The following is a 72,089-nucleotide window of genomic DNA, read 5'->3' as shown; positions in this document are numbered from 1 at the left end:
GTTCAATCCATTATATTAAGTTTTGGGTTGTAAAGTACCATTTACCCGTTAAAGGATAAGTTACATAACTGACTCCAGACATATTAAGTTTCTTTTCCATCAAATATCAATACATTATTAATGTAGGCTAGTTCCTGATACATCGCTCTTATAATAATGGGTATAACTAGTTTTATTCAGCTTAACCTTAACCTTTTATAATACTTCCAAATATCAAAATTGTCACAGATACAGAAGCTTTTGTCGTACCAATTTAGCTACAATTTTATTTTTATTTAATTTTATAATTGTATTTAATTTAATTTTTATTAAGCTAGTATTATTATTTTTCTATCACTAAACCACCTCCTGAATTCCATTTAAATCATTAACAAATTAGTATTATGCGTAACTTAAAATACAGTATATAAAAATATATAAATAAATCAAAAGAGAACCAAGGTAGCCATACGATTATAAAAGAAATGGCAAATAAGATAGCAAGCTATACACAATTTTAAACAATGTTGTCCCTTTTACAACAAAACTACAATATAATGTATATTGTGACTATTAATGAACCGCCGGAATAGATTTTTATTGTGTGTGTGGGGGGGGGGGGTTTGAAATAATCAAGAACGCACATAATTGCTAAGTATTGAGTCTCTTTTAATGCCAATATATTCAAAAATATTTGCAGGGTGGCGAAATACATTGAAAATTATGTTCAATTACCCTATTGCCTCCAAGAACGATTTTAAAAATTGACCTAATCATAAAAGTAATAACAAAACATTTAAGAAAGGTTTGACCACATTCGTTTTGTACAAGGCTAATATTGAAACCAACTTACTACAGTGGCACTGAAATGGTAGAACTGTTATTAATTAGTAAGATGTGTTTTCAATAAATGACCATTCAGTTACTTAAAATCAAATGGAAACTATGTTAAATGAGAACATAACAAAAACAATGAATTAAATAAATAACAATGTAGATCAATCATAATTAGTATTAGTATTAGAAAACTATAGTATTAGCTTAAAAGATTATTTTCTTATCAAAGAGAAATGGTTTAGTATTGTGGCGCCTTCGTCAAATATATGTTTTTCGTAACAGAAGTGGCGAGCAAATGGTATCACATGAGCCGAGGAGCAGTATATTAGTCTCCTGAACATGAAACGTCGCTTATGTTATGTCTGTTTATACTGTACTTGTTATTTGTATAAAATATTGAAAACTAAAATAACATTTTACATTTGTTGAAGATATATTTTAATAATACTATTATCAATACGGTTGTGGAGTATATCCTGAACAGCGGTCAAGAATTTGTCTTGAACCCTGACATGATTTTAATTTCTTTTTGTCTAGTGTATTTATCACTGTATCGATTTCTTTTTTAAATACTTTTAATCCTTGTTATTAATTTATAAAATCTTTATCAATTGTTGTTGTTTTTGTATGTTTTTTTTTATGACATATTTCATTCAATTAAATGAATTGTGTTCTTTGCTATCTTCTAATCTTTATATTGATTATCTTGTTAAGGCCCAATTGTAAAATAGTGTTTGTTGTTTATGTTAAAAAATAAAAATAAAATAAAATAAATTTTTTTATTGTTCCACTGAAAATATTTTGTTCATTATTTAATTCCAGAACACTGAAAATTCAGTCCCGAGCAAGACAAAATTTTAAATTTAAAAATTACGCGAAATATTTTTGTTCCTTCTTTTCGCAACTCGAGTCTACGCACAGGCTCTGTCTATGTAGACTTTTTCTTTTGTTATTGTAGAAGGTATTTTTCTTTCTTTTATCACTTTATTTCTACAGTATATAATTTTTGTTATTTATATATATTTATGTTTGCTGTATTAAGTATAATAAGTGATAAGTAAGTAAAACAATACAATGTACTGATGTATTTATAATGAATGGGAAATAAAATATTATTTCATTTCATTTCATTTCCACATAATTTAATGGAATTTCTTTCTAGCTTTGATGACTGGTGACCACTTTTTTACAATTTATTTAAGTATCTGAAGTCTCAGGAATTTCACATTGTCATAGTTTCAGTTTATCAACTTTTTAACTAGACTATCTTTAAAGATTACCTATATATTTAAATATTACTTATAGATATGGATAACTATCTTTAAAAGATCAATAACAATTATTAGTATTTATATTTGATACGTTAAAACAACTTACTAGTTGGCGAAACCCAGGGTGACTTTCAACTATATTTCAAATATGCCAAAGTTTTGCTTGAAAATAAATCGTGGTTCTTTCTACTTAACGATTTGGGGAATTAATTGTTCTAGAACTTCTCTTTCCACATATCTGTCTTTTCATTTTTAATTTACATCCAACATATTCTATTTCCAAAAAACATATAACAATATAAATTTTAGACACCACTCAATTTCATTTGATGAACGAAAATTACAAATGGTCAATTTTCTTCTGTTAAAAAACTTCAATTAACTATGTTTACCTATTACATACTTTTAAAACATTTCTTACCAATAAGCGTTAAATATTTACCATCATGTACTCTGGAAACACGATTAGGTTTGATCAATAATTGTTGAAAGACATGTCCAGGAAATAAATTATGTGTGTGCCTTCATTATAGCTAAGTAAACATAATCACACTTTACGTATAAGAAAACTTTCAATCATGAACCAATGATCAAATGTAAATATACTATTAGTACAATTATTACATATGTATACGTATAAAACGATAAGGAAATCAGGGATCAAGAATAACAATCAATGATTTATTCGTTGTAACAATATCTTTGGCGTAAAATCATTTAACATTGCAAACTGAAAATATAACAAGGATGACTAGTACTCGTCGTGTAAGCCCTCGAAGCTGTTTCCACCATGACCTTCAATACTTCCAAGACTTCCTTCGTAACCACCGACGTCGAACTGAAGACCGTGGTCGCTGCTGTCACTGTGGAAGTGGTTAGCGTAGCTTCCAAGGCCTAGTCCATGATCTCCGTAGCTCTTCAGGGCTCCACCCCCATGGCTTCCATGGCCTCCGATACCACCATAGCCTTTGCTACCACCTCCAGCGGCGCCATGGGTCACATGGCTACTGCCTCCATGGGTACCGTAGCTACCGTGACTAGCCCCTCCATGTACTCCGTGGCTTCCATGTCCACTGCCTCCATGAACACCGCCTCCATGACCACTGGCTCCATGGCCACCGCCTCCATGACCACCGCCTCCATGACCACCGGCTCCATGGCCACCACCTCCATGACCACCGCCGTGCCCTCCTGACTTTACGTAGTACACTTTGACAGGATGGTGTGCATGAAGGATGAAACTCTGATAGGACGTAGCTTTTCCATGACCACCTCCATGACCACCTCCGTGCCCACCTCCATGACCACCGGCTCCATGACCACCACCTCCATGACCACCACCTCCATGCCCACCTCCATGGCCACCTCCATGACCACCTTCATTTCCTCCGTGACCCCCGCCATGCCCACCTCCATGACCCTCTCCTCCACCTCCCCCATGACCTCCATGACCGTCATCGTCATCAGTGTAGTGTTTCTCGTAATGGACAAAAGCTCGTTTCTCTATGCTCGGCTCCGCTTCGGTTGCCCATGCTGTAACAGCGAGGAACCCCAGGATTGCCAATATCTGAAAAGAAATTCTGCATTAGTATAATCCACCTCGTGAATGATAATGGAACTGGTTATCCATTCATATTTATCCACGAATCTTTTTGCAGTAAACCTCTGCTAATTCTAAATGGACGAACATAACTTTCTAATTTCCATTTGCTAGGGATTCATACTCTTGTTACCAGTTTGCAAGTAACATAGTTTGCAGCTTTAAAAAAAATACAAGGTCAACTTATTTCTAAATTGAGATATTGCAAAATGTAATAGATAACCTAAACGATCTCGTAAAAAACATCTCATAAAAAATAAAATGTTATTTTATTTCAAAGGCAATGATAATGGTAGCTCATCATCTTGAAAATAAATTTCATCGTAGTCCATACTTGTGTGTATTTATGCTATCACAGTTAGTAAACCTAAATGCCAAGAGTTATATCACTTCAGTAAGTAATTTAATTGTGAGTATGGTTTAAAAGAGAGGTAGAAGATTAATGAGCGTAACTAAATGTGGTGTTTCATACAGACCGCAAGTTTTCGTTAAATCTTTTTGTTTCTTTGAGGATTTCAAAAAGTGATCGGCCCTATGCTAGTACATAAATAGGGCCTAGGCTGATTGCTAGCATCTACTAGCATTCAGCGTCTCTACACTATACTTTGCTTTCATACAACAATATTACCAAACGTCAAAATTGTATTATGTACTTACATAAAAACCAGTGATGTTAAGTAATTTGTTTTATTTTTACAACAATTCTGTACGATTTACAACGGTTAAAAGGCGTTACATTAGGTATTTACTCATTAAAATGCCGTAAAAATCATGAACAGTAAAACATTAATAAACATAACAATTCCCACACCAAGAAGCATTGAATCTTCTAAATTTAATTCTTACGTTTTATCTTGGAAAACTGAGCTATTTTATCAAACGGTATCAAGAAAAAAATATGCTTTTTAAGAGACTATCCAAAGCAATATCACTGAAGACCAGTTTTACCCACATTATGGAAGTTGATTAATCTTCTATTAGTAAGACACCAAAGGTAAATCATTGACTTAGTGGTTAATTTATTTATAACCATTAGCTAACATATCCCAGTTTTAAATTCGCCAAACCCCATCGAAAAATTCAGTTGACTGTATGGGAAAAAGAATAGTAGGAAAGGCGCGGACTGGCCAATCCAATACAAGTAGACTGTTAATCCCATTGTAAAATTTAAATTTATTTTTAGGATTAGATCGTTCTATTCGGTCAAACTAGGGTTTTTATAACTGTAAAAAAAGAGATTTTTTTACACGGTCCTGGTGGTCCTGGATGGAACTCAAAATAAAATTGTTTTCAGCTTATGATTCTTAAGGATACGAAATTGACTAAATTAATATGTTTAATAAGGGGTTGTGTTTATAAGGGAGTATTTTAAATCTATGATATAAGCCAGTTTAAGTAAATTCAATATCAATAGAAAGTTTAATTCTCAGAACTTAACGCACCTTTAAGTTGTAGTTGCGACGCGACGTATGTTTGCAAGAACGTGTTCAAAAAGGTTCCAACCTCTTTCGAATTACGGTTTGAAACCTCGCTCAAATTCAAATTCAACCTGATCATAAAACTATTAAAAATTGATAAAAAATCAGCTATCCACATTTCTGCATCTACAATTGCATATTATACGTATATTATAAACAAAAACAATCTGAAATTCTAAACTAAAATTGATAAAACGTAAGACTCACCAGTGTCGGACGGTAAACGGTCCCCATGTTATCACACACTCACTACAGTTTCCCGGTGACTATATTATATACCTCTCCCTTCCATGCCAGCGTCCAGTCACCACGGTATGGGAAACATATTGATTATATCTGGACAGCATGACGACAATGTACAAGGGTAAACCTCACATCGATCAATTCCTCAATCGTAAGGTGCAGGGAAACGTTTATTTTTGCTTTACGAGGAAAATTTTAAGATTATTATAATTTTAATATCTCAGAAAATTGGGCCAAACGTAGATTTTTAGAAATGTACATAAACTTTGCATCGTTTTCCCAAACGTCATCTGGGCCAAATCATCCAACGTGGTGTTTTAGTCGAATTAATTTGTTCTCATTTTGTATTTTTTCGGCTAAATATTTTAATTTTTTTTTCTAAAAAAGCTATATAGATCATAAAATATTTCTTAGTACGGTATATTGTAATCTGGGCATGATTAAATCTTCCACTAGATATTTAAACTTTCCATTAAGCATTTATTAAAACTCAAAATAGTTTTGATCTCTAATTCAATTTTTAAAAGTAAATAATTATATTGAACACCTCTACTTGTTTTTACCAATACAATCAATGTAGTTAATTACATTTTAAAGTTTTATCTATGAGTCGGAGTAATGTACATTTAATTTATTTAACGTTTATAAATTATTTTTTATGGATTTCTGATGTCATATTGTTTTCTGTTACATTGGTATTAAAAGTCCCAGCTCGTAAAGAATATACGAGTTAAATCTAATAAAGGTTATGGATATGGGACACTCTGTTGCCTAATGGAAAACAGCGAAGCAAAACAAAAAATACAATAAATTCACCTAGGTTCAATAAATCCGATAGAATATTTTTAAACGTAATATTATTTTATTCGTTCAGTATTACACATGCTTTGAACAAAAATCAAGGTTTGCAAGTCTTTGCTTTTAAGTGCTACGTTCAGCGTAGATTTTCTTTATTAAAAGAGGTTGGCGGCCTCTTTTAACCTTGCATTTGTCCGTCCACATCACAGAAAACATACTAGTAGTATGTTCTCTGTGGTCCACATAGGCTATGGGTGTGTGGAACGTATCCAACAAAGCAAGGAGTGACTTGGTATAGTATAGGAGTGATGGCCAGGATCTGAACCTACGAATGTCTGCGACGCTACCGATTGAGCCACATACTCTCATAAAAATTAAAAGTAATTAAGATCTTATGTTTATCTTATCTGTTTTATATTTTTATTCCATGAGACTCTATCTTGCAACTGCAACACTCCCTAAAAACCAACAAATCAGTGGCTCTAAAACCTAAAATACACAAAACATTTTTTGTGTGTATGGATATTTTACATAAGATAATAAAATGAAAACATGGTAAGTATAGAAGAAATTTATTGTTTTGTGTACATGTTGTTATTATTGCTACCTAAGTGGGCATTCCTTTTCCAAACGCAATTACTTCACTTGAGCTGAAGCATCAGAAGGCCCAATGGTCAATTGAAATCAATTTAGGTACAATTTAGTACCTCCGAAATATCCTACAGACATTTTGAGGAGAAATCCAGTTTAGTAGTTGAACTTAACATTTCTGAGCGACAGCCGTGGCAAGTCACATGTCAACCGATTTGACGCAATTTCGAAACAGTTTCTGGCCAGTGTGGAAAGGGCATTGGCTACTTATCCAGATATAAATATGTCGCAAGTCGACATTCAGCATTCGATATAGCTTGCTGGTCCCTGGATCAGCTGTTCAAGGCTTCACCAGCTTCACTCAACTGGACAAACGGAACTATTGAACTTTGGAATAGGGACGAGAAACCCGTGCATTACAACGACGTATGCTTTTAATGTGATAGTACAGTCAATATAACCATAGCATTACTTTGGTACTTCACAAAGTATTCCTTAAATTAAATAATGCCTATTTGAATTTTTAATGTGTTAATAAATCGTTTCCTTCGTATAATCTATAGCCAACTTTTAAGCGGGAACTAGCTGGTCTAATGGTAGAGTGCGGGACATCGGTCCCTGAGGTCCCGGGTCCATGCCACTAAATTACCAATAGATTTTATCTAAGTGATGATACTGCAATCCGTAGGTACACATTGAAGTACCCAATGTGAAAAACGATCCCGCGTTAGAGCCTAGCGTCAAAGGACAACAATTTCAACAGAGTCTAATAACATTGCACAATAATATTGCCAGTAATATACGTAGTTCATTGATGCCTTCAAAATATTTATAGATATCCAATTTCTTTTTATGAGTACTGTAAATTTGTATTGTATACTGATTTGGGGGTATACTCTGTGCCACGTAATAACATAAATTGCCTCATAAATTGATTTAAGCTATCGACGAACTCCAAATTGACCAAGTTCAATAAACTCTCTATTTTCAAAGGGCCCATGCAATAATTCCAATACTCTCTTTTTGTCGATAGATTTACCTAAAACTAAAAATATAGTAATAACACGCATTTCAGCACAAACAAACTCACTAAAATTAAAATAATATTAAAGTTATATTGATGGATTTTGATAGAATCGAATTTTCTATTTGAATTTACATTTAGCACATATAGCCCAGTAACTTAAGTTAAAAATCAAGGCCAACAAAGACATGAAAGATGTAAAGCTGATTTTTTGCATGGTGATAGTGTATGATAGGAAGGGTGTTTTCTGAAAGTTCCCCGAATTTCCCCCCCTTGCTTCCCCTTAAAACCCCCCCTCCCCCAAAACACCAGGTTGAAAGTGTAGTGTTTTACTAAATCACCTATATCTTTTAATGTAAACGAGCTATCAGCATAATTATTTTTTCTTTGAACTCCTCGTAAAATTTACTTTAATAAAATAACCTTACATGTAGCATTATATCTATTGGGTGGGTTTATATCTGGGATATAACAAAAAATATTATTTTTTTTACATAAAATTGTAGATTAGGTCAAACCCTGGTTTTTGCAGTAGGTCCTACGTCAATGTGTTTGAAACAAAACTTTTTACCTATTTTATGAGCTTTCCAAAAATGTATAACAATATATATTTTAATTTAAGTTGTTACCGAATGAAGCTATTTAAATCCATGCTTCACTTAGCACATCATTCCAAATTGTTCAGTAAATATTACTAAATGATTACTTTTTATTTATTTATTGTTTACACACCCTGTGTGAATGTTTAACTAGCAAAATAAGAACACTGAATTACAAAAATAGTACGAAAATAAGTAGTACTCACAAGGATTAAAAATTAAGTAATCGGTAGTTATAAGAAAAGGCAAATATATGCTCAACAGGTTTAATTAGCCTACAGTTAAAAAACACTTAAGTAAGGCATAAACAATACAGTACATATCAACTTTCTTTTCCCTCATCATCGTCAGTTCCTTCGTCAATGAAGGGTGGGAGTGAATTTATATAATCAATGCTTTATACAATCATTTATACAATCAATTTAGTTGTACAAAGTTAAAAAAAAAAAAAACAATTTAGTATTTTCTCACTACTTAAAATTTGTAGATCACTTAGCTTATTACCAATAATTTTTAAATGGAGGGAAAATCTACCAAAGTGGATGTGATATTCTGAAAGAGAATACAATTTACTACAAATAACTACCATGCATTTTTTGAAAATTCTTAATAAAGGCAGGCAAAAGCTGGCTACAAATAGAAACTTGAAAACAGAAACTTGAAAAAAGAAACTTTCACCACAAATATTTGATAAAATCACACTTTCATAATCATTTGCAAATCTACATGAATTAGGCTTTCCAATGACCCATTAATTAACAAAATCGGTCTAGTAGAAGTCTAGATTTAGTTGTACAAAGTTTAACGAAAATATCCCTTACTCAGTATTTTATCATTACTATAAATTCAGAGGTTGCTTAGCCTTTTAGCAAATAACTTTTAAATGGTGAGGAAATCCACCAGAGTGGAAGGTGATATTCTGAAAGAGAATAACATTTCCTACAAATTGGTACCACGCACTTTTTGGAAATACTTAAAATAAGTAGCCAAAAGTCGCACCCAAATAAAACGTGTGAAAAACACAGTTTTCAATGTATTTCTTATGGAAAACATTTTTTTTTTCACCATAAATCATAACAAAAACAAACTTTCATAATTATTTGCAAATTTACATGAATTAAGCTTTCCAACGACACAATAATTATAAAATCGGTCCAGTAGAACTCTAGATTTAGTTGTACAAATATTTTTAAAACTGAATTATACAGGGTTAGTAAAAAGTGTGAAGACCCCCTGTTATTTTTTTAACGGCCCATACTAGAAAAAATAAACTGGGCTCACCTTTATGGCATGTTATGAAGTACTTTTTGGGCATAACCACCACTTGGTGTACATCCCCAAAATGGACCAAAATGGGTCCAAAATGGGGATTTTGGGGGAAACTCAAACAACCCTTTAAAAACCACATTTTAAATGTTAAGCCCCATTGAGTGGCCCCTCATTTTGAAGGTCCTGGTCAAAGAAAACTAACAACGCAAACTAGAGGTTTCTATCTCAATCCAGTAAAAAAATGGAAGCTGATTGAAATCTTTAGAAATCAGAAATAACTTGCAATTTAATATTAAATTGGCTGCCATATTTTACTGTGTTAAGATAGAGACCTCTAGTTTGCTAGTTTTCTTTTATTATGATCTTTAAAATGAGGGGTCACTCGATGGGGCTTATCATTTAAAGTTTTTGAGTTTCCCCCAAAAATCCCCCATTTTGGGTTTGGTAACCAAGTGGCTATTAGGCTTCAAAAGTACTTCATAACATGCCAAAAAGGTGTGTAGAGTTTAGTTTTCCTAGTGTGAGCCGTTACAAAATTTACAGGGGGTCTCCAGACTTGAAAAGCTGTAAGTTAAATTTAACTTCTGAGAATTTCAATTGGCTGCCATTTTTTACTGGATTGAGGTAGATACCTCTAATTTGCGTTGTTGGCTTTCTTTTACCAGGACCTTCAAAATGAGGGGTCACTCAATGGGGCTTAAAATTTGAAATTTTAGAGTTTCCCCTAAAATCCCCCATTTTGGGGATGATCATCAAGTGGCGGTCATTCCCAAAAAGTACTTCATAACATGCCATAAAGGTGTGCCGAGTTTAGTTTTTTTAGTATGGGCCGTTAAAAAAAATTACAGGGGGTCTCCACACTTTTTACTAACCCTGTATATAGAATAGATATTTACTGGACAAGTTGGAATGGTACGCTAAATGCGCTTTGTGGCTGTTTGAAGCATGGATTTAAATGGCTTCATTCGGTAACAATTTAAATTAAAATATATATTGTTATACATTTTTGGAAAGCTCATAAAACAGGTAAAAAGTGTTGTTACATTGACGTACTACCTACTGCAAAACCGACGTTTGGCTTAATCTACAACTTCACGTTTTAAATAAAATAATATTTATTTTGTATCACATATAAAATCCCACCCAATAGAGATAATGCTACGTGTAAGGTTATTTTATTAAAGTAAATTTAACGGGGAGTTCAAAGAAAAAACAATTATGCTGATAGCTCGTTTACATCAAAAGATATAGGTGATTTAGTTAAACACTACACTTTCAACCTGGTGTTTCGGGGGAGGGGGGGTTTTAAGGGGAAGCAAGGGGGGGAAATTCAGGGAACTTTCAGAAAACACCTTTCCTATTATATACTATCACCATGCAAAAAATCAGCTTTACATCTTTCATGTCTAGGTTCTTACCTAAAGTGACTGGGCTAATAGACGTATCCTGCTAATCATGATTCCTTCACAAAGGATCTGCACACGGAGATCATATGAAGTAGTGAAATCGAGACTAATTTTACCGCGAATACAGACATCGAGTCTAATGAGAATGCTTACGACACTGTCACAGGAACAGGAAAGCGCGACTATTCACAAACATGATAGTGGGGCTGCATAGCAGATTCAGGGAACTCAGCTAAATACTGCAGTAATATGTTCTAAAACTCTGTAACTCACAATGAAATCACAGAGTATGTTGTATCGAGAATTGTTGTTAAGGACGCTATACAGTATAAAAATTTAAAATTCTGTGTTTTCAAAGCATATTTAATTTCTGATCATGTATCTTTTTTCAACTACGGTAGAAGTAAAGTCTATAATACACCATGGGCTATTGATTACTGTAAACGACTTTTGTAACCATTTTTTAGGCTACATCTTAATCTTTGTATCATGCCAAGTTGAGATGGTAATAATGAAAGATACCACGGGTATCCCTTGACACACCTTCCGTTGATTAGATCAGAACCTCTCTCATGATTTCCTACATTTTACTTCTTAAGTTCATGCATTAATAAACAGAAGTTATTTTTCGTTATTAATCATCCGACTCCTTGTTAATGGAATTGTAAGATGTATAAACTAGTAACATGACAATTAAGAGGCGTTTCCTTTGATCCTGTATAGAAACATCTTTCAACACCAAGGATCCAAAGTTTAACGTTTGATTTCAAGCAAACTGATGATCACACTAAAATTCTTCGATAAAAAATATTCGAGCTCAAAATTTGAAATATAAATTTACAGACTCTGCTAACAATGCATTGTCAAACCAACCCCCTCTAAATCGTCACAGGTTTAAAAAGACTCTGATTGCACCGCTCTCCAAGTACAGCTTGGGGAGGGCAACACTTGTACGAAACTATTTACCAAACAGTACTGTTAATTACCATCATTGACAGGTATGTTTACCATTTACTAGAGTATTTTAGATTAAAAGAAATTAGGCCATTTATACTATACTGATAAACCTAGATGCATTTTTAATGGGAAAATGAATGAAGGGTAAAAGTTGAATGGAGGACAGAGATGTGTTAACGATTGATATCAGAGCCCAAATATCAAGGACAGCTAGATCAGTTCACTAATTAAAACTCACACCCACTTTACTAACCCTATAAATATCACTAAAAATTTCAAAGAATATTTTATTTTGCATTACTCAACTAATGTCATACTTATTTCCAAGACATATTTTTTGACAAGTGTATCGTAGAAGTCTTTGATGTTCCAGACCTACAATGGTCAATGATCCACTTCCGGTCGCTGCAGAGGTTTGAATGTGAGCGAAAGTGCGAACTGAGTTGGGTAACACAACAATATGCTGGGATCAGAGCATGTGTAAGCCTTTCTGTCACATTTGCTCTGTCACCTCCGCATGTGGCCGAGGCACTTCCGTTCCTGCAGGACCCTTGTCGCAGCAGACCTGCAGCACCTCAGGCTGAAAAGTGAAGTTGAATTCCACCCCCACCACGGCAAACCTGCAGACCCAGTGAATTTGCATTTGAGCCAAATGGCCACGAAAACTAAAATATTTGCTGATATGCTAGGATAAAGCTCGTCCCTTCCATACTGAAGTCCAAGAAACTTAAAACAATACTTGGACAAAGTGTTCATGTGTTTTTAAGATTTAGACTATTGGTTTGAGCTTCTGTTACAAATTATTATTCAAGGCACGATGAATAATACAAAATTATATAGTAAGCACGATAAGCTTGTTATCAAATCTAATAAAGTATCTTGGTTGGCTTACTCTCGTACCAAATAGTTTAGTCATTATAAGTCAGTCTGACACGGTGAAATGTGTGACAATATCATTTTAATAAGTTCATGTTCTATATCGTGACTTGTCTTGTAATGAAATGTATTTACTGGGAGAAAATAAATATTCATAATCTTAGCTTCCATTTTTGAACATGAAGTATGCCTAAAAACGTTTCATGTACATAATACTACACTACTTATACGTCAATTCATACAAGTAATAATTTCAATTATGCTAGTAAGAAAATATCGAAAAGTCCTGTCAAAATTAATAAGCAGTTTAATGTCTTGTCAACAAAAATTACAGTAATTCATATTGGGATTTTAAAAAATCAATTAGAGTAAAATTAAAAAGAGTATGTATCGCCTGCTTACTAACCTAAGCAACCTCAAAACACATCATCATTGCAACCGCTTCACCAAGAGTGAAGGAGCCATGCCTTAAATAGTTATTGACTGTTCAACGGATTTCTTTATTTAGTAGGCAAAATATTTTCGTCAATGGATATTACTTTAGCTATACAAATTTCTTTAGTTTGACAAATAAATTTAATCCATACAAATTGTAAATGGATCAATAAGAAACCAAATGTAACATTTGGCTTTGAGGATGGCTCTGTCCATCAAAGTAGCTCAAGTATACATAAACTTATTTGAATTAATAAATTATTAGCGTCAGTATACTGTGTATTAAACGTGTTGAATACTTGAAAGTCAAGAGTTGTTAGAGGTATCATAACGTACCTGTGAGTTGAAAGCAATAGGTTCTAACGTTTAAATATCATAATCAACTATATAATGTTTTAAATTATGGAGTACCAAGTTACAGTACACTGATTGGGGTTAAAATATGAATCTTTGAAAGTCTTTGAAATGCACATTAACATAACAGCGACCAGTGTTTTACTACTGACCATTGGATACTGGTTTTAGCTAATGTATTTAACATAGTGATTTTCATGAATAATCAGTATTTTTGTGGTAATTTCATCTACGATATTTCCATACAAAACTTTGCCAAAGATACAAACTCAAATTCCATTAACACATAAGAATCACGCTTCTAATTATCAACAAATATTGTATGTATACCTGGTGTTAAACGTCAATGAAAATATTAAAAGATTATCCTCGTTATTTGTAAATTTGTGTTTTAGTTATCTTTTTCCACCCAACATACATATCATATTACTATTCTTAAAATTTAGAACATATCACGGAAACAAACATTTACCCTAAACAATCGCTTGTATTGACAAGAAAACCATTTTTGCAACAATGCAGTAAGACAAGAACTCGTTACGTGTTTAGTGATAATTACGGCTAATTGTACGACAATGGACAATTAGAAGTAAGGATAGCAAAGGCCTGTTCACACCTCTACCTATTAGCACAGGCATGATAATACACTTTGCCGCACTACTGTGAACAGGTCTTTCCTTGGATTAATGCTATGAGCTGATTTTTTAAGTTCATTGACCTGAATGAATGGTTTGCTTGGATTTTGTAACTGAAGTATTCATTTGGAATCATGTAGCTGTATATTTTAGTTTTGATTAGTGTATTACCACAGAAAATATACCATTAATGAATTGGTTCTATAGTCTGTGGTATTAAGAAATGTTTTTTTTTTTCATTTAGAAACTGGACCTTTACCATTAGCTCGTTATTCAAATGTTAGTATGCTTAAATGTTATAATTACCTACACATCCTGTTTAGGATTATGCTATTTCAAACTATGTGGTAGTGAATTGACGGAAAATGTCCTCAAAACATATTTTTGGAAAGGGTTTAAGATTAGTATACTTCTGAATAATTCTCCTTATCGTACCACAATATTTAAAGGGAGAGAGTTCCTGTGTGATAAGCTAGTTCTCCTCACTCAATATTCTATATTCGGTTTGTAATTTTCTAGATAAGTGGATTAACAGTTTAAGTTAGAATCATCCGGTTCGTGTCGATTAAAAAGCCATTGACGGTTAGTGGGAGTTGAACTCCACAATGCAAGTCCCGTGCTTCAACTGCTATATACCAACCGTGAGTAGATAAATTTAAAGATAGAACACACTCCACAAAACACTTTTATTTTAAATTGAACCGACTTTCACTAACTATAACTAAATATAACTAAATGAGGTTCTGCCAATGTTCAACAAAGGTTTTAAACGACTTGCTTGGTAATTGTATGTTAGAATGTAAAACCGCCAAGTTTAGCATTAGTAGCCATAAATTACGTCAAAATGACGTCACTTGACGTGACCTTGACGTCATCAGGAACTGTCAGCTGTATCACCGTTATCAACTAACGTGGGCGACCTAGACGGGAACTGTGCGGTTATAGTTTGTAAACATACGTACTGAAAAGGCCAACAGTCATATGGAGACATATGGTAGTCTAACACATAAAATATTAAGTATTTAGTATATGTCTACATGAATAGTATTGGTAGTGGAGGATTAGAAGAAAGGTCCATCATACAGACTATAGTTTTTTTACATTGTAAAACTGAATAAAATTGAATCACTGCCTACCTAAATAACAGTCTACTTAAAGGTTTGTGTGATACCTAGAGGTTATTTTTGTATAGTTATTCCACACGATAATGAATTATAGAGTACAGTAGGTCTATAATAATTGTATCACAACATGATCCTGAATTAAATATGAGAAATTATACGCAAGGCTTACTATAGTTCCAAGTCTTCAAAATTTGCTATAAATAGCATTAAATGTACCCCAAATCAAAAATCTCTCTTTTTAAAGTTGCGAGTTTATAAAATCCATGAGTACAATATACCGGAGATATTTAAAATATTTTCCAAATGTGATGGCCAAGACTCTTACTAACAACTGTATGTAATGTTCAATGTGTATTATACTATAAAAATAATTTCAATTTTTTAATGAACTGCTTCCTATTTACCTTTTCATAAAATAACTAATAAGTTACCCAGCCATAAAATATCTATCAAATAAACAAAACTAACATTGTTTAATCTCTTAAAAGCACAAGTTCATGAATCGCCTAAGCCTTATACAGTCGTGCCCATTTTTCTCTCTGTTTAAGTCTGCCATTACAAAAGTAACTGAAGGATTGTTTGACACCAAGCCAGAAGTCTCTGATAAGCACAATATTGATGGCAAGAAGCTTGAAACACACCCATTGTGGCGGTAGGAACACAAGAAGCTCAAATCGAATAATGGTGTAACTGATAGCCAAGCTTCCTAATGTGGCAGGGATGATTCATAGTGTATTGTCTGCGCGAACCTGAACAGTTTATGGTGAAAGTTGATTCGGTTAAATGGATTAGTGGAATATTTAGCAAAAATTACACGTTAAATTTAGGTTACTTTTAGATAACCTTGTTATGTCGCCAACGTACAAGGGTGCGTTTTTTAAGGTAAAGACGAGTAAAGAATGAGTGTTGTAGATTAATGAGATGACAGTATTTTCGGCCTAAATATTGCTTTTATAATTTTATATCGGTATAAAATACATTATCCATCTCTGGTTCTACCTTCTACTATCAAACGGTCTTACTGGAGGTCCTCAATAATCAAACATGGTTCTTAGGTGCAAGGAACTTTGGTGTCTTTAGAAAAACAAATGATCAGCACTCTCTGTAGATTTGTTCGACACTGGAACTGCTAATTTGAGTTTTAAAATATAAAATGTACTTACTATTTGTTGCAATAAAATATAGTATAGATAAAAATATGCCTACATTCTGTTGGATAACAAAAAGTGTCAATACTTAAGCTACGAAAACTAACACAATTATTTTTTCTTTTAATTATTACCTTGAATCAAACATCTTGGGTCACTGAAAAAGAAAATGACCATAAATTTCTTACGATTTAGATTTTATGTCTTATTTTTCTCCTAGTACTACATGAGTATTTAAAATCCTTGTATCAACGTGAGCTGTTTCACCTAGTCCAGTATAACGTTCACTACCCTAGGCACCACCCACTCCGCCCATCTTTGTCGCTGTGATGAACCCATTAAACCCATTAATCTCCGCTGCATTCTCCTCCCAACCCATTGAAGCTCCCATTGCTCATTACCTGCCATTGGTACCATTACTATTACCCGGCACGCTATTGGCTTCCGTTTGATTTTAGATTGCATTGGAATCTGGTGTTGTTGACAACCAGTTATTTATTGTCAATGGGAAACGTTTATAATAGCTGTTTGGAGTTGTTCTTCTTTTGTAAACTGGGAATTTTACATCACATAATGATGCAATTCGCGAATCGGAAAACACGATTCAAGTTAGGTTAATTTTCTCCATACTAATCGTTTAACATTATGTAGTTTGTCAGTGACCCAAGATGTTTTATTCAAGGTAATAATAAAAAAGAAAATTAATTGTGTTAGTTTTCGTAGCAGCACATGTAGGTAGGTTGTTTTAAATGTTAATTTGATTATTGTTTTTTTTTTTTTTTTTTTTTTTTTTTTTTTACTTCTTACAGGCTTACTTATGAAAACTAAACTTGTATTCTTCCCTCTCTTCCTCTTAAATGGGTTAAACCAGCTAATCATCAAGAAATGCTTGAGAACTAACACTTTCTTTTCTTAATTAAAGCGAAAAGACTGAAAGTTTACGTGAAACCACCCAGCTGTCTTTACCTTTTACCTTTTACTTTTTACCTCTTCTTTCTTTGCCACAATGCTCAGATCGGGGAGTCGTCAAAATTTCTCCTTCTTCATCTTCTTTGCAGCCTTTCAGCTAGCCCAATGTAAGTCTGTATAAGTGTGTTCTTGTATGTATTCCTTTGTTGAGTAATATGGTTTGTTTATAAGGTGATTTTTTTGTGTCTTTACAATTGTGGTATGATTTGAAATATTTTTAATTTTTTTCTGGCAGAAGATTTATGTATTTAGATCCTGTGTATATTGGGGTGTTGCTGAATTTCTTTAGTCTGTGTTGTGGCAGGTTTATATTGTTTTTGTGTCTGGTGTTGTCATTTTGATAATGTGACCGGAGTGTTGGATTGGATTTTTTTGCTAGGATTATTGTTTCTAGGATATATTGTGAGAAAACGGGGGGGGGGGGGGGGATTTTGAGCTGGATGAATAGGGGTCTACAATGATCCAGATAGTGTGTCCTGCATATCGTTCATAGTACTTTCTTTTGTTGGATAAGTAGTTTGTCCATATTGTTTGCAGATGATGACCCCATGTTGCAATTCAGTAACTCAGTTGAGAAGCAAAAAGCGAGAAGTAGGCTATTCTGGAGGTTTCTTCGTCGGTTATGGTGCGAATTCGTTTGATGCCAGTGTGCAGAGGCCAGTTGTTTACACAGATGTTCGATGTGTTGCTGCCAGGATAAATTTTTATCAACAATTATTCCCAGGAATTTAGTGGTTTCTTGTGTTGTGATTTTGATGTTGGTCCAGTCGCTTTCATCTTCTAGGTTGTTGCTTGGTTTAAAATTGATGTGTGTAGTTTTACTGGTATTAAGTTTTAGATTTAGGTTGTTGCATATTGTTGTTGCTTGTTCTACTGCTGCGGTTATGAGTTGTTGGTTATTTTGATTTCTATCAGTAGGTATTATTATGGTGGTATCGTCTGCAAATAAAGTACATTTTAATTATTTTGATAATTTTTCCGGTACATCATTTATGCATATGAGGAAGAAAAGTGGACGAAGTATGGAGCCTTGAGGAATGCCTTTTGTATTCTGTTTAAGTGGTGATTTGGATGCTATTATTATGTTGTTCACTTGCTGATCGGTTTCAACATATTGGTATCTATGGTCAAGATAGCTTTTATTAGTGCCAATGCTTCTCCTTCAATATGTACTTTTTTGAGCTTTTGTAGAAGTATATCCCAGTCCAATGAGTCAAACGCTTTTTGAAGGTCTAAGAAAAGTCCCGATGCATTTTTCTGTCTTCCCAGATAGTTGTTATGTCTTCGCAGAGTTCTGCAATTGCGGTATTTGTTCCTCGATTCTTCCGGAAGCCATGTTGACAGTTTGTGAGTAGGTTGTTTGTTTCTAGGTGATTAATGATTTGGTCGTATATTTCTCATTCTAATAGTTTGGATATTGTTGCTAGGTTAGATATGGGCCTATAGTTTCCAGGATTTTCTTTGTCTCCTTTTTTAAATTTTGGGTGAATCTAAGGCCCGATTTCACCATACACTTAAACCGCCGTTAAACCATGCTCTAACTGCAGTTAACTCTTAACTGACGAAATCGGATTTCACCACCCGCCGTTAGAGCTAGTTTAGACTAAACCGTCGTTAGATAATTAACTGCCAATTTTGACCGGTTAACTTCTTTAATCCTTCGTTAAGTAAATATCAGCTGGCTTTAAGTTTAAAGTTTATATGGAATGGTGAAATGGTTGAAGAGAATACGGTACGAATTAGCTTTTGAAATTAAGTGATGGCAATGAAGAGTAGCCTATGTTGTTCGCCGAACTAGATGGATAAGAGAAAGGGTTAATGATTTTAATAACAAAGATGAAATTGATTTTATTATTAGATACAAACTATCAAAACGTTTAGCCTTTTTCTTTAGGAAATGAATACAAACCACTGTAGGTAGTGGTTTGTGTTTAGGCTATCCCACATAGTGCATTGCTTTAGGTTATCCCACAAGGTTTTTAGTTAAGGCGTATATCTGTGACCAGCGACCGCATTGAACTGATTTGCGATCAAGAGCCGTACTCTTTTATCCCGGCTAAAAAGAGTGTCCCGGCTCTTCTACCAACATTATCAAATTTATTATTTCATTGTTCGAAAAAATAGGCTCCCTTTTCCTTCTCCTGGCTTTTGGTAACCCTAACCCAACGTTCAAACAATTGTTTTGCGTTTGGTCAGACGTAAGTAAGGCAAAATCTAAACCTAAATTGTCATTATTGTGCTAGTATTTTATAGAAAATAATAATTTCGGTGTTATCTTTGTGTCTCGTCTTGTAATTCTTTTGACACCAGTTTTTTTTTTTTTTTTTTTACTACTTCAAATGTACCAAACTGGTTAGTGAACAAACAGAATATTGAACAGCCCTGTAAAAAGTTTGATTTTGAGTCTTGACTCGACTCGACTGCAAAACTCAACCAATTTGATCCTCGAATATGTTTGATCAACATTGCTTTGCCTTTATTTACTTATGTTAATTGTTGTGGTATTTATTCTTGCTTTCTGTTGTTATTTTGCTCAGAATCTATTGTATTCCTGTAAGCTTGCTGTCTCCAGTTTTGTTTTCACAACCTCATAAACACTGATTTATTTTCTAGGTTATGTTTACTTGCTCCCGTAACAGCCCGATATTATGACAGTTCACTGCCACCGCCACCTGGATTTTACTCTAAACTCTCGTTTATAAAACCAGCGTTAGTTTTGACGCGTTTTCGTTGGTGAAACCAGATTTCCTTAACTGTGGTTTAAATCATCGGTTAGTTTTAACCGAAGTTTAACTAAACCATCGTTAGCAAGAATTTGGTGAAATCGGGCCTTAGAGATTTTTAAGTTTTTAGGTATTTGATTTTTGTTGAGTGAGGTGTAGATTATATGATGGAGTAAAGGTTCCGTTACTTCTTCTCTGTAGTACCTAAGCAGCTTTCCCGTGATTTCATCGTAGCCCGCAGCATTGTTGGACTTGATATGGGTAAAAAGTTTCTTTAGTTTATCTTCTGATATGCATTTAAATTTTGAAAGAGATGGTGTATTGGTTGTGTTTTCAATTTGTTCAATGTCTGTAGTGCAGTTGACTTTGTTATGATTAAGTTTTTCTATTGGGTTTATAAATAATCATTTTAAATACTTGTAACTTCAGTTGGGTTTGTGATTTTCCTGTTGTCCTGTAGTACGGTTATGTTGGTTTGGTTTCTAACTGTCTTCACCCTTTCTGCGTTTATGGTTCTAGTGTTTATGGTGTAATGTGTGCATTTATGGTGTTTATGGTTCATATCTCCTTGGTTTTGTTGTCGGATTTTTCAATTTTATTTATTGAGTGTTTTGAGCGCTGTGATCTAATGAGTTGGTCGTATTCTTTTTTTATCTTATAATAATTTTCTTTTTCTTGAGTACAGCGTATTTCAACACACACAGAGTATTTTCTTTATCTTTGAAAGTTTGTGAATAAATTATTTTTTTTTAAAAAGCCAATTGTAGTCAGTAATAAAGCTGCATTATGCTGCTGGTTATTATACTCGGACCACACACTGCATTCAGCCATAAGCTACGTTACCATCTTAATTAAGTTATTATGAGATGTTTCAGGTTCAAGGGTGGGGGGGGGGCAGAGTACTTTACATGACTTTACTCATACTACTCGTACACACAGCCTATTACAGTAATTACGTAGCAATACTAATTACGTTAGTAAACATTGTGTTAGTTCTAAATATCAACAGTTTGTTGTCCAGCTAACTTCTGCAGTGCTCTGCAATTAAAGAAGGTTAAGGAATGATAGCATCCGCGACATTCTCTCAGAGAAACTGTAGTCATCTCGTATGCGAGACGAGACGTTTCTCTGTAGATGACCAGGTGAAGTTGCTACATTGTCAGAGCTATCAGGACAATTCTTCTCAGAGGTTATCAGGAGCAATCCTGAGCAAACGCGGTGAAACTCTGTGGCGGAGTTGCTCAAACTACTGTATGTGCAGACAGTAGAGAGATTGTACAACAGCAATGATAGAGGAAAACTCGACCAAAAATGCAGACAGACTTCTCTATTTTCACCCCACACTGTAAATAAAACATGTAATTGGAATGTTCTATTTGTTTTAATTTTCTGTTTATATTTCGTGGTTATTTTGTCAACAGCATGGCAACCCATAAGGCCCATGTTAGTTTTTTTTTAATTTTAAATTCATTTTTGTGCTTATTTTTTGTCTATTTTTATTTATAAAGGGATTCTGCACATCTACAAGAAAATATCTTTTTTAAACAATATGCGTAGATTTTCCCCGGGTTGTGCACGAGCTGAGAAAAAGGTTTTAAAGAAACAAGCTTGTCTATTAATATATAGAACTATTAAAACATAGTTTAAATAACTCTGATTTGATTGGCTTAATGACGACAAAGATTTATTTATTTGCATGAGTGTACAGTACACTATTTCTTGAAAAAGGAATCCAAGAAACTTTGCGATTTGTTCAGATTGTGTATGCCAAAAAAACATATAAGAGTAGTTTGTGGTTAGCAAATCGTTAAGGTAGCCAAGCCATAGAATAAAGCAAATGACCGTAAAAGAATAGAAGACTTCATACGAACTATGGTCAAAGTAATATACATTTAACCTAACGTCACATCTTTGGAACTGAATTCAAGATGATCGTGCTTATTAAGAATCTAATTAAACACAGTGGCTGGCTAGAAATTAGATTTTGTATTGAATTTCTTCCCAGTTGTAAATTGAAAGAGAATGTTTTGAGACTTCCGTTCATAGTTGTTATACTTTCGCATTATAATTTGTATGATGGAACCTGTCCCCTGACCTTGTGATTGGCTCAGGCCTTACACTTGTTACCATTGGCCATTCTCTAGGTAAAAGTAGGGCTAGAAGACAGGTTCCATCATACAGACTATAGGTGACTGTAACCTGAATCTGGGTGGTAAAATGACAGCGCCATATTACTCAAAGCAGTTGTACAATCCTCTTCCTTCGTCCAAAAATTTTCAAAAGTTTAGAAAATCCTCACCAAACTGGAGCCCAAAGACTTTACAATATTCAACTTCCAAACATCATAACAACATAAAGATGAAAATGTCCTAATCCAGTTATAACCGGTGACAGTACTGTAGGTAACTCTAGTCCATTTCCCAGGGACTGGCACGTTTCTTGTTTACGTCCATCATTCGCTGACCCCTGACTATAGTGACGTGCTGGCGTTGCCAGTAGCTCACTGTGCTGTTGTATACACGCCGCCGTGCGCCATCTCTTTCTTCCCATCATTGAGAATTCGCCAAGAGATTGACATAAAATTCGCAATATTTACATGCAACATTGTGTGCGAACTATCCAGTCATTGCGTGCATGTACATATAAATAGTACTAGAGATAGTGTATTGGTACATCAAGTTGAGTTGAAAAACGCGGATTCGACAGAAATGAGATATACTGTATCTAAATATGCTTTGAATTAATGAATAATAACTATTCTGAATTAATTATTTAACTTAATATAAGCTTGTTGATGTGTGATAATTTAATGTACATTTAATTTGCAGTTATCAACAATTATTCTTTTTATAATAATGACAAAATAGTGACTAAAAAATATAAATCAAGAGAGTTTCAAATTAGACAGTTTTCGTACCTAGCTTTTAACTATTTCAGTGTAGAACCGTCCTCTTAAAAATTATTAACAACTTAAACACTAAAAGGTAGTGGTTTACAAAGTATAAGAATTTGATATTTAATTGTACGCAGAACCATCAACAATTATTGACAATTGACAATCGACAAAAACAGAATAATTATAAATAGGCTAAAATATAAGAATTACATTTTATACATTCACTGGCTAAAGGAATTGTGTGCTTAGGTCGGTCTCAAAAACATGTGTTGTGTTTTCAGGATGGATTTTTGTTAGTTTTCTTACATAAATTCGATAACTATCAGCATCAGAGACCTTCACAGAGATTTTACAAGATCGCCTCCCACTGAAGCACGATATAGAGATTCTCAGGCTATCCATGCATTGTTCCCATCAACAATAACACCGTCAACTTTTTAAAACGTGATCCCCGAATAGTTTATTATTTAGTTAACTTTCAACTGCTTGCAATGTGTACATTGTGAAAAATAAGAAAATCTCGAAAGTTTTTTTTTTTTTTTTTTTTTATATATAGTTTTGAAATACATACATACAAATAATAACTTCTTGCTAAGGTAAAGAACATGACCTTAAAAACAAAAACAAAATTCGTATTAATATGCTATTCTTTTTTCCCATATTATGAGAATATTTTTTTTAATGTCTTTATTACTGGTACCCTTATTAAATTTAATGTTTTCCAACCGATATTATGTTATATTAGCGTTTCCTTCGTTATTTTCCTTCTTATAGTTTATTAATCAACGACATTGTACATATTATTTAAGTTTTAAGTTAAGGGCAATTTATTTTTCCGTCCAAAATTTTTAGTAGTAGTGAGCGACATAAAGTCTTTCCCACATGCAGATGAACACACTTTATTGTTTTAGCCACTATATTGTACCATTGCACTTATATTGGTTTTGTAAAATAAATTAACTTATTACCTTACACTATTTATGAACAGCCCATACAATGTAATAACTGAGAAAACACACCACCTTTTTAAGAACACCTTACAATTTTAGATTGTACTTACATCCCGACAGTACAGTTTGGAGGTAAAACATGTGGAAACTTTGGTTAATTTCTCCTCAAGCAGAATTAATGTCCAGAGTGCTTTGGAGTTAATTTCGCCCCACAATTGCAGAGTTTTCTCGCCTGACAGTTGCGGTCACATTCATCACACATTCCCTTGGCTGTGGATGGGCAAATCAAGTCTATGCTGGGCTCACCTACCTCTGTGCAGTGTTCATGGCTAGATAGGACGGGTTTACGTTTACTTATTGTTCCCTTCCATAAAATATAACTTTAATTTTGCGGATGCCAAGGCTTCACAAAGAAAACGATTATTCAAACGATTTCGCAATCCAACACGGTTGGACCATGGGGCTGGGTATGATTGGGTCAAATTTTGGTTTATCCATTTTTGAAACTTAAACATTAAATCTTTCAATAACTCCCGAAACTATTTGGTAGTGCTTGCTAAAACAACTAATTCACAATATTGAAATGTTATTGTACGCTTAATAGTTACAAAGACATTCCCAAACAAACTGCAAATTTGAATTACATGTCAATCCTTTGTAGGGTAAACTGTTGTAGTTTGTTTGTTTATAAATTTGTATCAAATTATTTATTTTTTATTTCATACTTAACTTTTTAAATTTTACTAAGACAGTTTATTACCTTTCCTGTTGCAAACCTAAGCAATCATAAAACTTATGCTATTTTAATAAGGAATTTTCAGTTTTAATGAGATATTTGAGTGAAAATATAATAACACAAAATAGTAATTCGCTTTGTCTTCAGGTTTGCTGTGGGGGGCTGCTTTAACATTATTATATTGAAACATTAAAAACTACTTATTCAGTAATTTTTATGTTTCCTAATTTTGTGTGATGCAAAGAAGCCTGTCTTCTATAAATAGAATATACCCCCGCCGCAGCAAACCTGCAGACTAAGCGAATTTCCATTTAACTGATTGGATTTACACTGAAATGTCTACTTAAAAATATAACATTTATTCTTGATTTAAATAGAATTAGTTTAACAAGTACTTAGGTTTGCTGCATCAGGGAGGGTAAAACTGTTTTTTTTTTTTTTTTTGTAAAATGTGAATAGTTAGTAAGAAATGAAAACATTTTCCAAATTCGATCAAAATATGTTCGCAAACTACAACAGTTTACTTATTCTCCATAAGAATAACATGGGAATTTTAAATTTACAATTTTTTTGAATTTTCTCCGTAACCATTAGGCGCATAATAACGCTTCAATATACTAAATTATTTTTTTTTTTTAAGCTCTACAAAATGGTTTGGAAAGAAATTGCTAAATTTTATGTTTTTTTGGGTCAAAAATGGGAAAAACCTATTTTTACCCCATAAAACCCCCCGTAAACCCCCGTTCCCATGGTCCGATCATGCTGGATCGCGAACTCGTTCGAATAAACGTACGTTTACACGTTTGTACCAAATTTCATCAAAATCGGATCATTTTTGCTCGAGTTATCGTGCTGACGGACACATATATATATAAAATATAAAAATATATAAATATATATATATATATATATATATATATATATATATATATATGAATTTGAACGGATGGTGTTTTTGGCCTCTAGGGACCTCAAAACGAAAAAAAAATCGGTCCCGCGTCCAGGTCTTACCATGAGTACTACGGTAATAGCTTATTCCCTATATGGGAAATTCGCTAAAAGAAAGTTAATGATGATTTTGACAGTTAGCATATGAGCTAAGCATGCCTTAACAAAGCCAATGATTAACTTGAACTCTTTTCTTGACAGTTCTGTACAGAACCTTCGTTCTTCATTATTAACTCGTTTGTAAAAGTCGTTTGAAGTGGAGTTCTTCGACAACATATATGACGTATGCGTCATGTTTCTCTTATTTTTGACACATCCATTTACTAGGCAAAAGGACATCCATCAAACAGAAGACTCAAGCATAACACAATAGGTTGATTGCTGTAGAGTTTTTTGTTGTTAAAAATATTGTTGGTCAACCAATATTTATCTTAATGTTTGCCTGAATTCTTGATTACTATAATGAAGAGCACGGTCAAACATTGAAGTATTGAGGTATAAACCAATATTGCTCTTGAAATTAGACTCACAAATAGTAATTTGATAAATACCGCTTGGCGAATGAAGTAACAGCTTCATACTTCAGGTTTAAACGGTGTTATGCGATTTGGCGAAAATGTTTATTACCACATCCTTAGTTAGAAGTTCATTTTTGGTGATTGTAAGATTATGTTATTGCGATTGGTAAATCATAAAGTTTCATGATGTTTCGGCTTTTAATATCTAATCTGATCGGTCTTAAGGCAAGAAATTACTTTTAAGTCACAATATCAACAAACATCACACAGGAATTTTGTGAAAACTTTGTTTTCAACAGTCAAGATGAAAATTTTCTGCTACAATCATTTAAATAATATTCGTATTTTCCCCCCTTTAATAGCTTGTATATGAACATAATTGAACACAGAAATACCTTCAGTCTTGAAAAAATTATTGTGTTTATGAAAATGTAAACCATATTTATACTCGAATTGTAATTATTATTAATTTAATTTTACGGAAATTCATTTAATAGGACCTCTTAAATTTTTTTAAATAATAACATAATAAACTTAATGCAATTCCACATATAAAAAAAACCATCAACGAATACCTTGAACACTTTGAAGTAGAGATCATTTTGTCAGCAACAATCACTTGTTCTAGTTTCAAAATAAGCCGCAAGTTTGCTCTTGTTCGGAGGGAAATCTCAGCTAAACTCACAAGAACCTTATCTTCCTTTTCACAACCTGCCAGCTGGTTTCTTGGTTATACTGTATAGTTTTGTTGTACACAGTGGGTAATCTTGTGTCAAAATGATAACTGGGTCATGGTTGATGTTTGTAAAGGACAACTAATTTATGTAAATTCAGGATAATCTTTGGGATAGAATAATTATTACTTTTTTTAACGTAAAGTTGTTAAAAGTGAGAGTAGTAAAGTTGAATAGCTTAAAGGCTATGGAATTATTCATGAAAATGGTACAAAATGCGATTCAATACATTCTTTTCACCTGTGTTTAGGTATTGCTGTATTATAACACAAAGTACTATAGGCATATCAATATTTGGGCACATCACCATTTATACAAATTATATCTGCGATTTCATTAAATGTTCGAAAACTCTATTGTACTTTTTCCTCTCTTAGTGACTGTAAGAGTGGGGGGAGATGTAAAGACTGAAAAAGTTATTAATCTTCATTTGTAAAATCCCATGTTTTCTGCTAAATTTTGACTCGGGTACGTCTTCACTACAACATAAAATTTGGTGGCTTAGTTCAATCAATAATCCTTTATGCCTGTTAAAAAACACACTTTACACGTTTGCTTCAATCAACAAAATCCTTGATATACTTATTTTAAAATATCATCCAGTACAAATTTTACTCAGATTTCGTTCAAAACCCCAACAGGACGACTACCAGGGCGGGGGAGGGTAGTGATGGACAGGACACAGGTTTATCAGTGATAACAATGATAGTGGAGATAAGCTAGAGGGGAGCGAGCCAGTCGGTGTCGCGTCGTCCGCGCGTGTGCCTCACCATGTGCGTGCGAAAGTCGGCCAGCTGCTTTGGATATATGGCAAATAATGTACGAGTGTTTAGATGATATTGTGACGACATTGTATTTAGCATACTGTACTAAGAAATGTGCGTTGGTTGTGTTTAGGAGGTTTGTGGCGGTTTGAAATCAATCAGGGTAGCAACGAATGTTATGCTTGTGTTTTGATAGATTTTTAGAGTATTTCAAACTTTTAAACAAAGTGTACAATAGATAGGGTAGTTAACTGTGTAAATTGTGTAACTACATTGTCTAAAGAAATTAGTTTTGTAGTCAAGTATATTTCAATTTTACACACAATTTATTCGTTGAATCATTCAACAAACATTTACATACACTTATGTCTGAAAATATGTTGTTAATTTTATTAAACACTTTAAATTACGGTTTTAGAGTAGCTACCTTTACTTGGCATTCAGAGTTTTGCTTGTAACATTTTGCGAACTGAGGTTTAACTGCAAGAACACAAACTGAAACCGTTTTACCACAAATCTATTGAGTTTCTTGTTAACAATTACAAGTTACACAAACTTACACAAGCCACATCGCTGTTTTTCTGTCTACAATATCAATCCTGGCATTATTTGTTAATCAATGTCAAAATTTTCAAAGGCAAATAATAACACAGTGAATTTGTAACAATAGAAAACTAGTTTGGTTAACAATTTTGGTTTTCCTCGAAGTTTTTGATATAGGTACGTATTTATAATGCATCTTACTACACTCAGATTAGTCGTTTGAAATCATTCCTGTAAAATTAAGCGGTATGTACTATAAATTGTATTATTCTCGTAAAACGTTAGAGTATATTTGTATTAACGAGTGCATTTAAATATTGACCAAGCAAACATTATTAAGTTTTAGGTTATTAAGTTATATTAGAACTGTGTATACCAAATTCAATTACGTATTTAAATGTATTTTCCCTGGACTCAAGATTACAGAATTTTAATAATCAATTAGTGCCACAAAGCCTTTTAATGTCTTTTTACACACAATTAAGGTAACCAAAGTGTGAAATAATAAAAATCTGACCATTTCAAGCCTGAAATCTTTATTCTATTGATATTTTACCTAAGAATTTCTTTTTTCGTACAATTAATAAATATGTTTGATTAGTCTAATTATTAAAACACTTAAAAACAACAGACCTTTTTTCTCTCGTAGAAAAGCAAATTAAAACATGCTTTCAAAGTTCAGCTTTAAAATTGAATTCAAACCATTATAAAACAATACACTTTAAGAATTAATTAATTAATCTCGGTGGTAGAATTATCTTCGAACAATTCTTATGTATGCAAAAGCAAAGAATTTTACGAAAACATTAAAATCAAATTACATTATCAAGTTTTATTTTGTTGTTAAGACTGTTAAAATTAGATAAGACTGTGTTCTCTATTTTAGAGTAACATACCATATAATTTCACAATAAGTCTGAGGTCTTTGAAACTCGCTGTCAAATTTTAGCCCCATTGGTATTACTATAACATTTATTTCGTCAAAGTTATTCTCTTCAAACATTTAGTTTTAAACAGAAGCAATGTTGATCCCTCACTTGAACTGCGTATTTAGATGGCTGTGTTTTTCAATTGTTGTAGAACGAAATGTCCGTTTCCGTTTGGCAATCGCCAATTTAGGCCCACGCCCAAGTTCTACAGAGATAGCAAGGCACCGTTTACACAGTATAAACTCACTTAAACCTCTATATACAAGAATACTGCCTAAAAAGTCTAGCTTTATGCATACAATTAAGGTAACCAAAGTGGGAAATAATAACAATCTGACCTTTTCAAGCCTGCCACCTGTTTTTCTACTATTGATATTTTATTAGTCAAAACCATGCTTAAAAAGTTAATAAGGTGTAGTTCAATATATTAGTATGTAAAAATGTGCAATTCGTTTGTTAATTTGGTTTTTTATTGAGTTTTAATACAGGAATTACTGACTATTCAAAAATAGTACACAAGTCCATTTTACCAGTAAACAAGTTTTAAACTATGACCTTACTAGCAGTAAATTGTTGATTTAAAAACCTCATAATTTACAATTTAATTTACCTCTCAATTAATTGCTTTCTAGATGTTTACGTTATGGTGGGTTATCGTTGAAAATAATGGATATGTTGATGTAGTCTTGGAAAAATATACAGGTGTAATATTCTAACAGGATCATTTTAATATTGTTAAGTCTCACAAAGAGATGATCAAATTTGACTTGTTATCAAGGGCCAATTGTTACCGAGGGTCTTCTTTATTGAGATACCACTGTTTATTAGAGGTTTTCGTTTAATGAAATACGATTGTCTTGACACAAACACACAGACCCACATATTTTCCTATGTATGATGGCGTTCATGTGGTCTTTTCTTAATTTAAATTGAAAGTTAACCACTAGAAAGGTTTTAGTTTGAAAGAATAAAATATAGCAATCACTACGCACGGTAATCCGTATTCCTTGTTTAAAGTAGACCGTCCTACATTCCGTATGTTACTTGTCACAACCATAACACTTTCCAAGCAAAACAACACGGCAGGACATTATATGGACATGATAATGCAGGAACATAACTAGGAATATCGCATTACATAGCTTGCCACTACGTAGGTGTACTGTAGGCGACGTTTGTGTGTGTGTGTCTAACCGCTGTGGGATAAACAGAATAATGCCAATATAATTTACAAGCTATTGAATCTATAAAACATAATCCGCTCGCCAAGTCAAATGATCTGCATAAGGCCCTCGTTACCGTAAAATTGATAATTATGGTGTAAAATAAAGGAGTCTTCGGCGGTGTATGTAAATTGTAAATTATTAACAAATTGGACTATCATAAACGACAATAATCGCACAGAAATGGCAACCAGCATCCTAACATTATTTATTTAACTTTGTGCGTAGACTACTTTAAAACATTTTTTATAAAGCAGTTTAGGTAAACCGATTTTTCAAATCAAGAAAGTTGATAGAAGATTCAAACTGTCATTGACAACTAAACAACCACCTATGCAATTATGCGGAAATCCAATGGAATTTGTTGCATACGAAAAAGGCTAGAAGAAAAATCAAAAGAACGCTAGCTCTTGAGGGAATAGAGCACGGTGCACTTCAAATAAAAGCTATTTTCGTACTCAACAGTTTTATATTCGCCTATAAAAAAGTCAACATGTTATTTACTATTAATGACTTTCCTCCTAAACATACTTCCTAATTTTCTAAATCTATCACAAATCACAAAATAAGCAAACTTGTATCTACATGTAATTCAAGCGATTCATACCATTACGATAACAGTATCTATAGGTTATCTTGAACGCTTAGTCATTTACCTATCGATTTCGACCGTCGAATTCGATCGTTCCAAAGCAGCTGGCTCTGTTAGATGGTACAATGTGTCTGAGACTTCTCCTCAAGTTGTCTTCCAACTGTGACGTCTTGCGAAGACTTGTGCCTAGCTGAGAATTGAACGTTGAACAAACAACATGAGAAATGTCGTTCAAGCAGTACATGGTGTTGTTCTTCATGTTCATGATGTATCTGTTCGTCGGCGCTTTCATCTTCTACTCGGTCGAAAGACCCGTCGAGGAGGATCGAAGAGCGCTGGCCAAGGCTGAGGCCCTAGAAATCAGAGGTGGGTCAAAGTGGTTTTACTCGAATGTAGTGATTATGGATGGTTGTTTTATAGTTATTCAAGCAGTATATCCAACAGAATAGCATGTTAATTGATTTATTGGAGCTACAAAATTATTATTTTCACTATACGTCACCATAGACTGATTAGCTGTGGCAAAGACATTTGATAAGAGTGCGGAAGGCTGTTCTCGAATCAACACTGTTTGGCATATTATCCTAAGAGTCTGAGCTACCGAGTACGATTGATTATATATTCATGGATATGTCCTGAAATTAATCGTTAACTTAGAATTAAAGACTCAAGAGGGCTGTTGGACTGTTCACATATTATTGGTAGGTTGGGAGACATAAGTATTCCTTTGCCAGAAACAGTTAAGATTCAGCATGTTCAATCTCTAATTCAATCAGTTTCGGCAACAATTAGTGAAAAGAGAACATGTATAGGAATCGCAAAGGTATCACTTTCATTTGTTTTCACTGCTGCGATTGAAGCTTGAATTCTCTCAGTTACCCTTACAGAAATCTTGAAAACAAGAATATTACCCAAGATTGCGTCTGACTCCTAACAATACACCTCAGTTCAACTTCACAAACGTATAATATATGATGTGCGGCTGCTGGGATGACACATACACAGTGGGACTTGGTGGGAGGAAATGTGGGACAATGTCCTACTAATCTTGCCTCCCACTGGGTACTTCAGTACTTGTCAAATATAAGGGACGATTCCCACGAGAACTAACAACTCAAGATATCTGCAAGTCAAGAGAGCAAATATGTGATCAAGGAACACATAGATGCAATATGTAGCACCAAAGGTAGCATCATTGACTATATAACACTACAGTTATACAGGTAGTGTTATATAGTCAATGGTAGCACGTAGACGTTCAGTGTAAAATGCATATATTTAGGTATATCCGTTAATATGGTCATTGTTTCAATTTAAGTGTGGTTTCTAAATTTACTCATCAAAAATATTCTGTAAATATAAACAATTTTGTCTACATATGTTTTTTTTTTATTAGGCCTATCGTATTTTTATGAATTGATATTTAACTGCTAATTTGCTTATTATAGTACTGATCCATCTCCAGGCGTTTTGTCTTTTTTTCAAATTTTCATTTTTATAGGGATTTTTTTCATAAAAATGCTTAAACGATTTTGATAAAAATTTAGTATATTATGGTCCTTTCAGCTCTAAACAACATGGTACTCGTACAACTCTCAATGTTGTACGCTGCACGTTTCAAAAGTGACTGGAACTTTTGCGAGTTTAGCCATAAAATACACTTATCAAAGTTGCTCCACCGCTTGCCTATGATGAGGGTTGCTGATAAAAAAATGGGAGAAAGTATGTGTCAGATTTACTGATAACGTTTTTTTTCTTCTTTGCTATGTTAGGAGTACTACAGTGGTAATCTACAAACAGCAGGTTGGCAGCATTATCGTATTGCTGATTAGCCGGTTTTGATCCCTAACCATCTGGATAGAAATCTCGTACGTCCATCTAGGTCTTCAATATGTTTATTTTTAATAAACAGTTCAGAAAGTAAAAGCAAAATAATGCATATTGTATAACCTGGAAACACACAACATTCTACTAAGCCTTAGCATAGACGCCAAAGCTCTTCCTATCTTGACAGGCTACATGGTAACTTCACTAACTTGACTGCTATGAAGCCACAGCTGTTCACCATACCTCGACATTCACCGTAAGCCTTATCATATCGTCTGCTGCCAGAGGCGGCCGAACGTTATCTAGGAATTTCCCTAATAACAAGTAGTTTGCCACTGATAATGAAGGACGTTTGGTTTCAATGTCATCGGCAAACGACTCATAAAACTTTTATGTTTGTAATTTGCTAGTTATGGTGATTTATGTCTTTGTTATACTTTTGATGATTACCAAAGCAAAATACACGTAAGAAATAATTAAGAAACGTATGCTGTTTAACTTATCTTAGTGTATTTAGAGACTATTAAATTGCAATCCATGGGGTTTATTTTTAATACCTTAACAAGTAGTGTTATTTTTATTTTAACTTAGTGCAATTTATATTAACGTGTGATATATCCCTAAAGTTTTCCTGATTAAGTAAATATCAGACTGTAATTAATATTACTTATAATATACTTAATTGATTAATAATTAATATTACTTATAATATACTTATACTGTAATTAATATTACTCAGACTGTAATAAATATTACTTATACTGTGTAAATGTTATACAGACCGATACATGTTTTAAAACTGTAAAAAATTACAAAAATTTTATTTCTTAGTATATGTCGTAACATATACTAACAAATAGAATATTATGCTAACCTACTAGAATAGAATATGCTAATATTCTATAAGAATATTAGTGCCTAAAATTACCTGATATAATATGCTGACATCCTAACAAATAGAATAATGCTAACCAACATAAAAAGATATGTTGGTTACCAATAGATATACGTAAAAATATCGGTAACATATATAATCGTTTGAACCACTTACAATAGACTTCAAGTTTGCTCGTCTTATGTCAATCGAAACGTAACATTTGATATGCAGGGAAGTAACTATAGACCCATAGAGGAAGGGTTGTCGTTTGAATGAAACTTAAAAGTGAAGTATTGTGGTGGTCTCTAATCCAAAGCAAATAGTAGGTGAACCAAAAGGAATTTGTTTATGTGCTGACTACGAGTGAGCTACGTGCAATCTAGACATTCCATCACCATGTTAAATATGTTTCCAGTTGTTAACCAAAATCGTCGTTGCTACCGACAGATTGTGCTGACCTAAATTACTGATTTCTGTCGAGTTCACAATCTTTTTTAACAATTCGAACTAATTGAATGACTAATTGCGAGCTATAGCAACTGTTATGACCCATCAACTTGGCCAGCAATAAAATAAAAGGTAGAAAATAGAGCTTTAGTCACTAGCACATTATGTGTCTGGCTCACACAACTAAGTTCTTTTTTAACAAAACATTTGCTACAGCTGTTCCATAGAGATGGGACGTCAACTTCAGTATCTTATGTGCAATCTTTCTTCACTTTTCAAAACTCCAAACTTTGCACAAGCCTCAACATTCGTCTTAGAAAATATAAATTGCTTACCAAAATTCAGGTAATAAATAGTCACAATTCGAACAAACAAATATTCTATGAATAACAAGTATTGCAGCCTCTAACATTGTAAACTCCTGAATATTGTTAATAGCTTCAAACATAGTCTAACGTTTTGAAATGTGTCAGTTTCACTAGCGTTGCTCTGGTCTAGTGGTCTACCATGAATACCACTGTCTCTACGCGACCTACCAAGTACAGCCTCTATTGTTGATTAACCATCCAAGGAACTGACTTTATCCTTTCTGATCACTCGTCCAGCATCGTTGCTTCTCTACTTTCCATTTAATTGTTGTCCTCAAACTCTAATGACTTGTGAAATTGGGTAAACTTGTTTGCTATATTGCTATTTTAACTCGATACAAGTCTGAATTATGAAATATGTTTTTCGTTCTATGGTTCTTGATATTAATTAATAACCCCGTTGCAGCAAATCTCCAGACTCCATTTGCCTGATATGATTTTCACTTAAATATATTTATAAAAATATCGTAGTTGACAATAACATAAGTTTAACGTATAATGCTCTTTATAAATCTCATTGGATTCCTGTCCGTGGATTCCACAAGTAAGGTTTTATTTTATTCTTCACATAGTTTGAAATAAATAAATTATATAAATAATACATAACTGTGTAACTAAATGGTTATGTCGGTTCAATCCTGAAAAGCCACCTTTTTAAATTTAAATTGGATCTAGCTGATCTTAATCATTGGATAAACAGGTCCAAAAACCAAAGTTAGACATAAATGGTCATAGATAAACAAACACCTAGGTATTTGTCAGTAACAAAGCCACATAAGGTATCTCATTCTATTCTAATCTCATATTTCAATCATATTCAGGGCAAATATTGCGTCTCATTTATACAAGCTTTTAATAGTTTTTTGGATCCTTTATTTTGCCTGCTTAACAAGTCATGTTTTAGTTTTATGCACACCATTCACATGCATCTTGCAATCGGTGACCCTACATGATGTAAATCTTCTGCAGATCTCTCGCTCGTGAAGAAGCAATCTCGCAGTCTAAGAGACGACCACGATCACACGTTAACGTGCCTCAATCTAGCCTAGCGTGTATCACACGTTATATCCACACGTTTTCTGACTAATGAGACGCCAAATGGTCTTTTATCGTTCCATTATCTCGAACGTTTAGTAATTAGTTACCAGTTATTTTGAATGACCGATCAGGAAATCATCTAAATATAGGTTGATGTAAATATTGTTTTCTGGTTTGGAGTAGAACTGTAGAGGTTAAATAGTGGGGTAAACCTTGTCGAATTACTATCTCTTTTTATTATTGATGTTTCAATCAGAGTTTTTGAGTTTATTTAATCAACCTCACAGGATTGGTTGTTCCGTAAAGTTATTCATTGAGAAAGGTAACTCAATAACTCGTTTATGAAGCGTTGTTTGATCGATGCGTCTTATTATTTGTCCGGTTGTAATAATTAATCATACCGCCATGCATGCGGTTTGAATAAGAACTGGTCGCAGCTTTGCGATCTGATAAGCTTTATAAATTACCTTGTAGCTTCTATTACACACGTCTTTGGCAAGACTGTACATTGTTTGATCACTATAAATTGTCCAGGTAACAAATTCATCTATCACAGCTATTTTATCTATTATTTACAAATTTAAGTTGTAAATACCAATTGCCGTATTTCACTGTAAACTAACAGGCTGTTATTTTATTTTTATTTTTTATGTAAACTATGTGTTATTTAAATTTAAAGACGTTAGCCACTAACCAAATCTTGGATTTGCCTAAGCAAACATATGGAGCAAAGCAAGTTAGCCGTCGCAGAGCAAAAAATAGCTTCACTGATAAAAAAAAGAAGGGTGAGGTGCAGGGGAAGAACGATCAAACTCCAAAAATACAAAATTTTATATACCGGTATATTTTGATTCGTCTAAGTGAGTTTTAACCACGTGTGATTTATACACTGGAATAACGAACAGATACCGCTTTAGAATACCAAACTTTTAGGGGATGCAGGGGAATATCGGACAAACTCCACTGCGTTCACTGCGGTTTACTGGAAAAACGTAAAAAGTCCGTAGTTTGAAAAAAAGAAAGTTGTGTCGTGAACGTGATACAAAATCGTGGAAAAAATACTAAGAAACGGTACACATGAAATTGGCAATGACTGTCGTTGTAAACAACTAAAATAGGTACTTTGATAACGTCAGTGAAGAAAGATTACATTACTTCTCCTACGATTAAATATTAAATTTACTGTAAATTAGCGACAAGGGAATAAGTTAAAGACTAAACTCCATTTAATATTTTACTTTTACATTTAAAAGTTATAATAAATATAATAAAAATAAAAGAATCCCTTTCATTCGCCTATTGGGTCTGATGAGGATTGGAGTGTCCAATCGAAATCGATCACCACTACCATCTTTCATATGTCTTGTGATTTAACAGTATAAGTGTAAATATATTATTACTAGTGTTATTAAACGTATAATATTCTTTTTTTTTATAGAAACGTATAGTTTTTTTTTTCAAATAAGTAAAGCAAACTATTAAACATATAAACAACAAAAGTAAAATATATTTACTTATTCAAAAGAGTCTTTAAAGTATAATAATTGTCTCCTGTAAAATTTCATTTTTGTGATTTTGATCGTTATTCCCCTACACCCTCCGTGGCGGCATCGGTACGTGAATCCACGGCACAACTGCCTAGTATCCGTAGTCTGTCTCGCTATCGCCAAAAATACTTATCAAGACAGATGTAACCAACGATATAAACGATGTAGTTATTTACATCGTTGGAAGTAACAAGGTGTTTTTATTTTTTCATGTTTATAGTTTTATACGCATTTTTATAAATAACACTATTTTTTATCTTCGATCATTATTTTCCTTGTATATGGCCCAAGCTATGATGTTTATCTGGTATATCAACAACCTGCAAATGTCTAAACAGCTTAAATAGTATTTTTTCGTACCTAGGACCGAAATTGAGGTTTTCCTGGCTCGAGATCACTTTTTAAAGTTCGAGATGAAGTCGAGAACTTTAAACGACCGAGAGCTGCAAAACCCTTTCGGCCCGTAATGCGAACGCTATTTTTCACCACATTACACAAACTTGAGAAAATATATATAATAGGTATGCACACTACAGTCAATACATCATCAACTTTAAGGTTATGTGTAGACTTTTTAGAATAATCAGTGAAAATAATAATAGATGGTTGCTAAGCAGCGGTCACAATAAAACAAGCCTATTGCAATGCATGTGGATACAGCTGATTTTCGGCCCTAGGGATGTAAAAACCTGCTCGGTCCCCAAATGACGATGACAGCTGGCATGGATAGCAATACGTAGCTTTCAGCCTCCAATTGACGTTTGTAAAACTGCTAAACATCATAGAGTGGTGACAAGTAAATTTAACCATTGAATGCTATGGTTAAAATTATCACATCATGCAAAGGGTTTTCAGGTGAAGATAAGAAATTATATATCCTAGTGTTTTAATTTGAGTTGTACTCTTGAGTTGGACTCTTCAGAGTTAACTTCTCCTCAAATCGTCTGATACAAGTTGATAACTTTCCTCTTGATTGATGGTTACAAGACTTAAGAAAATTTAATTACAACCTTTCATGAAGTATGCATCTACTTGATTGTGACACCAGTCATATCTTAAGAAAACTGATCAAAAGCACAGTGAATGGCATGTGATTACCTATATTATTTTAAACTAAAGTGAACTAGTGAGTACTAGTGTGAGCTAGAATAGACGTATCAATAATTCAGTAACTTAAAGTTTGTGTTCACTGAAGGATTAACATTTCTGCTCCTCCAAAGTTGTAAGACTGCGATTTCACGATTCTGGAAATCCAGCAAAGTAGTCAGTACTAAAAATATTTTCCAGTTTCCTAGTAACTCTCTGAACTTAGGGGCCATCATTCCCTTCAATTTGGTTGCTGTCAGTGTATCCAGAGATAAGTACCCATCTCAAATCCGTTTTCTTAAACCAAACTCATGCATCTAAAATGTTCTATGTTTGACTTGGTTTGACGTAACGTGTTGACAAGACGTCTTCCTTTTTGAACTCTCTTAGCTGTGGAATTTAGATTGCCGAATAGCACCACCTCAACACAAGGGTTAGGTAAAAGCGTCTCCCTGGCTGCCGAATTCGGCAAGGATAACGTTTTTGTAAAAATACTCACACGACATTCACAAACCAGAAGGCAAATTAGACAGCTAGAAACCCCAACCTACCGTTAATTTCTGTTCTTTTGTAAATTGTTTTATGCTCTAGCTCAAGGTATATCTCTTTTGGGTACCAAATAAAATTCCATATCCCAAAACTACGTTTGACAATCGATGTTGTTTCAGCACTGCTGCGTCGACACTACGCCAAAGGATTGCCAGAGGCCCACATGGAGTTGTTGGAGAGGTTGTCAGAGTATTGTGGCAAGCCTTTCTTCATCGATGGTATCCACATAGGGGAGGGTAACGACACGGACCCAGCATCATCCCCTCCACCTTCAGCTGACGAGCCCTTCGACAACAAACCCTTCCTCTGGACATTCTACAACTCTTTCCTCTTCGTCCTCTGCACCCTCAGCACGATAGGTGAGACGCTATTGTATGAGTGATGGAACCTGTCTCCTGACCCTCCGCCTACCTGGGGACTGGGCAATGGTTTCAGGCCCGAACCAGCCCTGGTACACTTCTGGTCAGGAGCCAGAGTCCATCATACAGACTTTAGAGGAATATATTACTTGGATATCTTGAATACTTGAATAAAATACTCTCACCCTTGGCTCGATAGGTGAGGCTAAAGATGTAAGATTTATTGTACCATTCAGTATTTTTATAATTGACAAGTAGGTCTACAAATAAACACGAGCATTCTATTTATCTTGAGTCGCAAACACTGCTCATTGTAACAGAACACAATAGGATACACAGCACAGCAGTATGTAGCTTAGCATACTATGCAGAGCTGGGTAGATGCAAATAATTTAGACCTTCATTTTATGAGTAGTCTATAATTTTAATATCATTGGTTTTTTCACTGTTTGATTGTGAATTGGTTAAATTAAAACTCGAACCTCTAGTTTCCTAGTGCATAAGTCATTCGCACAATAGGAGATGACCGTAATCAGTAGGCACATATCAATGAAAAAAATTGGTCTTTTGTGGGAGGAGAACTGACTCGATATCACAGATCTCTCTCCACGAACAGTATACAATATTTTAAAATGCCACTTTTTAAACTGCGAAAACCTGCCCCAAATGGACTATTATCACAATAAATACTTAATTTTCACAGTCTAACTTACTTTCCAAGTATTTATTTAAATAAACTGTTCACAGTATTCTATTGGTTGCATACACAATGCTTTGTGTGGTAGTATACTTTAGTTCTACATGATTAGTACAGTTATTGTAATGACTCAACTTTAAATCAAAAGTTCAAATTTACTTAAACAATTTAATACAATAACCGCAATATTCTAAGAATTGCTGGTAGGTACTAAGAATACCAAATACCCCTTTGGCAGTTAGTTTACTTCAATGCAATTGATCTCTGTGAATAATCATAAATTTCCTTCTATGTAAAAATATACCAACTGTTCTTGAACGAGCCCTTTCATAAGGTTACATAATAATGGTGGCCTTATCGTAATAGAGTTTAAAAATAAAACCTTAGTTTCTGACGGTTTCATGTCGGTCTATCTGAGCACCTCTTGAGTTTTTGAGACCAAATCTCAATTCCCAAAACCTCAAGTACCTCTCTAACGAGTCGATTGAGTGACAATTATTGGCCAATTTCTCTATTGATAGCTTTCGGTAAGTTTGATAAGTTAGTGTTATCATCAAATTACGTCTATCAAAACATTGACATCATCTTCAATCTGTCAGAGTTTCAGCAATGTATGTTTCAAAATTGATGTAGGCCATCTAGGTGTACGATTATATTCTGATTTACACACTTTTGAGTGGTTAATGGCTATATTTAAGCAGTAGCATACTCTTAGGGAGTGCAACGAAATATGTAGTGTAGGCTATATATAAAATATATGAGCTCTAAATATGATATTTCTATTCCTTATAATTTACATAACAAGAGTAAAAGTTAAACTCAAACAAATTTTAGTATAAAATTATACATATGGTTGTTTAGTTCAATATGATAATAACATTTACTACTTTAAAAATATTTGTAGAAACAAAATAGTTCTGAAAACGTGCTTTTCTTGTCAAAATTTCTAATGCAATCATGTCTTTATAAATTAGATTGCTATCTCTTTACGTTTTCAGTTAATGCACTGTTTACGAGTTAATCTGCAATTTGCCACTGTTTGGGTTATTCAAGGGTTAACTCCTTCTAATCCACAAACACTTTTGAGAAATAGAACTTGTTTTGATGATTTGCAATTATTGGCGATTATACGATTGGTTTAAAATTGCAGTACATAAAATAAATACGTCGTGGTTAAACATTAAAAGTATACTTAGACTTAGTAATAGCTTACGTACATTTGACAGTTTGTTAGTTGATAGATAGTTTTCACCAGTAGATGGATAAACAAGTAAACCCGTTACCTGAAATATCAATCTCCTCTTCTTCAGCTAACAGTGCGTCTTTTTTGGATCAAACTTTAGTCAATATAAATAGGTTACATACCTTACGTCGTCAATCCTAAAATAAGTCTATGGCGACTAGTTTCGAAACATCAAGGTTTCATTGTCGAGCCTCTTGCCTCTTAAAAACATTGTGACATCTTGTCGTCGTCATTATACACAGTACATTTAACATAAACACACGAACACGGACACATACTATTTACAAAAATGAATGCGCGGCCGGCCATAATTAATTTTGAGTTGCATCGTGTCCGTCACCGCGGTAATTATGGCCGGCCGCGCATTCATTTTTGTAAATAGTATGTGTCCGTGTTCGTGTGTTTATGTTAAATGTACTGTGTATAATGACGACGACAAGATGTCACAATGTTTTTAAGAGGCAAGAGGCTCGACAATGAAACCTTGATGTTTCGAAACTAGTCGCCATAGACTTATTTTAGGATTGACGACGTAAGGTATGTAACCTATTTATATTGTCAATAATCAATCCTGGAGGCAATGATGAACAAACTTTAGTGCCAGCAAAATATTTAACTTGTCAATCATTATTTTTATATTTCAATATCAAACGTTCTTTAGCTATTTACATCATATTGATCATTAATTTTATAAGTTTGGTTAGTTTGTTGGAATTTCTAGCAACCAGCAACCACAGAATTAAAATTTTAATTCTGTGGTCGCTGATAGCAACTGTATAAAATTCTTTCTTAACATAATAAGTGAGGTGAAAATAATATCTTCTATGTGTTAAGATAACTTTGCTTGTTTGCTCTTTAACAGTTTTTGTACCAAAATTTAAAACATACTGGTGCAAATCAATTGATGCTACCCAAAGCATATTTAATGTTGCAGGCTACGGTAACCTCGCCCCCACCACCAGGCAAGGTCGTATCCTAGACGTGATGTATGGTCTGATAGGCATCCCCTTCAATGGTATCGTCCTGGCCCAGATGGCAGAGTACTTTGGATCTTTGGTTGGTATACATTCACACAAATGCTGCATAACTTTGTTATAATCTTGTATAACGTAGTGTCCTCTATCTTTCCCTACACACCATATCCCCCTGCATTTCTTTTAATATATGTTAATAGAATTGTTAACTTGACTTTAAAAACTAAAACCAAATGTAACCAAACTTAAAGTGAGAGTACTGACTACAAACACAACGTTGCTACTCATGGAGTATGATTCTGTCGACTCTAGATCGAGATGATCCGCCTAATGTATTTTAAATTAAAATATATACTATTTTGAAATTAAGGTGACATCTATCGCTCTATCACGCAAAATATGGTGCAACCATTTCTAAACAGTCAACACAAAATTAGTTTTAGGTATTCATCAATAAATTTTGCAATTTTGATATTTAGACTTGATTTTCACAGTTACCTTGCAAGTGGGATTTTTCATCTACTGAATTGGTCTCGGTTGAAGTTGTAAAGCAGTATTTCGCATAGGGAAGAGGACGCGGAAGAGAACAATATGTAGTAGTCATTTATCTAAACTGCAAATACCGGAAGATGTTTTTAATCATAGAAGGATTTTTTCTGGATCTAAAATTTCAAAATTTTAGGAAGGAAAGTGTAGCAAAGTCTTATAAAACAATTCATTACAACTGAACCTATTCACTAGACTTTTCATAACTTTCCCTCAGTTTATGCGCGCTCACCACCGCTACAAGAGCCACGAGTACCAGACAAGACTGAGCTTGTTCGCAGATATCCTCACCTACCTCATCCTCGGTACGATCGTCTTCATCTTCTTCCCCGCCGCCATCTTTGTGTACTTCGAGGACTGGACCTTCGACACGGGAGTCTACTACGCCTTCGTCACCCTGGCGACCATCGGGTACGGCGATCTGGTGGCAGGTGAGAGGGTGGTGGGAGGTAGGACAATTTAAGAGAAGTGATGGACAAAAGTGAATATTGTACAATATTGATTAACATTGTAGTTTGAAGAGTCTCCAGCTTGATCTTGAGAAGGTTTTTTGTACTTATGAATAGTTAGAAAGTGATCCGACCATCCTTGATAATTGGGGAATCATTATTAAGTTTAGATTCATTATTAAGAATCTAAATGCCAGAAACGGCGAGAGCCCTGAGGGCTTAGGTCACATGTTGGCCTGACTTAAAGTAATTTTACAAACAATTCCAGGCCTGTGTCCAACAGAGTAGAGGGTTTTTTAGTGAGTAGTCTTTGAAAAATTCAGGAGTCTCACACTACAGGCTACCTGTGTACGTAAAAGCATTTTCTCTTCTCTTATGCCTAAAAATAAAAAAATAAAATAATGAACCGATAATAATCTTGATTTATATATTGTTTTTTAGTTTGAGTGTGTTCTTATCTAGTTAGATCTTCATTTTGTTGCGAGGGTCGCAGGTTTGATCCACGAAATCTCCACAAAAAGTTTAAACAAAATGTATAAAAGTAAAATAATATTCTTAAAGCAATCAGAAATTAATGACAGAAATAATTATTCTGCTCAAATATGTAGCTGTTTCACTACAAAAGTTAACTCAGATCCTTCATTAAATCAGATGCAGCTCTTTAAACGTTAATGGTAGGCTATACCGAGCCGTATTGAAGGGGCTTGTTAATTCGTGTTTTCTACATCTTACGATCTACATTATGATAAACGTGGCAAGTAAAATCACAGGAAATATTTAAAAATAGCTAAAAAATAATATAAAAGATACACACATTAAAACTCGACAATATTAATTTGGGTCTTGGTCAAAATACGATTTGGGTTATTATTACGCCCACTAAGGTGACAAGGAAAAACCTATTTGCTTGGCCAACAAAATGATTGAAGAATTTGTGCTTATCGTTAGTAAGATGAACTCCTGATGTGGCTTTTTAAGAAAAGCTGTAGAAGAAAGTGTTCTGTTTCACCTACCAGAAATGTCATGACAATTAATTTACACTTCACTAAATGCTAAGACATTAATCTATGACGACTGTACATTCCCAAATCCAATTCGGCATAGCATTATACGGTTCAACAAAACAAAGAAATAATATAGAAAACTAAAAACAAAATAAAATTAAAAATTAAAAATATATGTTAAAATATATGTTTTTTATATATTTTAAAACAGCAAAAAAAAGCTATCAGGATAATGCTTAAGCTAAAGAGGGATGATTCAGCCAAACAACACTTTACACATCTAAAAAAATTTTCAGTTTATGGACAATATATATATATGAAGTTATTCTTATTGCTAGGAAACAAGATTTGAGTGAAAAACCGATGACAAGCCACAACTATAAGCTTAGGAAAAAACGTGGGGTTGTTGAACCTCATAGCCGTCCAATGCAGGCCAAAGATTTTTAAAATTTATCCCCAAAAATATAAAAAAGAAACAGATTTGAATAAGTTTAAAAAATTACTCAAAGATTATATATTAAAATTTAGATATTTATTCTATGGAAGAGTTCTCCACCTCCCTGGCATAGGTAGCATTAAGTTATTTTAATTTTGTATTTCATTCTTAACTAACTAAATACTTGTTGTTATTATTTTACTTGTTAATATTTACTAATATCATTGTAATTGTATTTCTTTTTATTGACGCTATTCATTGTACCAACTTTGTACAAAAATATGAATAAAGAATATGAATATGTTTGGAAGTGGGGAAACTGCATTGGACCTTCAAATGTGTATATTGTTAGAAGAAATCATACTATTTCAGCAACACAGGAATTGCATATCTATAATACATTTCTCTATACATGACCCTAGGGAAGATAATTTCTGATCATTGTCTGTACAAAGTTTGTCTGTTCCTAGGTCAGTCAGACACAGATACGTGGATTTACAATGTTTACAAGGTGATGGTTCTGGTGTGGATCATGTTTGGGCTCGGCTACATGCTCATGATTGTTGGCTTCATCACTCGAGCTATGAGGTGAGATTCTACAATAAAATATAAGTTAAGTTTCTATATTGAATGTTTGGAAAAACTGTTTAAATAAATTTTATCAGCGATGTGACTCTCTATACACTTGTCAACAACCTTTATAATTCGTGGGGGGGGGGGGGGATAATCGGTGGAAGTAACAAAGACAATTTCTAGGATGAAATCACAAAAATTGAGATAGCTTTTAATTGTAATCTTACAGAACTTTGGGTCGTACCCTACAATTTTGTTTAGAGTGTAAAGTAATACAACAGACTAAATATTAATAAATAGCATTTTTGTGAAAATCTGTTTTTTCTTTACAATACACTATTTTATATACATAATGTCCCCTACATTACATACAGAATACATTATACCTATTCTAAGGTCGAAGAGGGTAATGTATATGACCTTCCATCAGTTTTTAAAAGTATTGCAACAACAATCTATTGATCAGAGATTATTGAAGAACTTCTCTCTTAAATGTATATCCACTATCATAATAACTTAATTTATAAATATTTCTTTCCTACAGGAATTCCTTATTTTGTTCCTTTTAGGAAATTAAAATTAACCTAAATACTGTTTACAGGTCTAAGAAGGTTCGTAAGATAGAGCACAAACTTGCTACAACCATAAAACAAACTCAGAACAGGATATGGAATGAATTCTCACAAGATGTTACATATCTACGGAGAATGCTCAATGAAATGTATTTGCTCAAGATACAGGTAAAGCAGTCTCTTGGTATTTTGGTTTACTTTGAACTTTTTTTACATGCTGGAATTTACTACATAAAATATTTTATGAATTAGAATTTATCTTCCATGATTATGAAGTGAAAATTTATTCCTCGTCAAAGTGTGAATTTACTGGCTGTTAACACAGTCTTCTTAAAGCAGACTGCTGAATATCTTCACCTAAATTGTTTAGGTAGCATTCACAAGCTAACTGTGCAATACTTGTAAATTAACATCAAATCTGCATTAATGTTTCTTATTTGCCTTGTTACCAATGCCACTACAACCCAGCAAAGCTTGAATTTTATGATAATTTGTTGTTGGAAAAAGTACAACTTATAATTTATTGAAAAAAACATTACACACAATGATAGTCATAATCAAAGAAGTATTGTCAATAAAAACTAAAAAACCAATCATGAAACATTTTTTATTTTTTAATTTGTAAGTCAAAGCAATTAGTCAATGGAGTAGATGATTTGTAACATTGGAAATTGTATTTTATCAAAATATCATATCAGTTTTATAATTTACCATAACCTTTTATAAAAAAAATATTATGGTAGCACAAAAATGAGTTCTAACTAAAACAAAGATCTTCAGATATATAACCCTATTGGATGACTTGAACTTTTAACCCAAAACTCGTAATTTACACTGAAGTTTTTATATAATTTTCATCAAGTAAACTTGTAAATTATACTTTACCGTACGATGAACCAACTTTGAAGGTTGCACAAAAATCTTTTAAAGCTAAGATCATGTAAGTCATGTAAACCTATAGGTCGGCTCCTCACTTATACTTAAATCTCATAGTTTTAACTACATTCTTTCTGTTTTACAATTTTCAGCCAGTTTATGTAGAGAAAGAGACTGAGGAAGATAGAGAAGGTGTGAGGAGGATTAAGAGTTGTCCCAACCTGAATGAGTGGCCAATCCTGGTCAAGAGGGAAGACTTGGAGGATTCTAGCTCTGAAGAGGATCTAACAGAAGAAGAGATGGCTGCTAACTTCAAGAGGATAGCCATGAGGAGGAGGTAAGTACTTTCCTCTCCGTGATATAGATGTTTTTGGTAAACCATTAATTATAGTGTTTTTTCCACTTAAAGTCTAATGCTTGGCTTATGGAACTTAGGCCTACTCAGTACTCGTAAGAATCTATATTCTTATACCACCTAAATACTGGAGTTTGTAGAAACTGAAACATCCTAAGGTAAATTCAAGGACCTGGTTTTGATATATAAAATGTTGAACTGACTTCAAATTCTAAAGCGTGCAACTTTATCAATGAACCTGAAGAAAGAAAGACTTGCTGCCTGGCTCCAATGGAAGAACTTTTAATGGAATACTGAAGTTTTTTTTAATATGGACTAGCCTGCTGCTTGTAGTAAGGCACCATCCAAGAAGAATATTTTAATAAAAGATTGCTGGAGGGTCTATAACTGTTGAGTTTTAATAAAAATTTCAATTTCAAATTTTTTTTCAATGAGAAACAAATCATGCAAATGGGAATTCACTTAGTCTGTGGAGTTGCTGTAGCAGAGGTATTCTTGTTTATATGAGAGAAATAGAAACAAAAAAATACATTGGTCAATATTATAAAACTTTAGTGCCAAACGATAACTTAAAATTACGGAAATGTCTGAATTTTAAATGTATTTTTTCTCAGGAGAGGACATGCAGAGAACGTGATGACACCGCAGGTACGCAAACGACGGTGTTCAGACACAGATCTGTCCAGAATCGACCGCAAGGCGACGTTTGGAGACGACTCAGGAACTGTGGAGCCTAAACTGCTACTAGCCAAGGTAGTGGACGCCCTCGGTACTTCTGTAGGCTCCAAGTTCTCCCTGGAGTCCCTTCAGCCTCCGTCCAGGAAGGTATGAGTATTAGATTTAAAATTTGATATGTAATTTTTTTATGTGCGTTTTTTCTACGCAAACGCAATTTGTATTTTTACGTTTATACAAAGGGAACGTTCCAACCTTAGTCTATCTAACATTGACTTCGCATACTAGATGACAAATGTCATCCAGGTCTAGAATTGATCTTGCTTTGAATCAACCAATACCTTCGGATTATAAGACAAGCAATACACATAACTACTCACCTACCTCATAGAGAAGTAAGGAACAGAGGAAACACACTTATGTATGGGACAACCGTGCGCTTTCTGCTCTGGTATCTTGTGTCGGTAATATACTTGTGACCCCAAACTTCGGAAGAGCCCAAACGGCAACGACTGTGCAGGAATTCCTATCGCATAGGCTCTTTCTCCACAGTGAGCCTTCACAGTACACGATGGCAAGGGAGGTGGTCTTTGTCCTAGACACCACTTAAATGTATGTATTATGGAGTGTATCCTCTGATCATTACTCCTCTGTGGCTATCCAGACAAGTATTGGATCTCTCTGGTGTCCCCTTATACTAGCTGACTTACATTGGTCCTGTGTGAAAGGTCTGATATTGAATTGGCTATGAAATGAGATGGCCCATTGGTGCATATTATATTTTTATTTTATGAGTGATCTTCATTCTGTGAACTATGAATATCTTATAGATAGGAAACGTGCGTCGTTTATCTTAAGTGCATAAAATCACAAAAATACTTTTTAAGTTAAAGGAGTGATACTAACAGTCTGTCAGGAGAAGACTTCTTGATATATGTTCATGTATCCAGTTGAGGGGTCTTTTTCTACTGATGAATTGTAGATTTTGTTAAAAGTTCAACATGTGTTACTAAGCCAGAATATTCATATTAACAAAATAAATTTAACTTCACAGAAAGAAAATTCCACCTAGCATATATCACTCAGTACTTATTGAGCGATAAGAATGTTAATTTCACATAGTGCAGTATTCATTTAATAAGGGGCTAAAAACACAGAACAGACTTTTAAAGGAAGGGAATAGAATTAATCCCTTACTTACTAAAATGTCCAAAAGTTAAATTGTTTACATAGATTCTGTCAGAGAAGTCATCGACATTAAATCTTTGCAGATATCCCAGAAGCTGAATGGTATCCATGGATTTAGTGATGAGGAGATCCTAGCGAGTGAGAGAGGTCCGAACTATTGGTCCATCACTGGACACAAGATGGCCGCCAGTGAACAGCCAACACCAATCAAGCGGAACAGTCTACTGGCCGACGAGACCAGGACTTGGACTGGAGTCAACCCAGTGGACATTCAGAGGTTCATTAAGATCAGGTGAGAAATAAACTAGCAGCAATATCATGAGGACAAGGCAAAAACTTGAAAACTGAAAATATATCAAGAATAAATTGATGCAAAATTTATTTTCTATTAATGCAAGGAAATTTTTACTTTTCCCTACCGTCTTCAGGGCTGAAAAGAGAAAACGTTTGCAATGCATACTTACTATAAAAAAATGGGGGAAAAGTCTTGATTCGTTTCCCATGATATGTTAAGCAATCTATTTTACTTGTGTTTGTTTTAAGTTAATCTAAAATTTGAAACATGAAACATAATTTTGATGTGCCAAAGTCTTGCTATTAAAGAAAACGCTAACCACACACAAACAAATGCAAAATGGAACTTACAGTGTAAAAATTACGTCTAAGTTCTGGTAATGGAAGAAATTTATCGATCATTAGTTTCGTTTTTGGATAAGTACAGTACAACTAAAATATTAAATTATAACACACAAATTCATATGAAAACGTTAGTATCACTTGGTAATAAAAAGATGGTTTAATAACAGTTTTTCATTACAACTTCATTATATGTCTCTTAGTCTTACAATACAAGTGATAAGGGCCCTAGGGAATTGAGTCCATTGAATTTACCTGTGTTAATCAAAAAAAAAAAAAAAATTAAGTAATTTATTCCACAGATTTCATAGGTAACAGAGTGTTTCACGTTTCAGGACGAATGATGAGCTGAGAAGGTCAAATCAAAATTTGACCAGATCAGATTCCATTTCCTCAGTATCCAGTGAGCCGAACACCAAAGTCCCACCAAGCAGAATGCGGCGAATGTCGATGGCTGTGACCAACCTTTTCTCTCAAGCGATTGGCAAATCTCAAGAAGCGAAGGAAACAAGAGACGGCAGAAAGAAGCGCAGAACTGGGAACACTCCTGGAATGTTACCTGTTATCAACAACAACAAACGTTTGTCACTGCCTCACGAGGACCAAACCAAATCTATGCTGCATCAAGTGAATTACCTGACACAAGTAAATGGAAGAAGAGGAAGTGTTTTTGCTGCTTTAGCGAGTGAAATGACACCAAAAGCCTCTCAAAACCCACTCATTCCTGTCAGCCCAGTTCTTGAGCAGACGAGTGTAGCAGATTTTCTAAGATTGCTTTCCTCCTTGCAGGCAAAACTTGACCCATCTATGACACCTGAGGTTTCAGATGCTTCAAATTTGCAATCTTTAAATAGAAAATCTATTAACCCCAATAAAGAGTTGGTTTTAAATTCTCTAGCTGCTCTGTTTAACCACAATACTTCAGCGCAACAAAACCAAACTGTGAGTGGCCCAGTGAATCTTTCTCATCCTTCAAAAACAGCTGCTAGAGCTTCAAGCTTTTTGGAGGCGAAAGGAAAACAAGGAAGAAGATTTTCACTGATTCCACCAATGGACGTTGATCATCCTTCGGGCCAAAAGAATCCAAGAGATATTTTTAGACTGAAGAAACGGTCGGTATCTTCACAAAATATGTTCCAGAATAGTGATGGCTCTACAATCAACATTCCAGTTACTGCACCTCAAAGACAGAGGCCTCAGAGGACTTCGCTTTCTGGAACTGCAAAATATATAAATTCTAAGATTCAAAGTTCATCAGAAGGTATTAAATCCGCTCTACCAAACATTGGCTACAGAAAGTTCTCTGTTAGACCAGTTTCAGCCCAAGATATGCCTTTGGGGAGTGATACGAAAACAAATCCAAAACAAATGTTACCCACTATCACTGTAGAAAATTATGACAAGGAATCTTCAAATGTTGAAGAAGGGGAAGAAGAGCTCAAAGACATTGTTATATCAAAGTTATGACGAATCGATTTTGTTAATGTCACAAAAGACTGTCATACAGAATTAATTCACCTTAAGCTTTTTACCATCTGGTCAGTTAGCTTAGATGCCTTGTCAGCCTGTTGTTAAATACGGTAGGTAAAAATGTATTAACCATATAATAGTTGTATAAGGTTTTTAGACAGTTATACAAGTTACCTTTTAGAGTATATACTCAGACTGTGATTACAGTATTTTTTATATTAGTTGTAAGAAAATTGTTTGGTAATTGTAATATTCAAAATATATTTATTACCTCTGTAATCAAGAAATATTATGAGCAATGTATAGAATATATTTATTTTTGTATGCTATGTATAGTTTGATAATCATTTATCAAAAGGGGTAAATTTCTAGTATGTACATATTTGTAATATATGTTGTTTCCAAATATTTATTAACAAGACAGTAAAATAAATTTAAAAATTAGTGAAATTCTTGATTTCATTAATTTCTTACCAAAATATACATAAAATTTTGTTATACTATAACTGTTCCGCAGATCAAATTTATCACAATAGAGAGTAAATATTAGTCACGGGCTGTTAATTATTCAGGAGTAAAGAACAGACAGATAAACTGGCTGAGAAGTTATAGTGCTCACCTAGCAATCAAAAAGCTGCCAGTTTGCTTCTGAGTAAAGTACTATAGTAGCTTTTTGATGGTACCAAACTGGACCCAACTGTCCCTGATAGTTGGTGGGGCTTTAGGTAAAGGGTCCTGGCTAATGAAACAATTGGTCATTGAAACAAAGCTGTACAAGGCAATTCAATCCATTCTAGGGATTGCCAATTCTTTCAAAACATCTACTTTTTCTATCGATGCTCGATTTTTTTCTTCGATGGTAGGCTACCAATGTTTTTGTTACATCAGGGTTTTCATTTAATATCAATGTTTATCAAGGCCAACTTTCAAAATGTCAATGTTTATTTCTAACTGAATACTGAATAATGTTATTTCAAATGGTTGTAATGAAAATTTGAATGAATGTTGATTTATAAGGAATTATTTTGATTTATGCCTATTCAATTGAAAGCCTGATGAAATATTCAATTCCAAAACTAATCCGAACTTGACTAGACTTAGACAATAATTGAGTGAGAGTGAGAAAACTATCTACATTGTTGAGGTACGGTACTTGTGCTGCCAAAAATCAATTCATTTGTAATAAATTTCAGTGGCATCAATCCTGCTGCATCATAATAAATTAAGACCAATATTGTGTATTGCAAATGTGAAATATAAACTGCCAATCTAGAATTTCCAGCAAATGGCTGGATAAATTAGCTGAGGCAAAAAGTTGGGGAAAACTCAAAATGTCAAAAACACACATAAATTATCGATGGAGGATTCCTAATATTATCGAATGAGATTGAAAAGCACTTACCGGTAAGTGTATTGTAACTGATAACCGAAAAATAAAATTCCTTTGTTGGTGGATAGATACAAGCACACACTATTTCTGGGTCAAGGTCCTGCCATCGATGTATAATAACTCTACGTGGGAGTTATTATACATCGATGGGTCCTGCCACCTTTGATTAGTGTGGAAGCAAAAATAGTTGAGGGTAGACAGTCCGTGGATATTGTATATTAAACTGTATTTAATAACTTAATTAGATTCTAGAACAACGCTGATGGATGATTCTAATATGTACATTATTTCTTATCCTAATGATATGATGGTTTGATTATTTTGCTTTGATGACTGGAGTTTTTAAATCTTCAAGGTGCTTGGCCACAAATCTGAAAAAATAAAAAAAATAAATCAGAATAAGCAGAAATTAAAATTTTTATACTAGAATTAAGTAAACAAAAAATGATTAGTTCTGAAGTAAACACTTTGTGTTGTGCTCTTTAGTCTGAAAGTATATTTCCGCTGCATATTTAACTTCACCTTTCTACCTGGCTCATCTAAATTCTACAAATAGGGAAATGTTTCACATTCCATAATCTTTAACTGTGGAATATTGCATAATAATGAAACTAATATGGTGAATATTAAATGTTAACAAAGTTCAATAGGGACTCATATACCATAGTTTTATACCATTGATCAAACATTCTCATCCTTATGGATCAGCTAAAGACAATTTATTGTTAGTTCTGCACAGGGCCCAGGGGGGGGTAGAGGTAGCGTTTTGTCTACAAATTGTTTCTTGTAATTTCAGTTATTTAAAACCTCTTGTAACCAAATAAAACAATCTAATCATGGACAATATAATTGGTTCCATAGTTATATAACCAAACTGTAAAGCATAAATCTTGATATTGACCATAAAATTTCGTCAACACTAGTGATCAGTGTCACTGGACATGAAAAAGAAATGAAAAACATGCTTCAAAACTAATTTACAATGGGATGAGAAGTCTACTCGTGTTGGTTAGTCTATGATTATACTTACTGCTTCTATTCTGTCACTGACACAGGTGAACATATCATATGCCAAGTCACAAGTGTATCCTCCATCTGAAAAAATATAAATTGTTAATAACCCAATTTTTATACATACTTGAATCCATCCCTAATCAGAAATTCAAAACTGCAAGCTACAAATTAATCAATTGGTTTTCTCCAGTCCCAGTTGCCTCACACTAACACTAGACCAAAACTGCACCCTAAAAGTAGTCCTTGATCAATGATCAAGGGGATTTTAAAAGATTATCCTTTCTAAAGCAACAGCTGATCCTGGTCATTATCAAACCTACACAAGATATCTCACTCTAATCTGTGCTATACTGTAACCCATCTTTCACTCATATTTGGGTTGTATCATTGTCTTTTGGATACTGCAGTAAACATCCCATCTGGACCAGCTGCTGCCATTTTTTTCCAAAAAGAACGTACTTGAGTGAGCCAGTCAGAGATCGCTAAGTTTCTAAAATTGCATTTTTTACCTTTTTTGTCGTCACTGAGATATTTGACATGATAAAAAAGTGTTGTAGTTTACAATAAGTCATCCTGTTAGTTTAACTTGGTTAACAACTCTGCATATTCGACAGCAATAAGCAGTTGAAATCAACGTGATCTATCGGTGGCTCACATCAACTACGATGATTTTGATGTAAAAAAACTGGTGACAACTTTAACTTGGAAATGGAATGTTTATTTTTATCTATAGTAAAATATTCTACACTCATTGTTCATTCATATCTGGGTTCAAGTACGCCCCAGATGTATACACATACCTTGTACAACTGATGGGTTAAGGGATCTTCTATGTTCGGCAGCTGACATACACTGGTGAACAGCCTGTACAGTGGCCAGGAAGTAGTTCCTGTCTGACACTCCGTCACTGTACAGTCTCACCATGCCAGGGATGGTTGGAAGGCCTCTCTCATCCACCTGAGAATTCAAAACATTTGTGGAAATTCTGCTAAAACCGAATTAGCTGAAGAAGTCCCACGATTTGCATGCGATTCATAGGCCCAAGAGATCACGCTCCTCTTCACCTAACTTTTGTGGGAATTTTTCTATTCTTTGCACCCCAAACAAATCCAAAACCTCTTGCACTCCTGGGCCCAGGCCCACCGGGCCCATTATTCATGAAATTCGAACTTGAGCTGAAAGGCGAGTTTTGAAAATGGAATTTAATTCCTATCTGATATCCCTGCAACCCCATCATAGAATGTGCCACTAACTTACCAATGGCACCATCAACTTAACTGTCTGAAGTCTATAATTTTGGTAGATTTTATAAATTTTTTTTTTATAAAGAGGTTGGTGGTCTCTGTTAATCTTGCATTTTCCTGTATACATAGACTATATAACTGCCCGTGCATGGAATGTATAGAGCAAATCAAGGGGTGAGCCGGTACTGTACGAAGGTGAACTGTACTGATAAAATTTTTGCAGCAGTGACCAGGATCCGAACCCACAACATCGCTGCCTTGGGCCCGAAGTCTGCGACGCTACCGACTGAGCCACCGACTTACATTATGGTTGTTTTGTGGAAGAGTAAAATAGGATACATCAGATACATTTAGTGTTTTTGGTGGTGAGCAAAACTGAAAACTGCATGTAGCTTACAAGTTGCTCGTACTGTCTAACTCTCCCTTTGTTCGCAGTGTAGGCTGCATGTTTACTGTTTTGGGAATTTAAAACAACACTGAATTTTATTTTAGTGAAAGTGTGTCTATCCAAAATTGCAAAACCAGAGTTATTGCAAGAGTCATACACTACCATCTATTGTCACATAAGAATCATACTTACGGCTTTCACCTTCCTGTAGACGCACTGGAGCAAGCACTGAAAAAATGATAATTTTGATATTAGATTGGTTACAATATCTAGATATTGTGCTACAGAATCTAATGGATATTATGCTACAGAATATAACAGGTATTCTGCTAAAGAATCTTAATTTTTTATAAATATATTTAACTTTAAAAATACTCTTTCTGGGTGTATGAAGACTGATGACCGATGTTTGATGTTTCTAAGGTACCTGAATAACGGTTTTATACATTGTGTACATAGTTCATGCATTGGCTTAACTTAAACTCCTGCAGACCTTGAAAGGCATTGTTTGAGGCATTGGTTTGCCCCTTTATATTTTTTTGTGAAAATATATACATTGTCTGTAGTTTAAAAGAAGTTGTTCCCTACACACTGTTAAAATTTACTATTAAACCAGCTAATGCAAGACACAAATTTGAAAACAAAAGTTTGATTTTATTTTTCTTCTGACCAAACCAAAACAGTTAGCTGGTGAGAGCTTTTGTAAAAGGGACGGTTTAAAATGTACTACAATGCTGATGTAAATCGATAGGTCTTGTTACTTGTCAAATATATGAGTACTAAGCTATTTCATATAACTAGTTTACTATTCTTTACCAAGATCAACATAAAAACATTTTTTCATACCGGTACTGTAAGTTAGTGGACATTTATGTTAGTATATTTTACAAATATGAGTTCGATGCAATACAAACCCCAGCAATGCGTCTCTCTTCCCCTGTGAAGGTCTCTCGTCTTGTTCTGTTGTGTTTGAGAGGGTTTGCATCAAGTTCTTGGCCTGCATCTCCCAAAACTTGCAGTGCCTCTGGAAAATATTAGAATTTTTAAAAGTTACACTAAAGCTCAACAACCACATTATCTACATAGATTATCACTTCCAATAGTGTACCTACTACCTTTGACTACTACCTAGTGAGCCATTCATTATCAAACTCATCAAATGAGAAGGACTATTTTGCTCTCAAAAGTGCTAAATCACATTCACACATTGTGAAAGCCCTGACAAGCAACCATAACCTTACAGTCTCATCACCTTGTTTGCGCAACTCAAACTTTCACCCACAACACAACACTCTCTATCTCTTTTATTATAAAATCTTTTAAAAAGTTTACAGTTTAAAACATGAGGGAAAATTTTATAAGGTTACCCACAAGTTTTATCTAAAATTGTACAACATTAGCAATTTGGGGGAAATGGAGTATCAAAAACCATTACTTTTACTTTTTTGTGCATACATTTTTGTTTTTCCTCACACTTAAAATGTGATTTGACATATAGATATTCAATTTGTATCAATCTGTTTAAAGTCTGTAGAAATTTAAAAAAATACAATCTGAAAAATTCCAAAAACCTAAGATGTATTAAACTATAATTGTAACAAATGTTTGATTAACTTATAACTGATTTGTGCTAGCAAACGGGGGACTTTTTAAAATTCAAATAAGAGTGTGGTATAGCCAATAATTACAGCCTAGAGTTTGACATTTTAGTAAATGAGTCCAGGCCAAGGGCGCAAGAGATTTTATTTGGAAGGGGGGGCCCAAAAGAAAAATTCCCTGCATGGAAATGGAGGGGGGGGGGGGTGCGAATATCCCTCGACCCATAATGCAAAGCGGGCTCGTTTTCGCCTGGTAATCAGAAGGCTAATGATTCAATACTGAGAAAAGTTCAGTTGCTTTTAGGTTTAAAACAATACGGACCTTCCTTTGATTATTGGGTTTTTAATAAGCAGTCGTTGTAAAAAACATCATTACTGTACCTCATATTTGGGTAAAATACCCCCCTTGCGTTGCGCCCCCATTTTAATTAGCAATACCATCAGAGTAAATACTTTCTGAGGTAACACTGGATGATAATTTAATACTTTTATATCAATAATAGTTTAAGGTATTCAATGTTTTGTAAGTCTCAATACTCGATGCAATTATTGCCAAATATTTGCATAATTAAGGAACAACTTTTCCTTTCTCCAAGAAGACAGTAACTGTGTCAAGTTCACTAGCCACTGTCCATTACATTACTGGAGCACGACAGGTGTAAAGAAGCGAAAGCTTAGACGAGCTTACATTACAAAACAAACGCATGCGTAACGTCGCAGTTACGCAATGCAACATAATTTAATGTCATGCTTGACCCGCCTGCAGCACGCGTCTACCTGTGAAAGAGTCTTCTTCTTCCTCAAAAGTGGCCTCGGCAACAATGAGGCGATCTCACACAATCCTTGATAGGGTTAGGGTTTAGCGGCCAGTGGAGATGAACGTGAGAATGTTTTGATGATTCCCAGTTATGAAGGTGAATCCCTAACTAGGTTCATAAAAACCGGATTCCCATTCGTTGGGAACACTAATTGACGTCTTTTTGCTCAATAATTGATTAGAGGTTTTGAAGATTAAATTTTCACTTTTGTTTATAATTATTGCTGCGGTTGCAATAACATTAGTAGACTGATAATTATGTTCAGCCATGGGTTTATTTTAAAATATTATCAATTATCAATTAAGATAGGGCTGTCGTCTACCTGTGTAGCGTATTTGAACCCATAAATATGAGTGATATGAATGATGAGTGTAGAATGGAGGGAGATTATCTGTGTAGCTTTGTTACTAACTAAGATAAGCTGTTTCCTTAGGTCAATTTTCGAACCATCAAAAAGCTTCTGACATTTCTCAGGATTGTTCCGGCAACTTGTTGATTGTTAGGCTAGCAATTAATTAACCTAACCGTTCCTACCCCTACGCTATAAAATAGACTTGAGCATCATTTACAGTCTAGGTAGTACAACGAATATTAGAACAAAAACTGTATGGATCATAAACATAAACAAATGGCGTCACTGACCCTAATGTCTCTTTACTAATAGCTGTAACAGATGGTTTGACTTAAATATTAACAAGATGAAGTTTTCTCTCGGACCAGTGTCATAATATGATCCATGCCGTTTATGTTACAATATTCATGGGTAGTACAACACAGTTTCATATATAGCTAATCTAAAATGGTTCGTTATAGAGGTTTTGACCGACCCTTTGTTGATGGACCGTACTTTAATATATATGTTTTGGATTTTTCAATTAACTATAGGCTACATTTTTTACTTATTGTCTTTGTTGTAATTAGGAAGAAATTTGTTCCTTATTGAATAACGGCATGGAAATAGATAGGCTATAGCTATTTTGGTTAATTCAACAAATGACATTATAAATTGCCATGACAAAAATTAATATATTAACGACATGCAAATCTTTACGTTAAAATACAGGGTGAGGCAATGAGAACGCTACAATTTGTTTTACCTGTCACATGTTAATTGTTGCAACAATGAATGATCAGCTGTGCTTAAAACATTAATTAAACTATGCCATTTTAGTAAATATTATGCCTGAGGCTATTAACACTGAGATTTTGATGTGGAAACCTAATAGTGGTTCTTGTGCAAAAACCCAGAGATTGTTTGGACCGTATTCCATCCTTGGTCAACATGGCGCTGTTCCAGATTGGAAAACAATGTTGAACTGGGTAAAATTATTTAGGATAATCGCTTAAACAAAAAAAAAATAATCGGTGGGTGCCGCAAAACTCTTTGTACACCAGCAAATGTTAAAAGGATATGAGTCCCAGTAACTCAAAGTCCGAAGAGATTTGCCAGGAAGCTTTTGTTGTTGAAAGCTTTACGTTGGCTAAATTTTTTGGGAGGGGTGGGGTTGTTATAATAAGCTACTTGACGTTCTAGGTTTTTCAAAGTCACCCTACAGATTTGCTTGAACCGAAGCTACGGATAGTCCAAAAACTAAAGTGATTCCTGAAGAAGTGCTGGAGGAGTATTTGATGGAGTTTTAAGTGGCTAAAAAGGAATGTCAAGTAGGACAATGAAGTCACTTGTAGGATTTTGTTCTCAAGAAATGGAAAAATGACTTTGTTAAGTTAAAATGACAAAAGATAAGCTGTGTTTTGGTGTGATATTTATATCCATAGGGTGAATATTATTGAGTTTGTACTGTTTATAAATTGGGGCGCTTTCATTGCCCCACCCTGTATTTCAAATAAATGTTCAAACAATTTATGTTTTAGTATTTTTTTTATTAACAATTCATTTGATTAAAGTTAGTCTGTTGAGACAATAAATACAAGTCAGACCATTTTATTTACTATTAAAGTGTCATAGTCGCCATCAGTAATGCTAGAAAGGATTGACTTGATCTAAATACGATTAAAATAGTATGACGTTGATCTAAATTTGGTCTCAGTTGATTAACACGACTTAAGTTGATGTCGGAAAAATCTACTGTCTTCAGAATATTGTATTTATTATCACTTGAAACAGTGATACGCAATATGATGATGCTGTAATTCTAACACCCACGTGGAACCAAATTGTTGACTTTTCTAAAACTAGTTTATGATGTCAAATCAATAATATTTATTCTGCAGAGGAATCTACGTAGAATGGATTTCACACTAAAATATTCTAGTTTAGTATATCGAATTTAAAACTGATTTGATCCCATTTGAACCCTGCAAATGAAATATTGTTAGTGCTCCCCTAACAATCCAAAAAATGCCGGATCGATTCTGAAAAAGGTCAGCTTTTTGACACTTCAAAACTGGACCCAGCTTTTTCTGATCATAAGGCTTTAAGAAATAAATGATCGTGACTTACGAAACAGCTTACCTTAATATCTTAGTCAGTAACAATGCTAAGCAGATCATCTCACTCCATTTTATACTCGTCCTTTACTCATTTTTTGTTCAAATACGCACCTATAGGTGGCGTCCATATCTCAATGATGATAATTAATTGGTAATGATATTCTTGGCGATTGAAAGACGTTCCGAAAACATCAAAAAGATCTTATCGCGGTGGAAATGTTACTTGCTAAGCTGTGAATATTACTTTTACTCACCCTCGAGAACAGCTTGTTTGATATCCTCCTGGCATTGCTCTATGACCGCCTCCAGCTGTGCGGGCGCGGCGGCGGGCGGCACACACAGGGTGCGTCGAGACCCCTCTGTCACTTGCTGCTGTACCTGAAACAACTCAGGTGTGTAAGTTACTAGGTTTGTCAGAGGGAATTGAACTGGTCTAGTGGTAGAGCCCGATACTTTAGTCCCTGAGGTCTCGGGTTCAAATCCCACCAATCACCAATGGATTACTTAAGTGATAATGTCGCAACCCTAATCTGAGGTAATGTGTAGAACAATCCGTAGCGTTCTAGAATAAAGCAGAAACTGTACAACGTTCACAAAATATAGTCGGTTTGAGGAAAAGCGATTCCGTCCACTCCATCACACACTAACTTTGAAACTACAGCCGACAGCTGATCCGTTGATACAGCTAAAAAGTTGTGGAAGAACCCAGGAAACCTTCCGCCTAAATTTTGTGAACTTACAGAAACAGATAATTCCTTAAACGCCTCAATCAGAAGTACCTTGACTATGTCTCCAGCCAAGATAAATCTTCACCCCCGTAGGAGAGATTAATGATTGGGGGTGGGTGTACGGATTTATGAAAACTGGTATTAAAATATAATAGTACACCAAGCACAATACCACTAAATCCGACCTTACTACAATGATTGTGGTTTCGTGGTTATACCACAGATTTGAGAGTGTCTACCCCTTAATCTGTGGTAATACTAATAACACTGCACTAAACCCACAATTAGACTGTATTTATTAAAACCACCAAATACTGTATTAATTTGTTTCGGACTTAATCTTGTATTCTTGATAGAAACGGTTTATGACTTTAACTCGTACAGTATTGCAAATAATTATCCTCGATATCGTTACGAGATCACTCGACTGTGCAAACTATCTCAGAACTTTCCCTTGATCGAGGCCGGTAATGAGGTAAAGCAGTCAACAAATCAATGGCTTGTGACGGTGAATGTAACAAACAAATCTTGTTGGAGATTACGGCTTTATTTGCAAACGGTATTCCAATTATTTTTGCATATTCAAATTGAATACCTCCCTTCCAGCTTACGATGGTATGCGAATTCGATGTCTGGGTAGGGTTTGACAAAGACCAGTTGAACAATTTTGAATTGATTGCCAAATTTATTTTGATACAAAATCACTACTAAACACCCGCACGTTTAATCACTTCATACCGCTTTAAAAACTCTGTACTGACTTAAATACCTTCATACCGATATTGATGATGTCGTACCGTTTTTAATCACTTGATACTGAATAATAGTTAAAATTATAGTTATTAAAATGTTTATACATAGGATGTACTAATCCAACGACCGTTCCCATCCTCTCAAATTGGGGACAAAAATAAAAAATCTGCTCATCAATTTTGATAATGAATGTTACACACACAATTACAACATAATTTACAAGAGAACTCCATCGTTAAAGTCGTCTCCTTTATTTGATTTTGTATCTTAAATCAAAACCGTATGTTGCAATAAATGGTTCAGACCAGTGAATGAGCAAAAGCTAATGCAGTAAATTTAGCCTATCACGTCGTATATACAAGATTTCTCTGTACAGTGTGAAGGTGTTTGGACGCAAGATTGGTCAGTAACAATGACTTGTAAACAGCTGGTCAGTTGCAATGTCTGGGGTCTGTTGCTGACGATGACGAGTCTATGGTAAAGTCCCGATAATCGTGACTCTCATAACCATCTGCAACGCAGCATAACTAACGTCCTGACATCCTCACTTTCACGGGTTACACAACCTCGACTGGTATTTGGCAGACTATCTTGTACCTTACAGAAAATATTAGCGGATTCTTTTTATGATTATTGATTTTAAGTTCATCCGTTGGTAAGATATTTTACTTTGGAATCTTTATTCGAAGGATCCAGTTAAAAGACTAGTGTCAATTAGCCTTCGCGTATATAAGCTAAAAGATGATTATCTCAAAGCAATTTGTACTTCCTTACGTTTCTTGTCAAGGGACGGTCCAAATAATGTTCATGTTACAAGAACGTCGACCTTTTGACAAATATGTAGCTTAACTGATGTATGTGCTCAGTGGTAAATGGTTTACGATATGGGATTTAATGATCGTCCGCAGGTATGGATTTTTATGTGGGAATCTCCGTAACGATCGATCCAAAATAGGGTATAACCGTTTTCATCATGTTGTCTATCCGATGATTGTGTGTGTTACCGTTGGCGTTTTCTAACGTTGTGGTAAAGAAATGGTCTAAACCCTGGTCCTGCAAACAATATTATTATTATATTATAAATTGAAATGCGAACGCCTCCTAGGTGCGTTTCTTAAACAAAATATGAGTAAAGGATGAGTATGGAGTGGAGTGATATTTCTCGTGTATAAGACTAAATGTTTCATTAGCCACGACCATTTATTAAAAACCCAATGATCAAGGACGGCTGGGTCCAGTTTCCGGTGATTTTTTGGTGTGCTATTAAAACACCTTAACCACTCAGGTGCCCAACTATCAAATGACGACCTGTGCTAGGATTACATTTGGCAGCCCTAGTGGTATCTGGATCCAGAATCGATCATTTGAAGAAATTCCGTCGGTTATATATATATATATATACCTTCTCTGTTGATCAAATTTCCTCAACTTCATTCACCCTCTTGGTTTCCAAAAGGTGGTTGCAGCCCTTTTGAATGCCCTTCGATGAAGTTTCATTGAGGAGTCAGTCTCCAGTCTGCATCCGTGCCCAACAATGCCAAAGTGAAGTATGCATGAACCTGTTTGGACTTGTTATGACGTGCTTATTACTGGGGATGTTCTACATGGACTTGTTGGATGTAAGACGTACCACGTAATACTTAACTGATTCATAATTCAAAGCGGTTGTACAATATCCGCCATTACTATTCTTACATGTTTCTTTTGTCGGTCAACCAACAATTACTACTGTAACGTACTTTTCCGTTTCCTGTTATCATGCTTTTTTCCACGCAATGAACTCATCAACAGTTGCTTGACAATCAGAAATGTTATAGGTTATTATGTAGTTTATATGATTAAAAGTTTATGAAAAATAGCGGCTATGACCAATTCACTATGCTAATTTCAATTGTTTTTTTTAATCCTAAAAGACAAAAGTACCACCATCCCATATTCGTGTCATGTTCGTGTGTGACTCGTTCCATAAATTATAGAGTAGTCAATTAAGCCAACAAAATTAAATTTACCTGCAATGTTTCTTCTATTGTTCCCCAATCCGTAGAACATTGAAATAATTTGGCCTAACTGTTATTGCTACAATAATAGATCAGTTTGGAATGTACTATATGTCAAACGGAATACAAGTACAATATGTATTCAATTCAAATCTATTTTATACATTTTAGACACCAATTTGGAGATACTTTATGAAAGAGGATGACCTTGGGACAAAATTAAAAGTTTGTTCCAACGTAAACAAAGAAAGCTATAGACCTCATAGTTGCATAAATTCGAAATGATTACAAAAGGTTCTTTGACAAGGCTTGCGTTCTACTTATCAAAATGCTGTTTTGTTATCATCTAACGTCAACCTTTTTCTAAGGACAAATGGGTAACTCCCTATGGTCCCTATGCAAACTATATTTGACATGTTCTAGATGCATTGAACGTGAGGTCACGTGTGCATTGTAATAATTTACAATGTAATAATCATTGTTAAGATTCAAGTTGAAGTTTGAGATTCAGTGTTGCAATACTGCGTGACCACCTTAGCCCCTCTTACACATTACATATTCCTCGAACGTCAACACAACTTTCGCATCTTTCCCTCACGTTTAAAGTTCGTGTTCGTCCCTCGGTATCGGAACGCTTCAAAGTACCACTTTCTTTTCATTACCACATTACATTCATAATCAGTCATATTTTAAGTCATTAAAGGGAGAAAATTAAACGTTTATTAATACTAGTGGTCGTCCAGTGGTCGAAACTCGACCAAAAATATCCAATGTACAGGCTTCTCTATTATCACCCCACGCTGTAAATAAAACATGTAATTGTAATTTCATCCATTTGTTTTGGTTTTCTGTTTATATTTTGTTGTTATTATATCGTCACCAACAAGGCAACCCATAAGACCCATGTTAATTTTTTAAATTTCAAATTCGTTTTTGCGCATATTTTCGAGCCTATTTGAATTTATAAAGGGATTCTGCACATCTACAGGTAAATATCTTTCTAACAGTATGCGTAGATTTTCCTTGCGATGCACACGAGGTGAGAAACAAGGTTAGGTGCCTACTAATAATGGTTATTTTAAGCGACAACAATCGGCATTGATTATAAAAGCATGTGCACCTGTAGTAAAGGCAATAATTTGTCATTCACTATTGAATATTCAATATTTTAAATGATAGTATGTGCACTATACATATATAGTCAATGATTATACATAAGTCATTTAGGGTCTGACTTAGGGGAGGTACGAATGAGGCATTTAGTTCAAAATTCCTCCGCGAACAGCGCTGTAGTAGAGAGCACTTTGTCAATGAAGGTTTACTATTCGCAAAAATAGTTCTGTTCATAAAATAAAATTATAAATGCCTCAAATTCAATTTTATAATTTTTTAATTATAAAATTAAACTATCATAACCTAACCGAACTAACCAAACTTGCTGATAATTAAATAATATAAAAAAGATTAGTAATAGAAAAAATAATTATGTTTATTAAATAAAACTAGAAATTGCTCAATTAAAATTTTATAATGACTTAATAATAAAATTAAACTGTCATAACCGAACCAAACCAACCAAACTTGCTGATAATGAAAAAATCTGAGACAAAAAGTTAATGCAACCAGCGAGATTCGAACCCGGGACCTTTTGTACGTCAGCCCGGCACGCTAACCACTAGACCACCGCAGGACCACCGAAGCCGTTGTCCACAAACCGTATTGTTACGGTAATAGCGTTCCCTCAGCTAATAAGAAGCCCACAGCTGTCATCGTAGCCTCTTCCGTACCTCCCCTGAGTAAATACCAGTCATTTAAAGTTTCGTACTTGTATACTTGTCCTTACAATTGAAGCAGAAAAAGTTATTTGCAAAGTACGATTGTAAAATCAATCCTACTCAAACTATTAATTCATATTCTAAATATGATGACCAATATTGCCTACTTTTTATTGTTTGAGAGGTATTTCATTTAAAAGTAAACCATTTAAAGTACGTAATTTATCCAAAATATAGAGGGTTCGCCTCTTTTTTAGGTAGGTGTACCTACAGTTTAAGGCAGGATACAAACCACGGCAATAAACTCGTAAGTAAAGTGAAGACTACCTTATTATTATATGGTTAAAACCCATTTGTGTTTGGCGGCATTTTAACCATTTGTGTTTAACGGGGGTCAACTTGCAGACAGAGCAAATTACCGTGTACCTGATTGGGGTTACAGTTACAGTTAAATATTTCCTTAAACATGTTAGATTTATCCCCTATTTAAATAAAATTAGGATGAACAATTACTTGCGTTTGCAGGAAGGGTTATAAAGTGTTTTTTTTTTATAGTTTAGTTTAAAATAAAAAAAATTGCCAAGTTTGAATAAAATACATCAATAACAACCAAATAAACTACAACAGTTCAATTGTTTGTTATTTTATGCTCCACAAAATAGCAAGGAGAAATAATTGGGAAATTCTATGTTCTAAGTATTATGTTACCGGGTCCAGGTCTTACCATGAGACCTACGGTAATAGCTTATCCACAATATAAGAAATTCTCTAAATAAATTTAAAAGTGATAAAGTGCACATTTACATACCTGAGCGCTGGATAGCTGCAGCAACAACAAGGACAGAGCGAATAGAAGCATGGTGAGTCTGCAAGACGAGGAGAGAAGGTGAAAACTGAAGGAGTGAACCTGAGACTAACACGCAGACACTCCCGAGACTGGTGACTTTCCTGCTACACACACACACTGACACACCGACACACGCACACAGTGTTCCGCTCTCGTTGTGATAGTAGTGGTGGAAGGGAGGAAAGTGGGAGATCGGTGGCTCAAATATACATCCAGGAATTATGGGAGAGGATCTTAGCTGGACCCAGCTGTTTACTGGAGCTGGTAATTAACTGTGGTAATTCAAGTTCTTTGTAAGTCCCCCAAGTAAAATTAAAACAACAAAACATCGATAAAATATATAATATCTATAATCCACTAATGTAAGTGGTTATAGGAAACATTGACCAAGTAAATGGACTCTAAGTTGTGTCAGAGAACCCCGTCTGCAAATCGTAATACTATGTTTTGGTCAGACATAGAAAGATTGTTATTTTTTAATATATCGATGGTACAAGACTAACCTGTTCGATACTTATCAATATCATATAGATGTAAAATATCCCTACTGTGTTGCTATATACATCACTCACAGAAAGCTGAAGATGAACACGCTTTCTTAAATTACTCCAGGAAAAGCGGAGATAATAATTTCAGTTAGAAACATCATGGTTGTAGCTTTTATCTAAGTAGTTTAATGTTAATTTATTACTACCTGCTGTGCTCGTGCGTAGGGTAAAAATGCTGAAACCTCAAAGATTGTTAAAGTTTGTAGTTCGTTAACATTATCGATGGATTTAATAAATGAAGGCAGTGCCACTGAATACACTTTTAAATTTGAATTAAGTAATATTAGTAATATTAGTTAGTATTAAGTAATATTTAGCTCTTTGGTTTTAAAATTGTTATTCAATTATCTATATGTTTAGGCAATTTAGTCCAATACTTACGTGCCGGTTATAGCTCCATCATGTAACAAAGTAAAAACAAATCCAAGCAATACTTTTCTGTATTATAAGATCAAATACAGATTAAAACAAGTATTTTTTAGAAACAAGTACGTTCACAGTTGTGATGTTCTTGTATAATCTGGAAACATTGGCATCAATTATACCAAAATTGTTTACGATCAAAAATGCACAGTTGATGACTTGTACAATGAAGGTTGACCGTGGATCGTCCAAGCGTGGAGTATTCTCTCACACTCTTGACCGCTTACCTCTACAGATCCAGAGATAACGGAGGTAATAGAGGAAACGCGACTGATGAGTGCCTTGGCAGGCAAATGTATCCCTAATGGCTGTTTGATTGAACGGTTGACGAGGTGAAAATCGCATGACAGTGACGTATGTAAGAAAGGCAAAGGACGTATGTGTGTTTAGTTCTAGATTTTTGAAGAGTGTTAGTTTTATTGAGATTGGAAACTTTGTAATCAAATAAGTCAATAACGGCTGAACATATTAAAGCCAAATTTACCAGGGTTACATCTACAAACAGTGAACATGTTATTAGAAAAACAAATTAAAATTTGATAATGTCTGTACAATTTCAAACTAAAATACATTTTTTAATTTACCTTATGGGTTGCTATGATGGTATTCATTAACAAAACGTATATGTAAATAATAAAAGACTAACAACATTTATTATCACAAATCATCTACAGTAAAATAGCAAATTACAAAGACAGTAGGTACAAAAGAAAAGGACAGTCCGATGAATAGAATTGAGCATTGATTAATGCACAGATTCACACAAGTAATTACTGTAGGCCTTACCGAAATATTCCAAGCATGTTATTTATTTTGATTGTTCTTATTGCTATTAGTTTTGTAGCAAATATTGCTTTATATACTATAAAGAAAGTCTTCATTATTGAAAACCTTAATTTCTGAAGCAGGAATTCAGTAATATCAAATGTTGACAACAGTAGCCTATCCTATAAATACAGTGATTGCCAAGGCCTGTACAAAAGTCCAGTTACAACAACTTTAATAAGTAAACCTAGGCTTTAAAAGAAGTCCACTTTTAACTCAGGTGTGTAAATAGGTACATCGTAGCCAACCTAGGGTGGACGGTAAATCAGGCTGTGGTGAGTAGTGGCGAACCCAGAAAGAGCCATCACTTTAGGCACGTTTTCCCCATAAGAATAACATGGTGAGCTTTTTTTGACCACTTTTTTAAAAATCCAGCTCTCGGCCTATACAAGCCTATATAAATGTTCAATACCATTGTATAACACTATTAAAATTTCAAATCCACATCCATTCTCATATATATTCTCAAAATCATCAACTTGATAGTGCGAGGTTTGTACGCAAACTCGGGCATGCTCCCCCATATAAAATACATGCTACCCATATAAAATAATGTTAAATTTTTTTCTTACTTTTTGATTTTTTTATGTTGTAATATTGTTTATAATCAAAAGTTGACACCCACTACGTTTGCCAGAATTTCAACCGTTTTGCCGTATCTCAAGCCGTTTTCGAGATATAAGCGTTTTTAGATAGTTTTTACGGACTTAGACGATTTTTCATGGTAAATTTTATTCCTACCCATATAAAATAATGTTAAATTTTTTTCTTACTTTTTGATTTTTTTATGTTGTAATATTGTTTATAATCAAAAGTTGACACCCACTACGTTTGCCAGAATTTCAACCGTTTTGCCGTATCTCAAGCCGTTTTCGAGATATAAGCGTTTTTAGATAGTTTTTACGGACTTAGACGATTTTTCATGGTAAATTTTATTTGTACCCATATAAAATAATGTTAAATTTTTTTCTTACTTTTTGATTTTTTTATGTTGTAATATTGTTTATAATCAAAAGTTGACACCCACTACGTTTGCCAGAATTTCAACCGTTTTGCCGTATCTCAAGCCGTTTTCGAGATATAAGCGTTTTTAGATAGTTTTACGGACTTAGACGATTTTTCATGGTAAATTTTATTCCTACCCATATAAAATAATGCTAAATTTTTTTCTTACTTTTTTATTTTTTTATGTTGTAATATTGTTTATAATCAAAAGTTGACACCCACTACGTTTGCCAGAATTTCAACCGTTTTGCCGTATCTCAAGCCGTTTTCGAGATATAAACGTTTTTAGATAGTTTTTACGGACTTAGACGATTTTTCATGGTAAATTTTATTTGTACCCATATAAAATAATGTTAAATTTTTTTCTTACTTTTTGATTTTTTTATGTTGTAATATTGTTTATAATCAAAAGTTGACACCCACTACGTTTGCCAGAATTTCAACCGTTTTGCCGTATCTCAAGCCGTTTTCGAGATATAAGCGTTTTTAGATAGTTTTTACGGACTTAGACGATTTTTCATGGTAAATTTTATTCCTACCCATATAAAATAATGTTAAATTTTTTCTTACTTTTTGATTTTTTTATGTTGTAATATTGTTTATAATCAAAAGTTGACACCCACTACGTTTGCCAGAATTTCAACCGTTTTGCCGTATCTCAAGCCGTTTTCGAGATATAAGCGTTTTTAGACAGTTTTACGGGCACTGTCACAAGGGCCAAGTGAAGCGGTCACGAGACTGGGGAATCCTCAGGTGGTGACGTCACCGGGGACGAGTCTATATATAGAAGTGGCATCCGGGTGATATTTCATTCTCGAGCGTGATGCCGACCTGTCAACACTGCTCCGCCTCGCTGTCCAAGAAGAGCAATTTGGTCCGCCACTACAAGCTAGTACATCAAATGAAGGTGAAACTGTGCAAGGTATGTGATTTAATCTGTGATGATAATGTGGTTCTAAAATCGCATATATTACAAAGTCATAAGAATTGTAATTTTTGTAAGAAAAATGTGGTTGGTCATTTTAAAAGACATGTCAATTCTTGCAATAATTGTCCATATACAATGATTGAATTTGTTGGTGAATCGATTAGAACTGAACTTAAAAATACTCTTCAGTCTTGTCCTCTGCCAATAAAATGGACTTTAGTAAGGAGAATTAAATTTATAAAATATTCAATGGATCAAAGTGGACAATTAGTTAATGAAAAAGAATGTATTGCAGATTTTAGAAGCCTTACTACCTTAACTATTGAGAAAAGAGATTTAAAGCCTCAAATTGAAAATGCACTTTTAAAGATTGATGCTTCCATACACAAATACCAAGCCCAAGGCAGTGGATGGATATATGACCATACTAAGTATTGGAAGTTGCACGTTTACAAATATAAGCCCTTAACTCCAAAGTCATATATTCCCACACCAGAGAGTATTAAATCGAAACATGCAGTTTTAAATATAAAAAATGATGATAATAAATGTTTTCTTTGGTCGGTATTAGCAGCTTTATATCCAAGGAACTCTAATGAAAATGCTAATAGAGTCTCCAGCTATGCACCCTACATAGGTCATCTGAATATGACAAACATAAAGTATCCTGTGAAAATATCTGATATAGATAAATTTGAAAGACAAAATAATATAAGCGTTAATGTATTTGGGGTTGAAGATGATAAATGTATATATCCATTAAGAACAACCAAACTAAATAGTAATACTCACATCGATTTATTATTATTTCAAGAAGGTCGTAAATCACATTACTGTTTAATTCGTGATTTTAATAGGTTAATGTTGAGATCTACAAAAGATAACAATAAGAAGTATTTTTGTAAGTTGTGTTTGCAACATTTTTACACTAATGATATATTAGAACGTCACATAACATATTGTAAAAATTTTGATGCTCAACGAGTGGAAATGTCTAAACAAGATACATTACAATTTAAAAATTATAAATATCAACTTAAAGCCCCATTTGTGATTTATGCAGATTTTGAATGCTTTATAAACTCTAATAACCATACTCCATCTGGATTTGCATTTGTCTTAGTGAGAGATTCTAAGATTATTTCTGAAGAGTTATATAGTGGTGCAAATGTTATGGATGTATTTTTCAAAAGGTTATTTGAGACTTATGACTTCATTAAACGTCAAATGTCGATATATATTCCTCTTGTAATGACTCCTGAACAAGAGGCATCTTTCCAAAACTCAACGCATTGTCATATTTGTGAAAAACCCCTATATTTTGATAGGGTGCGAGATCATTGTCATTCATCTGGCCGATACCGTGGAGCTGCCTACAATGATTGTAATTTAAACTATAAAGTAACAAAGAAAATCCCAGTATTCTTCCATAGCTTGAAAAATTACGATGGACATTTAATAATGCAACACTTGGGAAAATATGATCGTAAATTAAATTGCATAGCCAAAGATATGGAAAAGTACATTTCATTCTCTGTTGATGATTTAATATTTTTAGATTCCTATAACTTTCTGTCACTTCCATTATATAAATTGGCTTCCAATTTAAATACATTTAGATTCATAGACAATCCTCTACTACAGCGTAAAGGCGTATTTCCCTATGAATATATGACGGGACCAGATAAGTTTGCAGAGTCTCTACCCCCAATTGAAGCATTTTACAGTACTCTAACTAAAGAACATATCTCTCCCATTGAATATGAACATGCTAAAAATGTCTGGACCCATTTTAATATAAATAATTTACAAGAATATCATGATTTATATCTTAAAACAGATGTATTGCTACTGGCTGATGTCTTTGAGACTTTTAGAGACCTGTGTTTAAAGGATTATAAACTTGACCCCGTACATATGTATTCACTTCCTGGATTAACATGGGAGGCCTGTCTTAGAATGACTGGTATAAAATTACAATTATTTCAAGATATTGACATGCATTTGTTCATAGAAAGTGCAATCAGAGGAGGAGTCAGTATGATTTCTACACGTTATGCTAAAGCCAATAATAGATATATGGGTGAACACTATGATCCCAATCAAGAGAGTGTGTATTTAATATATTTAGATTGTAACTCGCTATACTCTACAGCAATGTGCGAGCCACTGCCTGTGGATGAATTCCGTTGGACTAATGAGATAGACTACAAATACAATCAAAATTATGAGTTTGGTTACATTTTAGAAGTTGATTTAAAATATGATAAAAGCTTACATGATTTACATAATGACTATCCATTGGCACCAGAGAAAATGAATGGGAAATTAATACCAAATTTAAATGACAAAACTAAATATATTTTACATTATAAAGCATTACAAAAATATGAGGAATTGGGGTTGGTTGTTACAA

The 72,089-nt window shown here is 34.1% G+C and overlaps 3 protein-coding genes across 6 annotated transcripts; 1 reads left to right on the top strand and 2 right to left on the bottom strand.

The window, feature by feature from the left end:
* Window positions 1-2,783: 2,783 nt before the first annotated feature.
* LOC128985205 (uncharacterized) lies at window positions 2,784-3,507 on the bottom strand (the record flags this gene model as incomplete). The annotated part of the gene is made up of 1 exon (XM_054404592.1): window positions 2,784-3,507. A coding segment is annotated over one exon (669 nt), but the record flags the coding sequence as incomplete, so codon positions are not given.
* Window positions 3,508-27,588: 24,081 nt separating this feature from the next.
* On the top strand, window positions 27,589-51,409 carry LOC128987080 (open rectifier potassium channel protein 1). Of its 4 annotated transcripts, XM_054407775.1 has the most exons (12): window positions 27,589-27,976; window positions 28,533-28,582; window positions 31,254-31,515; window positions 39,008-39,247; window positions 42,122-42,243; window positions 42,925-43,138; window positions 45,067-45,184; window positions 45,771-45,909; window positions 46,770-46,954; window positions 47,587-47,797; window positions 48,919-49,127; window positions 49,807-51,409. In XM_054407775.1, the coding sequence occupies exons 3-12, from the start codon at window positions 31,374-31,376 to the stop codon at window positions 50,936-50,938; spliced, it is 2,712 nt and encodes a 903-aa protein (XP_054263750.1). In that variant the 5' UTR covers window positions 27,589-27,976; window positions 28,533-28,582; window positions 31,254-31,373; the 3' UTR covers window positions 50,939-51,409. The 4 variants fall into 4 exon arrangements, with proteins under 4 accessions (XP_054263750.1, XP_054263748.1, XP_054263751.1 ...); XM_054407773.1 differs by lacking the exon at window positions 28,533-28,582 and having other exon boundaries at window positions 27,589-27,917; window positions 31,267-31,515; XM_054407776.1 differs by lacking the exon at window positions 28,533-28,582 and having other exon boundaries at window positions 31,267-31,515.
* Window positions 51,410-52,542: 1,133 nt separating this feature from the next.
* Window positions 52,543-66,043, bottom strand: LOC128985989 (general odorant-binding protein 70). Its single transcript, XM_054406031.1, has 7 exons — window positions 65,906-66,043; window positions 60,099-60,222; window positions 55,892-56,001; window positions 55,170-55,205; window positions 54,146-54,302; window positions 53,362-53,426; window positions 52,543-52,702 (listed from the first exon to the last, which is right to left on the bottom strand). The coding sequence occupies exons 1-7, from the start codon at window positions 65,954-65,956 to the stop codon at window positions 52,682-52,684; spliced, it is 564 nt and encodes a 187-aa protein (XP_054262006.1). The 5' UTR covers window positions 65,957-66,043; the 3' UTR covers window positions 52,543-52,681.
* Between the last annotated feature and the right edge of the window lie 6,046 nt (window positions 66,044-72,089).

Source organism: Macrosteles quadrilineatus, unplaced genomic scaffold, assembly GCF_028750875.1.
Source record: "Macrosteles quadrilineatus isolate MER2022 unplaced genomic scaffold, UCM_ALF_1.0 Scaffold_2__2_contigs__length_208266976, whole genome shotgun sequence".
NCBI lineage: Eukaryota > Metazoa > Arthropoda > Insecta > Hemiptera > Cicadellidae > Macrosteles > Macrosteles quadrilineatus.
This window is presented reverse-complemented; position numbering and strand designations above follow the sequence as displayed.

What these genes read in the sequence shown, in the direction of transcription:
- LOC128985989 (XM_054406031.1), bottom strand. Translation starts at nt 65,956, where the DNA reads ATGCTTCTATTCGCTCTGTCCTTGTTGTTGCTGCAGCTATCCAGCGCT. An exon ending in CAAACAAGCTGTTCTCGAGG is followed by an intron (nt 56,002 to 60,098) that starts GTGAGTAAAAGT and finishes AATATTTTCCAG; the next exon opens with AGGCACTGCAAGTTTTGGGA. An exon ending in TCAGTGACAGAATAGAAGCA is followed by an intron (nt 52,703 to 53,361) that starts GTAAGTATAATC and finishes TTATTTTTTCAG; the next exon opens with ATTTGTGGCCAAGCACCTTG.
- LOC128987080 (XM_054407773.1), top strand. Translation starts at nt 31,374, where the DNA reads ATGTCGTTCAAGCAGTACATGGTGTTGTTCTTCATGTTCATGATGTAT. An exon ending in TTCAGCCTCCGTCCAGGAAG is followed by an intron (nt 47,798 to 48,918) that starts GTATGAGTATTA and finishes AAATCTTTGCAG; the next exon opens with ATATCCCAGAAGCTGAATGG. An exon ending in CAGAGGTTCATTAAGATCAG is followed by an intron (nt 49,128 to 49,806) that starts GTGAGAAATAAA and finishes TTCACGTTTCAG; the next exon opens with GACGAATGATGAGCTGAGAA.